The following is a 72,089-nucleotide window of genomic DNA, read 5'->3' as shown; positions in this document are numbered from 1 at the left end:
AATGTAGTGTCATTAGAAGCGTCTTCATTGCCCGGTGGTTATAGGCTATGTGATATCACACTAAATTCAATGTGGCGCCCTCTAGAGGACATAAACTGAGAACGAAATTTGTATTTTCTTTCAATGGTTGGATATCAAATGAAATGGCTTAATTTGCATATTAATAATATGTACATATCACTGGCTTTTACTTGCGCGTTTGCTTGTATTCACTGGATAATTATACGTAGGTTGAATTGATAACATAACTGCTCAGACGGGTTCCGGATAGGTTTTATCTCGAAATCGTGCATAAATACATAATGGAAGCATGTTATGAGACCCTAAAATAATATAAATAAAGATATAAGTTTGAAAACAAAAACCCGACTAAGGAAAATTCATGCTCCAAAAAGTATGAAACTAGAAAATATTCACTTCTATTCTTCCGAATAGTGAAGTTTAGCAGATAGCCGTGGTCGAATGCCAATCTGTCCTAAGAGTTTATTTATCAAGGCATGTGACCATGGCTATCTCCTAAACATCACTATTCGGAAGAACTTCAGAGAATAGAAGAGAATATTTCCTTGTTTCATACTTTTTAGAGCGTGATTTTTCCGTAGTCGAGTTTTTGTTTTCAAACTTATAGGACCCCGATACTGACCCCGCCGGCGTGGTAGACGATTTCCCTCAATCAGCGCTTATCGCTATTGACCCACTAGAGACGATTAATTATTTCAATTATTTTCCCTCTCAGACGACGCCCTGAGCCGAGGTTCGCGTTATCTTTAACGTCGTACCGGGTGAGAGGCTTCAGCGCTCCCCATTTGTCCGGCCAAGTTAGTAAGTTAGTTATTGCCATCTGCGGCAAATCTACAATAAGTCACGTCAAAAAAATCAAACTTATATTTTTATAAAATTAGCATTTTATAATTTACTTTAATCCAGTCTATTCAATCTATTCAAACCTTACCAGCCTGCCTGTCAGCCTATTGTAACCCTGACGAAACAGGTCATCGCTAGGAAGACGACGATGATCTAGCCTATTGAAGAGCTGTTTGTTCTTGTGTTGCTTCTCCTCAGTCATATTACGTTATATAACAGACTGAGATTAATAGTATTAATAGTAGCGACTTTGACTTCATTAAATTTTGGCTATAAACAGTGTGTTAGTGACATCATGAATTTTGCAACGGAAAATTCCACTTGATATCAACTCAGAATCATGGCCTAAATCATCCCTCATAGTTTTCTTTACGATAAATTCGATGTGGCTAACATCATGTATACATATATGTCAGTTATTGATAACAATGCCATTCGAAGACCGTCGGATGGCTTGAAAACTAGTAGTTACATAAGTAAACAAGTTAGCCCCAAACTCCTCCACCAATGCGCATTGTATGCTCCGTGCTCATCCAGTTGAATGAAGAGGAGGCCTTTCTGTAATTAGCGACGGACGGTATACATTATAATCCGTTTACATATATACATACAAACTCATGTCGGTAATCCCTAATGGGATGAGCAAAGCCACAAATAATCAAAGACAACTTGCAACTACTGCTGATAGGAAGTCCTAACATGAATATGATGACCCTTTTGCTGAAAGCGGATCAGCCTATCGCACATAACTATTAAGCATCATGTAATAAATGGCACAGTCCCTCTGTTGATTATTACGTCATGCTCGAGGAGTCACATTGACAACGTTATCATCACCAGCCCATTAACGTCCCTGCTGCTGGGGCACGGGCCTTCCCTATGGATGGATAGGAAGATCGGGCCATAAACCACCACGCGGGCCCAATGCGGATTGGTGGTTATTAACGACTGCTAATGCAGCCGGGCCCAACGGCTTAACGTGCCTTCCGAAGCACGGAGGAGCTCGAGATGAAAACTTTTTTTTTGTGGTCACCCATCCTATGACCGGCCTTTGCGAAAGTTGCTTAACTTCAACAATCGCAGACCGAACGCGTTTACCGCTGCGCCACCGAACTCCTCCGAAGTCACAACGTATTCTATGTTTTTCATTCTAGTACAGACTCCTAGTCTAGCATAGAATCTAAAAGCCTTTTATGTTATTTTATATTTTCACTAACACAGTTGGCTCGACCATTATAGACAGCGATATATCACGACATATCACGGTGTTGTAACAGAAGCGCGGTTAGGTGTAGGTACTTAGTTCATCTTGCGATGGACATACCTCTGATTTTCCCAATTGGGATATACTCTTATGTTAGGTTTCATTAGTGCAAGTCCGGTAAGTACAAGGGATCGACGCTGCCTGCTAAATACTTGGTTCATCTTGCGATGGACGTACGGTGAGCTGCAAAAGTCCAATCAGTTTCTTGCAAAGTAATACATTAACTGGTTTCACTTAAGGCCTGATTACTTGTTTCTGTAACAGACCAAAAACACCTAAAAAAACATACATTTTAGAATTATGAAAACTAATGATTCATAATTTCACTTGTTGTTTATTTGTTACAAATAATTCGCTGGGCTCAGTGACTGAACTTGTAGTTGTGTTGTAAATGTATATGTGTATGTGTGTGCTTTTACCTAAATAAACTTTTTTATTATTAACTTTTGCTCTTTGATTGTACCCGTGCCTATCCCAATTGGGATATTGTAGTAAGCTTATGTTTTGTTACTCGTATGTTTCTTAGTACATTTTGGCACATTACAGTATTCTACCAGAAACCGCTTACAAATTCCATCCCCCGTTCGATCAGGGTTCGAGGAAAATGAACATCGTTATTGTATAACAATGTGACCACTAATCCTGTTTTAATCATTCCCTCTCTGTCTAATCTGAGATTAGAGAGGGTATTGTACAGAGAGCAGTAGCTCTCTCCTCAGGTGAACTCAAATGAACTGCTGCGAAGTTAGGTACCCAAGAGTAGAATACCTAGAAAATATGATTACAACATACCTAGAAAATAATTACGATAGTATATAGTTGTAAAATAGCGAGAAGTCGAATTAATTTGTAGGAGGTACCTGTACTATACAGGGTGTCCAATCAAAACGAAATAAAGTAAAAAAGTTATGTGAAAGTTTTGTAGATTTAGAAAAAACTACCTAGGTAAGCACACAAGGATATTTTACGTTCGAATTCGGTCAATGAAAAACTTTTTTAGTTCTAATTTTTTGATGTTTCCTGACTCCGCTTTCGACGAAAAACGTGTTTTTTCTAACAACTCTATTTGCGATATTAAAAAAGGTTTATCTTAAATGTTTGAATAGGGATTCCTGCCGCGGGTTTTTTTAACTGACTGTAGTAGGTATATTCAATGTACGTTATTACAGGCTTTTGCCTAGCAGTGGGACACGATAGGCTAGAGGCGTTCCTCTAAGCTATGAAAATTCCACTTGATATTAACTCAAAATAATCAGCTGAATCATTCCCCTCAGTATTCGTTACGTTGTCACTTACACCCCGCACATGTACATACGGTAGCCATACAAGTAGGTATGGGTGTTAGTGACACCGTAACGAATACTGAGGGGGATGGTTCAGACCATGATTCTGAGTTAATATCAAGTGGAATTTTCAGTCTGAATATTCATGAAATTTTTTGTGTTTTTTTAAATTATTTTCAGTTCCATACTTTTGCGACGGAAAATTCCACTTGATATCATCTCAGAATCATGGCCTCAATCACCCCTCAAAGATTTCGTTACGATGTCACTAACACCCTGTATATATATATACATATATATATGTGGGAAATACTAAGGGGGACGATTCAAACCACGATTCTGAGTTTATATCAAGTGGAATTTTCCGTCGCAAAATTCATGACTATTTTGTGTTCTTTTAATTATTTTAAACTCTATATTTTTGCGATGGAATATTTATTGATAGTAACTCAGAAACATGAGCCTAATCGTCCTTTACAGTATTCGTTATAATGTTTCTTCAGAGTCATGGTCTGAATCATCTCCCTCAGTATTCGTTACGATGTTACTAACATAACATTATATTATGAATGCTCCGACATTCAGAAAGTTCAGTAAATTGTTACTATAAACAAATTTTGAAATATTTACGCGCTGTGTCGTGTTAACACTGTATTTTTGACATACTACTAGAGTTACAGAGTTATTCACACTGTTTTATGTTGTACCGGAACAACACTAATTTATCATTTACGAGTATATAGTCTCGTGTTATAGTAGTGCTGGTTTTATGTCCCGTGTTTTTTTTACGAGCGCATGTTGATTGACCATTATAACGTTATAACATTTTGTCCTTTATTTTTGGGAAAACAACATTACATGGTACATACATAACTTACTTATCTTCCTGTGCATGTCGAAAACATAGTCTAGTACTTTTAGGTTTATAGAATCTTTATTTCTTATTAAAGACTTACAGTCACTTAAATAAGAAATACCTACTTAATAATAATCATGCTTACGATGCTATACAGAAACAAAGTTATAGGATGCTTTAAATAGAAATATTTTGTATTACATAATGGGAAAGTTTGGCCTTAAATGATCGATCTGAGTCAATACGTTTTATATCTGACGGTAGTCAGTTATAAAGTTGTGCTCCCTCGTATGTAAACATTCGCTTACCGTAGTTTGTTCGTATATTTGAAAGAAAGAAAGAAACATTTATTACTTCCGGATACCACAGACACAGATGGCAATACGATATAGCTTGCGCGTCGTATTATACGCTTATACGATAATATGATCCCAACAAAATACATTTTCATGTAAAATTAGGTATGCCAAGACAAGAACATATCGATCGCAATATCAAAAACTTATCAGATCTCATGTAGAGCCAAGCTCATAATTCTATTCGCTCTAACTGTACAAACCCTAAGTTTCCAAACTCTACACGTTTTGAGAATTTTGTTTATCTGGTGTAATCCACACTTGAGTTATGCGGGTTCAAATAATCGGCGAAACGTTTCGAGAAAAGGTAGGTAGTGTCCTGGCCTTGCGCTTTGCTAGTCTTGGCGGGGGCACTACAGTGCCCCCAGGAATTACATATGGCGGTCGGGAGATCTGACCGACGAATATTAACCATATCGCAGATATCCTTAGATTTAGTACGATCAAAAGGTTTAGTACGATCTACTCACGGCGTGCATGTGAAACGATTGATGAATGTGAAGGAAGCAAGAGAAGTGTGTCAGGATTGAAGCTAATGGAATTCTATAGTCTCTGCTTACAATTGGCTTGAAATAGGCGTGAGTTTATTATGTACACATATAAAGCGGTCCTGACGTTCACGAAAACTCGTTAGGTAACCCATGACAACAGGGTAACGTTAGGGAGATGTTAGGAATTAGGTACCTATATGTAGATACCTACGTATATGTGTATTTATACGTCATTTTACCTAGTAATACCCAGATTTGCAGACGCTATATTTAAACAATGGGATTTGGCTTATAAGGATGCCTTTACCGCTTCAAAAGGCTTTACAACCTTTAAATTACAAGCGATTAAACTTTTTTATTTAATGGAATTACGTGAATCACAGGGACTGTATTTGTACCTAGATTGATTATTTAAATCTGTTTCGTTATAACGTTATCTCAAGCGTAACAGAAATCGGTATAAACATGTTTATCAGAAACCCCAATTAGGTGTCAATGACGTCATTCATAGTTAATTACTTACTCGTATTGCGAATATATTAAGTAAATTGATGGCTTATATCAAACATTTTCGTATCTCAACATATCGGGTGGTATTTTTGTTCTTCCGGAATAATTTAGAAGTTACATAAAGCCCCAATTCCCCCGGCTACGGCCTCGTACAAAAGATTGACTTACGAATTCCTCAACATTTTCTCCTTATAAAGATACCCTGTAAAATTCTTGCTCGAATTTTGAGTCCCGCAAAAATTTTAAGAAGCTTTTCTTAGCCGCTTGCTGTACACAGTGTAAATTCCAAAAGTTGCTAATGCGAATTCTTTAACATGGTAGTGCGACATCTCAGGCATACTTGTTTTGTTTTGCGAAGATTCAGCGTTGACTCCTTGAGTAATGAGAAAAGTTCCTGGCCATATTGTGCGAGCAGACGACGATGCTCCTCGTTGCCTGTTGTTTTTGAGCAGGCGTTAGGCCGTAAGATTCACGCTAGAATGAACAGAGTCTTAACAAATTATAGAAAGTTTCTCAGCTTGATGACAGTAGGATATTTAGTGTAGCCAGGTTTAAAATATAAATATATTAAAAGCTAGCTGCTTAAACAATCGCTTAAACAGTTACATAGTCTGTTTAACAAACAAAACCATATTTATTAATTCCGTATTTTCTTCTGTTATGTCAGGTTTTTTTAATAACTGTGTCTCGTTGCATCGACCTTCATCTTAATAAAATTAAAATTTCCCTCAGACGTCACAAAATTTGTGCATTATTTACAAAGCAAACATGGCTGCCTTATTTTCTGGAATATTCCACAGCGACTTGCTTAAGGCGTGCTACTAAAATGTAAATGAACATCGCAGTCAATTAGGAGACTTGCAGCGTACAAATAGCTTCCAGGTAGAAGCTAATGCTGATTTAGTGTGGTTACACTCATAATTCTACCGAGGCGGGCTGTTTGTTAGTGTACCGAGCTAAAATGGTTTGAAATTTTGGTAAATAGGTAGGTTTAGTCTTGAAAACTCCACATAGGTTGGCTAGTAGCCCAAACACTTGCGCCACCTGATCAAACGATTGTCCGAAAGTAAGATGATCCGTGCTTTGAAGGGCCCATTATGCTGAGCGAGGTCCTTTTATTCCGGACGCGATCGTAGATGATCAGGCCGTCAGCGCGTTGCATTTATAAATATTTTATTGTTATTATTTTATTATGATTTTGGTTTATTTTTCTCTTTCTAATAATTTTTAATCTTAGTGTCCTTCTTATTACTATTACTGCAAAGGTTATTTTCCGTGTGATTTCTGTACTGTGTTAAATATAATGTCTGTCTGTCTGTGTCTGTGGTGTCCGGAAGTAATAGATGTTTCTTTCTTTCTTTCATTAAACAGTCGGTCCCGGCTATTGACTGACTATTGACTCGACTGCATACTTACTTAAGTAAATATGCAGTCGTTACTTGAGCCATGTTAGGGGGCTCTAGCGGCTCAATAGACACCCCGATTAGGTCGATCATTGATCTCATAACCCACACGAAAGAAGTTGATTAAAAGCCCTGTGCCCAGCAGTAAGACTTAGAACCTTATCTATCTAATAACGAATACAGTGGGGGCGCCACAAAGGGAGAATAAATTCCAGCACAAAATATAATTTTAGTTATTTTCGCCTAAAGGCAAGCTTCTTAAATAATACAAACCAAATTTAACCAAAAATTCTTTGTTTTAAAAACAATGTTACATTGTGCACCCTATACAAAGATTGAAGAAAACTTTCCTTACAATCACTTCTGTTTCACGCCTGAGAGAGTGTGCGATAAAATCAAAGTTGTTTTACCGCTTGTATCGACACTTTAGATGTTACTTTAGTCGTAGTTGGTTCGGCACTTTGTGGGGCGCTGTGCGGGGTTTACCTCCGATCACAGAATAAACAATAATACGTATACATAGAAGAGACATTTTCCTCTGCACCAAAATGAGTTTGGAGCGAACTTGATTTACCCCACTTTAGTCAGAATCATCTAATTTTATTCAACGTAATAACTGGTTATCAAGCAAGAAAAATCGTAATCGTAGTATCGTATCTGTTTACCAAAGATCAGTTACGAATGTGGATTAAAGGGTAATTATCATAGATATTTTTTTGTTTTGGTTTTCCCCGAAGGGCAAGGCAAAGGGAACTATGTTAATGAAATGATAAAAGGTGATGACGATGAATGATGAAACCTAAGCTCCCACCCTTGAAGCAGACTCCTACTCCGAACTCCAAACGAATTAACTGATAAATCCGCATAGTCAGAGTTATAAAGCGGCTTGTTGGCACGAAGCGAAAATAGATAGGTAAGTACACTTTGTTTATTGAATATTCCGATATAATAACACTGTCACGAATGTTTTCCGACTAAATTATTGCGATCATTAACCACAAAACACCACTTCGTATTAATTACTTAGATTATTCAATGAAGAAAGCAACCAAAAAAACTTATCATAGATAAACAAGTTGAAGGTCAATTTTTCATTTTTGAATCTAGTCTCTTTTTAGCCGTTAGCTGTTAAGGAGTAAGGATGCGCATGCGGACTGTCTATCCCGCTCGCACGCACAGGTTAAGAAGGCAGACGATAACAATGAATTTTTTGTAAGAAGTGTCCGGGCTGTACTCTGCCGTAGAGAGGGGCAACTTTTAAGTAATATAGGAAGCAGAGCATACCTAGTATTTTATCTTGTGTCGTAGGTAAAAAAAATATTGTATATATAAGAATAAATTTTAATAAATGATATACATAGAATAAGAAGAATAGGAACAAGAATAGAATAGAATGTTAAAACAGCATCCCCATTTTGACGGTTCCGTAGTCAATAAGGAAGCCTTACACAAACACATACACCCCTAGCATCAGAAGTGTATTTATTTTAATTAAAGCACATAATAACGGGTTCTTACCGCGTTACGGGTTTAAAAGCGGTAAGAGCCCGTTATTATGTGCTTTAATTATGATAATAACCGCGTAAACTTAAAACAATGTGTATTTATTTATTTATTCGTTTATTATTGTCAACATCACAGTTGCCCATGGGATTATAAGTATACAATTAATCTTACATTTAAATATACATAATTAAAATATACCTAATAGTTTTTCTTTGTTATTATTTATTTTTATTTTTTTCAGCGATTTCGAAAAAGAGTGTTTAAGTAAATAAATGTTTGTAGGAAGGAATCTAATAAAAATACTTTATACGATTCGTAAATGTTAACTCGGTTTGCGGTGGAAAAACGACGCTTAGCAACTGGAAAAGTTGACAAACCCTTGCAAAGGAAACATGGTTCAGAAAGCACCGTATGAGCTTAGTCCTATGTCAATAATTGATGAAAATAGGTCGCAAAGCCTAACACACCAACCACTCGGGCGTTTTAGCCGAATTTTCGGGCGGAAATTGTCGGAATATTTCGGCCTAGCGTATTACCCCATCGTGTGCACGCAATGATTCGCTTCTTCGTTAAAATATATGCGGGTCAAAATGTAGTAATGAAGCACAAAAATAATAACATAACATAAGCTCACGACTATATCCCAATTGGGGTAGTCAGAGATCCATCTATCAAGATGAACTAAGTACCTCAACTAGCTTTTTGTTAGACCAGGGTGGTGAGCTGTATGGCCGTCTATAATGGTCGAGCCAGCCGTGTTAGTACAATACTGCACTTAAGATAAATTATTAACTCATTGATAAGCAAGCCAATGTACCACAGAATCAGTGTCTGTATTATAAAAAATATATATAAGTAAAAAGTTTGTTTGTTGTAAAAGAAAGAGTAGCTTGTCATAGTTTATCTACGTATATTTAAGGTATTAAGGCCCAAATGCCTTATAAAATCAATTTCCATTGTTTAACACTAGTGTCTGAAAAATCGGGGCCTTACTAGAGAAAAAACTAAAATTTCAAAAAAAAAGAATATTTTTTTTTGAACCGTCAACAACTCCTGACGTCAACTTATGATTGACTAATTATATATATTTATTCTTAACTTATTATATATGAATATATTAACACGTTGATGGACAATAAAATATTTTAACTTCATTTTAACGCATCATTGGCGACGCGGAATACCATAAGTAATCATAAAAAAATGTCTGCGAAAAGGGACTTTATAACAGTTATCGATTTGACGATTCTGTTGTAGCGATAATAGATTACCTATAGTCTCTCTTGAAAACCGACTATTTGAAGCATTCACAAAAAAAATCATCATTAGGAGTTCTGTCAAAAAAGTTAAAGTCTCACTGGCCTCCTGTAGATGACCATTGTGTCCGTTCGCGTGTTAAAATATAAAGTCACACTAAATCCAAATCTTCGCTATAAGCCAATACTCAGCTCTCAAGGTGCCTGAAAGCGCCTACTTGACTTAACGACAACTGAAATGGGAATTGATCCAAACCATTAGTCATATAGAATAGACTCTTAGTCCTGGGAGCTCAAACTAAACTACTTCGCTTGGGTAAGATACCTAATAAGCACAAGCAGTAAATCTTAGATTTACCGGTAAATTCAATCTATTACCATTATTACTTAAATTCTAAGATTTACCAGTAAATCTGATCATTTACCAGTAAGTCTGAACATTTTAACAGTAAATATGAACACATACATAAACAGCCTGTATACGTCCCACTGCGGGTTGGCGGAGGTGTTTTTACGGCTAATAGCCGGGACCAACGGCTTAACGTGCCCTCCGAAGCACGGAATCATCTTACTTTTTCGGACAATCAGGTGATTCAAGCCTGAAAAGTCCTTACCAAACAAAGGACAGTCTCACAAAGTGATTTCGATAATGTCCCCATCGGGAATTGAACCCGGACCTCCAGATCGTGAGCCTAATGCTCTAACCACTAGACCTCGGAGGCTGTCGAAATATGAACATTTACCAGTAAATCTGATTTGGTCTTTTACAGTAAAATCATTTCATTCAGCTTAAAACTTCAACTATTCATGAATGTAAAGGAAGCAAGAGAAGTGTGTCAGGACCGAAGTAAATGGAATTTCATAGTCTCTACTTAACCCTGTGGGAAATAGGTGTGAGATTACGTATGTATGTTAAAACTTCGTCACCCACCAAGTTGTCTGCTATTGACATTCGGATCTGCCTATCCTTATGGAAAAGGGACGGACGTGAGTTGCCTCTGTGTTTGTACTTAAGTTTATGTTGTATATTGGAAACTATACGTACCAAGGTCTCTAATTTACACTGGTGGACAAAACAATCGACTCAAGTCTCGTTTCCGGACATTTAGAAACTACTCCGCTCTACGCAAATTATATTTGTCATATATCTTCTTTGTTCTTCCAAATTTCCAGACACTATAGTTAAATAATGGAGTCTTCTTCTTCTTATCGTGTGTGTTGTGAGGGGGAATACCAGCCTCATCAACCCTGGTGTCAGGGTTATGATTGAGCCGCCAAAGATAATAATAATAACATTTAGATTAAACTGTCTTAAGGAGCCTCTACGTGTTGGCTTCGGCCCCACGCACGCCTTCCAAAAGTCCGGGCCTCCATAGGCCCGAGATATGAAAAAGACATACAATAATAATAATAATAATGGAGTTTGGATTTTAAAGGTACTTAAATAAAACTAAAACAAATCAACAAAACTCAAAATAAAACAAATTCAATTCAAGTTAATTCTTTATTCATAATAAATATTACACGTCAACAAATATAAAAAAAACAAATAAATAAATAAAAAATAAAAATAATAAATTGTTACAATTAATACTAAAACTAAACCTTACCTAAAATGCCCGCCTCCTATTGTACCTGGTTCAAATGTACCGATAATGCTGGCTGCATTTCCGCGTTGAATTTATTTATTTATAAAAAAAAGGTACACCAACAGCTTATATAATAACACATTAAATAAAATAAAAGTTACATCACGAATTAGACTGTTACATTAGCCAATTATAGGTGCACACAACATTTGCAGTGTAAGACAACGTAATCGTTTAGGTAGATAACCAATTTATACCAATACAATTATACAGATAATGAATAACAATATATATATATATATATATAACAGTATGATACTTGATATTAAATATAACTCTTAAAAAATAATATACAGGGTGTTAATGACATCGTAACGAATACTGAGAGGGATGATTCAGACAATGATTCTGAGTTGATATCAAATGGAATTTTCCGTCGCGAAAGTATGAAACTTAAAAAAAAAAACACAAAAAAATCATGAATTTTCCGACAGGAAATTCTACTTGATATCAACTCAGAATCATTGTCTGAATCATCCCTCTCAGTATTCGTTACGGTGTCACTAACACCCATACCTACTTGTATGGCTACCTGTATACTGGTACGGGGTGTAAGTGACATCGTAACGAATACTGAGGGGGCTGATTTAGTTCATTATTCTGAGTTAATATCCAGTGGAATTTTCGATCGCAAAAATATATAAATTATTATTCTGGAGGAAATAAATATTTATTAATTGTATCCTTATACTGCCTTAGGGAATTGAAAAATAAGTCTAGATCAGACATTGCGGCACTTAGTTCACTTGACGGACTTTGGGTCTTACGAGGTTTTAATTTCTTTTATCTTCAGATGGATACATTCCCTTTTTAAATGGTACTTATAAAGGTATAAGTACTATATATAGACTTATGGCATATAATCTTAAAGTGTAGACAGTTGAGCCGATGTTTTTGTCCACCAGTGTAGTTTACTGTATGATGAATGCTTGTCGTTACGGCAAGTGGAGTGCACAGTAAACGAACGCGGTAAGGTGTCCCATACTTGTGATATTGTAGGCCTAAATCCAGGGTGCTTACTAAGACATATTGAGATTTACTTTACACTTAAATACTCTTAACTGTGCGCTCGGTCTGCGATTGTTGAAGTTAAGCAACTTTCGCAAAGGCCGGTCATAGTGACCACAAAAAAAAGTTTTCATCTCGAGCTCCTCCGTGCTTTGGAAGGAACGTTAAGCCGTTCAATCCGCACTGGGCCCGCGTGATGGTTTAAGGCCCGATCTCCCTATCCATCCATAGGGAAGGCCCGTGCCCCAGCAGTGGGGATGTTAATGGGCTGATGATGATGATGATGACTCTTAACTGTGATAGAATTGGTAACCGACCTATTTATTCAAACCTTATACTTAGGGTATTCGAAACTCGAAAATGATAGAGACTTAGCTTGTTGCCAGTTTATTGGCATGTAAAGCTTTGTATGCTCTTAGGCTAACGATTGGCGATTTTGTAACGTTAATTACATAGACGTCTTTTAATTTTCTTTAAGCGCTTTGTTGTCAGTCCGCAGTGAATTATCAATCAAATGTTATTATGTTTTTGTCTGTAAATAAGTATTGTAATCCATACCGAATAAGACGATAAATGATAATATTACTTACTCCAAAGATGAAATATATTTCTCCCTAGACGCGCCTCGAAGTTTTGTTTTAGCCTTAAAAATATCAACTTTAAGCAACTCTTTACACAAATATCTTTATATGAAACATGTTGTAAACCCTCATACTGCAGTTAGACCTCGTAACATTGTAAATGTCGCAATTCATAAACCAAGAACGAGATATCGCCCAACTAGCACTCCTTCATTTCACCCATTCAGCGCAACCCGTACAATGAAAAACAAGCCTTAAAATTTCACGACAGCAAACAATGTCATCGTATGAATACTTAAGAACTCTCTTGCCAACTATTGAGATACATATTATTAGTTTGAAACAACCATTTTATTTTGACCTGTCATTATCTATACAGCACCAGTTATTTTAAAACTGTATACGCAGGGGTTGTCGAGTCAGGAAGGCCAGGTTATAGTGGATGTCACGGCAATATTGCAACAAGGGAATAAAACAAAAGGGGAACGTTAATGCGTGGTGCAAGATTTGAATGCAGCAACTTGGAACTTGAAGTTTGCAAGTTTTATGGATATTATAATACAAATGGTCTTGCTTACTGGCTTAAACTTGGTAAGTATGCTTAAAGGTAAATTTATGTATACCTTAAGTCCTTAACAGATAAAATCCAGAGTTCCTGTAATAAAAAAAAACTTCTGAAAAGTTTATATAACTTCCAGCTAAATCGTAAAATACTACTCAGAAGAGCCATTTTATTATGATTAGATAAACATATTCGGAACTGGCTGCCATAGGTACAGTTATGGAATGGCATTTTAAGAAGGAGGAAAAATGGCTTAGGTGGGTTTGACTCTTGGTGTGTACATGTCTAACAATATGTCACTTTGTGAGATCCTACTTTGATCAGAAATTTGTGGCTTCTTCTATCGTGTGGGTAATGAGCTGGATTACCAACATCAGGAACTGGTTTCAGGGTAATTACATTTCTGGCTGAAATCATTAGACTCCGTACTTTGACAGGCACGTTAAACCGTTTTGGTTCCGGCTACTACTTACTGAAGTAAGTGCTTAGATTGTCACCACACAAGCCATCTCAGTTGGCATTTGACGGCTGATATTATGATCACCAAACACCAGGAGCCGACGAGCCTTAGCCAAGTTGCAATCGATTACTACAAACTACAGTGTTGTCGATAAAATCGGTAATCACATGACTTCACCAACCCCAACTTCTTTTTCTTCGAGTTCACAATGCCCGTTTTCGTAATAGTTTGAAACTTAAGCTGACGCCTCTGGATTGGTAAGGTTGATCGTCGACTCTACAATCCACAAGAAAGAAGAACAGTCGCTTGTAACTTTGGGCGTTGGAAAAGCGCATTGTCGCGATGTATTCAAATGAAGACTTCACCCGGCCTGCCGCAGCGCGTTATCATAAAACTCTGTTTACAGAGTAGATTCAGCGAACTCAGAGTAAATGGCGAACAAATCGGAATTGTTTCTATGTTTTATTTATTATAGCCCTGTCCACATGTCATGGCGGCGTCGCCGTGAACGTAAAAAATCACGGTCAAAATCATGATTTCCTCATGGAAATCAATGGACATCAACCCGAATTTACACCATAGAATAAGGAATAGTACTACGTTTAGAACGGCAACACGGCGGTTTATATCCATCTTAGGACTTCGTATCAACAGTGGCTGCAAGTTGTCTTTGATTACTTGTGGCTCTGCCCACCCCATTTGGGATTACGGGCGTGACTTTGTGTATGTATGTATGTTAGAACGGCAACTCTCCGCTCCCACCAGCGGCTGAGCTAGGTTTACCTCACTCCCTCGGTCTTACTTTAGTCTTCAATCGTATGGGCGTCAGACGTTACACACACAGATGTACGTGTACATAACGTCAATGTGTAGTGTCTGTGTAAAACGAGGTGTTTAGTATGTAGTGTCACAATCTCATTTGGTAAACAACGATCTGGCGTTAGGTAGGACACCCTCACTTAGCAGATTCCTATTCACTCTAGGCTTGAAATACCAAAATTGTAATGATTCGGAAAAAGTAATTGTAACAGGCCCTTCCAGTCTTTCGCTGTTCGCATTATAAAAGGAATCTTGAAGTAGGTATATCGTTTAAATTATTTATGGGGTTTGGCGGTGACGGAAAACATTGTGAGGAAATCCATATTCCCGAGAAACGCGTTTCGGAAGTGTGTTACCTAACCTATGTTGCTTTTTCTTAAGTGGGGGTTGGAAGGTTAGACAGGTAGACGCTTCTATAAAAAACCGGACCTGTCAAATCTTTAGGTTAGATTAGGTTGAACTTTGTAAAAATCAATATAACGCTAGGGAGATGATGAGTAGATAAGTACTAGACGTAATCCACCCAACTCGCAACTCTAAAATCAATTCTATCTAAATTTAAATCTTGGAGTAAATATAGAATTCAGCTGCCCTTGCGTTTCAACCATCATAAATACACTTCGTACATTCAGCACTTTTCAAAGAACTAGTTGATTTACTATACCCATACAAATACCAGGTGTTGGCTGTCCTCCAGAGGAGTATAGAAAATTGGTTTTGGCAGCATAGCCTTTCATTGGTAAAGGGAAACCTCGACATGGAGACACGGACAGGGTTGTAAGCGATTTTGGAGCAGTGCAGGTTATATAAGGTACAAAGCTTGAATTAAAGGAAGCGAGGACGTTACATGTTTCATGTTTTATAACTGAAATCCAAAATAATTTGAACTTATGTTGACTGAAAACACGACAATGCGGTTAAAACTACAGGTGTAATCCGCGGTATAAGATGAACAAAAATTTAAGTTAATACAAAAACTAAAAGCTGACTATGAAAAAAACGCGCTCTAAAAGTATGAAACAACAAAATATTTCTCTAAAATTCTTCCGAATAGTAATATTTTAGAGATGGTGGAGCCGTGGTCGTATGCCAATCTGTCCTAAGAGTTTACTTACCATGGCATACAACCGCGGCTGTCACTGTTCAGAAGAATTTCAGAGAAATATATATTATATATTTTATTTAAGTGTCGTGATTTTTTTGTAGTCGGGTTTTAGTTTTTAAACTTATATTTTTTAACTAATTTGGGCATGTCCTTAGAAAAGGTTTAATACGATCTTTTCTGAACCGGCGTGCGTCTATGAAGCGATTGACGAATATGGAGGAAGCAAGAGAAGTGTGTCAGGATCGAAGCAAATGGAATTCTATAGTCTCTGCTTACCCCGGTGGGAAATAGGCGTGAGTTTATGTATGTCTTTTTATATCATCATACTTATCGTATATCTTCACGCATCTCACCTTCTAAGGCAGATATAATTTATAGAACGTACGATATGCTCTACTTCTTGGCTCTTAAAAGTACTCCCTCACCGCGAACATTCGCCTGCAATGTAATGTTACAGATCCGAGCATTACATCGATGAGAGAGGAGAACCGCTAATAAGTAACGTAATGCTCAAAATCGAATCATAATAACAGGAGGAGCTCGGTGGCGCAGCGGTAAACGCGCTCGGTCTGCGATTGTTGAAGTTAAGCAACTTTCGCAAAGGCCGGTCATAAGATGGGTGATCACAAAAACAAAAAAAGTTTTCATCTTGAGCTCCTCCGTGCTTCGGAAGGCGCGTTAAGCCGTTGGTCCCGGCTGCATTAGCAGTCGTTAATAACCACCAATCCGCACTGGGCCCGCGTGGTGGTTTAAGGCCCGATCTCCCTATCTATCCATAGGGAAGGCCCGTGCCCCAGCAGTGGGGACGTTAATGGGCTGGTGATGACAGGAGATAATACATTACAGGAAAATGCTCCCGGTGAACGAGTACCTTAACATGGGCACGGCTTTTCGGCGGGAAACGGGAACGGGACAGTTGCTTTCTTCATTGAGTAATCTAAATAATTAATACGAAGTGGTGTTTTGTGGTTAATGATCGCATTAAGTTAGTCGGAAGACATTCGCGAGTGTTATTATATTGGAGTATTCAATAAACAAAGTGTATCTGCCTATTTTCGCTTCGTGCCGGGAAGCCGCTTCATAACTCAAAAGTTTATGCGGACTTTTGAGTTAATTCGTTTGGGGTACGGAGTAGGAGTCTACTCCGAGGGCGGGGGCTTAGGTTTCATCATCATCACCTTTCATCATTTCATTAATCATCAAGAAAAAAAATACGTCAGACATGGCTGTATGGGCATAGTTCCCTTTGCCTTACCCTTCGGGGAAAATCAAACCAAAAAAAAAAATAACATGGGCACTGGCTAGTGTTACGAGGCGTTGTGTAACGCGTTACACAGCGAGCGTACGTGCAGTCATTGAGGGAAAACAAGACGCTTGTAGCGAGCATCAAAACGGATTTTGGCACTCGGCGTAACATAATGCTCGCTGCAAATGGTACGCTTCGTAACCGGTGAGTACAAACCTTTAAAGTAACACCCGTATTCTAAGATGTTCTCTCGAACCTTCCTCGATTCCACCTCGAACCCAGCTCAATATCGCCACGACTATAACTCGACTTTCATGAAGTTGTAGGTATTTTATTTTGTTGGCAGTATGATATGCTCGACTCCAGTGAATAATCCTCAAGTAAATGTCAACTTAAAGTGCCAAAATTTTAACGACCTCCGTGGTCCAGTGGTTGAGCGTTGGGCTCCCGATCCGGACGTCCTGAATTCGATTTCCGGTGGGGACATATCACAAAAATCACTTTGTGATCCCTAGTTTGGTTGGGACATTACAGGCTGGTCACCTGATTGTCCGAAAGTAAGATGATGCGTGCTTCGGAAGGCACGTTAAGCCGTTGGTCCCAGTTACTACTTACTGATGTAAAAAAGTAGTCGTTACATTAGCCATGTCGGGGGCCTTTGGCGGCTCAGTAGTAACCCTGACACCAGGGTTGATGAGGTTGGTACTCCACCTCACAATCCACACGATAGAAGAAGGACCAAAATCTTTAGGCCGAGTCGAGTGTTGGACTTGCAACACTAGTTTCTAGTTAACATCACAAAATACTCATCAACTGATAGTCACCTTGGTTATAATTCTTTATATGGGTTGTAAGATCAATGACCGACCTCAATTACTCTGGTGTCAGGGTTACAATTGAGCAGCCATGAGCGCCTGACATGCCTCGTGGTCATGGTTGGTAAAGATTAGGGTTATGATAATATGGTTGATAATCATTGTATTACTTAATGCACATAGAACGGTTTCAGCGGCTTATCATAAGGAACATATTGGCACCAATTCTTGCACACTATTTATACTAAGTTTACCTTATAACCTGTAAGTATAATGTGTACTTTTAACTAAGAAAGTTTTAACAGCCGTGGTCTAGTGGTTAGAGCGTTAGGCTCTCGATCTGGCGGTCCGGATTCGATTCCCGTTGGGGACATTGTCGAAATCACTTTGTGAGACTGTCCTTTGTTTGGTAAAGACTTTTCAGGCATGAATCACCTGCTTGTCCGGAAAAGTAAGATGATTCCGTGCTTCGGAGCGCACGTAAAAACACCTTCACCAACCCGCAGTTGAGCAGCGTGGTGGAGTATGCTCCATACCCCCTTCGGTTGATTAAGGGGAGGCCTGTGCCCAGCAGTGGGACGTATATAGGCTTCTTCTTTGCTAGTCGATGGCGATCAAAACTAAATTTTTGCTGACCAATAATTGGCCACGCTTACGGCATTGTCAGTGGCTTCATACAGGTCTTTAATAGTGCAGGTGTTAGGGCACTTAGGACAGCACAAAAGGTGAGCCATAGTTTGTGGTGATACTCCACACTCGCAATCATCGCAAGCCTGTTTATGTATGTTATGTAAGAAAATTTTGAACTCGTACATACTAAATATAATGGAATATGTTTGTATTCCTTTGCGCCAAGAATAATCCGTCACATCATCCCCACTCTCTCTTAACCGACGTCTGATTTCCGCTATAATTTTCTTTGTTTGAATAACATAAAAGTTGCACGACAAACTCGCTGCAATGGGAAACTTGTGCAGCGTTTTTGAGCCATTCCAAGGTTATATTCGTTCCATTAGTTCCGGAACACAAAGCGGCTTGTCTCCGCGTCAAACGGCACAAAAGGCGAACGGAAATCCATCTGCAGGTATTCCAGCGTTCTATTCCAAACATCCTGTAACACGGAGTTTCTAACGGAAAGGTTGAACGTTTGAGACGGAATTTTGAAGCAATTCTACGTTTCAATTTGCAGTCGTTTTAATGCACGGATCTTGTTTTCTTTGGAATACTTATACGAAAAGTATTTTGAGTTTTAAGGAATGAATGTGACGATTATAAAACGTAAACCGTATTGAAATTTATCTTTTTATGGGGGTGTTGTAAGGCAGTCCTACCTACTGTAGTGTGTATTTTGAAAGTGACTAATATAATTTTTAATTAATGAGGAACATTCCAGGTTAAGTTCACCGAAAACAATATAGATGGCGTTGTATAATTACCTACATATTTTTTCATCGGTGCCACTTTTTTGCGATCTACCCCTATACATAATAAGCCTTATATCAAGCACCAATTTATTTTTATTGCATTGTATTTTGGAAATATTATAAGAATTACGTTTCTTCTCTTTATTTTGATCAGATGTATAATGATGTGTGGATGTGTGTGTTTTGATGTAGCTGTGTGTGTTTGTTTGTGTGTGTGTGTGTGTGTGTGTGTGTGTGTGTGTGCGCGCGCGCACGCGATATAATTGTCCTTGGGTGTAATAAAAGGGTCATCATTTATACTCAAAAACAAAGATAAAAGATACGTATATCTGTTATTCATGAAATTAGAAGGTTAAACGAAGGAAAAACTGTACAGCGCCATCTATAATTTTGAGGAAAGTAGCCTGGAAAGTTCCTGTTTGTAACAAACAGGTTAGTCTAAGTTGCCCAAATAAATTTCTATTATCTTATCTTATCTTCCCGGGCATGTCGTAAAAACCTCTGTCTTCTATTTATCAACGCAGGATTTTTTTTCTTTTCTAACATGATGGACCCCTCTCTACCTCTGCCTACCTCTTTGGAGATACAGGCGCGATGCTATGTTATGACGGATCATTATATTGGCTATGGACATAATTACCTTTCTCATACGATACGATTCGTTTAAGTACCTCCTGTTTACTTTAAGTATTTACTCAAATGTCTTATGTAGATATTCACAGTAGTTAAAAATGATTTCTTGAAATGAATCTTATCTGATCTACCCTAAAGTATCCCCCTGCTGGGCAAAGGCCTCCCTCCATTTCTTCCAGGACATAATTTATTTCTATGAAAGCCTCGATGTTAATTATTTTGTAGTTTTCAAATCTCGAACTGATTGACGTTAACTGCCTAACTATCGAATTACTAACTTCGGCAGCTGCAGCCCATCACTGATACCGATACCTTATTATGTAATTGGATTCCCGAATCCGGAAACCCGGAAATTCCGAGCTCAAATTCGATTCAATTTCGCGTTATTTCTTTAGTAGATTACGTTTAGGTAGGCGTGTATGTTTATTTGTCGTTGTCCTCATACGGTTTATTTTAAGATTTGGCAATGCAAATAAAATACTCAATTTAGGAATGAAAACCAATAAAATCAATAATAAGTAATATGTCGTGTCGATATGTCGTGGCCAGATCGTAAAATTGATCATTTCATGATGTGGTCGACCATTTCATGAAATGGTCATATTTCATGAAATAGCCAACTTAAGTTGACCATATCGTTGAAACGTTAACGTTTAATAATATACCAATCAACGTTTGGCCATATCGTTAATGTAGGCGGTGTCCATGCTATGTGGTGTAATAAAAATGCGAATAGTCGATTAATTTCTTAGGTTCAAAATTATGTACCTATTCGATATGGAAAATTGAACAATAACATTGATTCATCGATTATAATATCAATCAAGTTTTAAATAAAATCGACGCCAGCGCCACTATCGGTGGATAATGTTACTAATTTTACGATATGATTGCCAACGTTTGGCCATCATCATCATCAGCCGTATGACGCCCACTGCTGGGCATAGGCCTCCCCCAGTTAACGTTTGGCCATATCATGAAGTAATCATGCATTTCGTTGGTCAAATCGTTAAACGTTTTGTGTTCAATGATCTGGCCACACTACATCATGATTTCATGAAATGATCAATTCTATGATCTGGCCACGACACATACATACTTACTTAATCTAAAAATAGAAAACAATCTAAGACGATCAAATACTTATCTATCACATTTTTCTTTTTGACATATTTTTGAATTTTAATTAAATAAACTAAAAATAATTAAAGAAACCACAAGCAGTTATCATTCTTATATTATTACTTTTATACACGAAACGACCGTAATTTTATACACGAAAGAAGATTTAATACAAGAAAAGAAAAAATAATTTTAACATACATACATTATACATAAAAAAAGGAAAGAAATTGAAGAGGTTGAAGAAAGGACAACCATATTGAGGAGAAATATGATTGGCCACCTGATACGACACGATTCATTTATAACAAACATTATAGAAGGAAAAATTAAAGGGAAGATAGAAAGGGGTAGACCTAGGATAATATTTATGAAACAAATAAAAGAGAAGTGTCGTATCGGGAGGTGAAGGTTTTGGCGGGAAGAAGAGAGAATTTGGAACATAGTCGTGAGCTTTCAATATTGCATTCCCTTCTAGAGACTAAATATATGCTTGGGATCTACCAGTAGAGGTTAAACCAACAGTTCGTACTGTTTCACCACTATCAAGAACTAATCTGGCAGATAGTTTATCAGTAAGTCCTGAAACAGGCTCTCACTCTTACTTATAAGTTATAACCATTTTTGCCAAGGCCCAATATAATCCGAATTATTATATACCTATAAGATAAGCCATTCCGTAAATCCCTGACACACTGTGAGACAGGGACAACAGCTGTGACATGCGAAAGAGTGATAACGTGACGACGTCACTAAAGAACACAGGGATTAAGAAGACATGGGATAGCCGAAGGGATGGAATAATTACAATTTATTGAATGCGGAGTTGGGCGTTGAAAGGTTTGGTAGAAATGAGGTGGGCGATCCGAATGTCCCGAGTTCGAATCTTCGATCGGTCATCACAAAAATCACTATGGGATCCCTATTCGGTTAGGACATTGCAGGCCCGATTGTCCGAAAGTAAGATGATCCGTCTTTCGAAGGGCACGTTAAGCTGTTATTGTTACTACATACTTTAACGTTATTTGCAGTAGGGGTCTTTAACAGCTCAATAGTAACCCTTACACCAGAGTTGATGATATCGATTAATGAACTCAGGACCCACACGACAGAAGATAGTGAAATAACATGAAATTATATTTATTCATTCTAGAGTGGTAAATACGGATCTAATTAAATAATGTATTGCATTGCACAAAAATTGAAGGCAACAAAAACTTGATTGCAAATTGAAGGCAAGAGAGAAAGGGGTAGACCTAGGAGAACATTTATGAAACAATTAAAGAGAAGGTGCAGGTCGTATCGTATCAGGAGGTGAAGGTTTTGGCGGGAAGAAGAGAGGAATGGCGATTAAATAAAGAGAGAGAATGCACAATAAAAGTCCTTCACTCAACCATGTAGTGTACGAATATTAAATAATTAAACAATTAATAAAATCTAACTAAAAATCAAAAATATAAACCCTATCTACAACACGTAGCATTATTTTTTATTCTAAGCTACTGGTAGAAAATCATTTATCGAAAAGGATAAAACCGTAAGATCGTTTTAATCAAATAAACGGGGTCATTCAGTTGAGAATAGAAAAGTCTAAAAAGTACAAAAGGCATTTCAATTTACAGCCACAAATATCCAATAAAAGATCCGTCCAAATATAAAAATCAATTTCACAGAGAAATACGGATTTATTTGTCGTATGTGTTATGGACGAGAGGCAAGCCGTAAAATGGCACTTTATTTATATAACAGTTTATACTTCTCTGTTGGACTGAAAGAAGAAATGACATAGAATATGTTTGTTCATATCAAAGAAATAAATCACTTAAATACCTATATAATAATTAAAAAAAAAACAAATCATTAAAACTATTTCCCAGACATCATGGTTGATTAGGTCAGTAGGGATAATACTAGGGACATGATGATTTCTTTTGGCCCTACCCACCTCCTTAGAGATCAGAGGCGTGAGTTTAATATAGCTATGAAACCTTAATATTAGGTCTTTGGAAAAAAATATAATATAATATAAATTCGTAAAAAAAACTTGCTTTACATGTCAGTCGACTGCATAAGATGACTAAATCTTTATTTTTACAATAAGATTCCTCTTTATTTTTACCATTGTACAGTTTTAAGATAGTAATTAAATATAAACTTTGTTAAATAAGGGTTATTATAAGGTTATCATCATCAGCCGTATGACGCCCACTGCTGGGCATAGGCCTCCACCAAGGATCTCCACGACGATCGGTCCCGCGCTGCCCGCATCCAACGGCTTCCCGCGACCATCACCAGATCGTCGGTCCACCTTGTAGCGGGCCTACCCACTGAGCGTCGTCCGACACGTGGTCGCCATTCCAGAACCCTTCCGCCCCAGCGGCCATCGGTTCTCCTCGCTATGTGTCCTGCCCACTGCCACTTCAGCTTTGCAATTCTCCAAGCTATGTCGGTGACTTTAGTTCTCCTGCGGATCTCCTCATTTCTGTTTCGATCCAGCAGGGAAATACCGAGCATAGCTCTCTTCATTGCCCGCTGAGCGACACCGAGCCTCCTCACTTATAAGGTTAATGATTACTTATTTAGAAGATATGAATGCATGGGATTAGCTGTCTGGGAACTGATATAAGGCAGCCAAATTACTAAATTGTGTAAGTAAGTATAACAATATTTTATGTTTTTTTAAAATAACGTCTAGGACACAATAATAACGGGTTCTTACCGCGTTTAAATGGGGATATGAGACTCCCGATATTTCGACACTGTTGCAAGTGCCATGATCACGGGATGACTGATAATAACCGCGTAAACTTAAAACAATGTATAACGTCTAGGACTCTGTGCGAAGGTTTTTCTTGAAGGTTCGTTTCCCGGATATACAGGTTGCGAAAAACTGCAGTACTTTTAGGCGGATGAGACGTTCGTTATGTAAAAATGACGATTCAATTCTATGTTATTTTTTAATTTGAATTTATGTTTTAAATAAAAAATATGAATATGTTTATAACATATTCATATTATATGAATATGTTTATAACATATTCATATTATATTTCACAAGATAATTTTATTTTGGGTGTTTTTATACTTAAATACCAATGTATACCGATACATACGAACATGAAAACAAGTAAACATAATTATTATCTCGTCTATAGAGGACTTATTTCACAATCTATTAGGAACATATTCGATATACAGTATGTCTACAAGGTTTCGCAGCGTTTGTGCAAGAAACTGTTTATTTAGGACAAAACTTGTGGGAGTGAGGTTAATCACGTTTAGTTAACGAGCTTTCAAGTTTTCCACGAAAAAGTACGAGACTTTGATGTAAAGAGCGAGCGTTAATTTAAAGACGGTATTACTTTAGGCCTACATCAATTTTGCAATTATAAAAATAATTATTATAATTAATATTTTCTATGTAAGTTCAATTCAATTCAATTCTTTATTCATAATAAACATTACACGTCAACAAATATTTCGATGAGTAGGTACACATTATATAGATTACTTTACAATATTTCAATATTACATCACAATAAAATCATAACAATATACAAATTACATCGCTTTATTGTCGTCATCCAAATTTTATATTATTGAGAAACTCTGTTAAGTCATAATAGGCTTTATGAACTAAATAATGTTTTAATTTATTTCCAAAGCATGCGTCGCTGGGCGCACCCCTGATATCACTGGGTATAGCGTTGTACACTTGTGGCCCAATCACATCCAAGAGCCGGCCAGTTTTGTGGCATCTCGTCCTTCGAGTAAACAACAAGTCACCACCGCTTCGACGCAAAGGACGGTCACTATTACGCATCTGAGCTATAGTAGGGAATATACTGATATTATGTCTCATATACTTTGCAACAGTCAATATATAAATACTAGGAAAGGTTAGTATATTATATTTTATAAACAAGTCTTGGGCGGGATGATCCCAAGGTACTTTCGCAATCATGCGTAGTGCACATTCAAGTGTACACACGTGCAAGTATAATATTAATATTTAGAAGATATTAATAAAGGAAAAAATAAAAATAAATCGATGATCTCTGAATTCTACGTAATATTAATTAACCGATTTCAACGAAATTTACATTATAAGGTATTATGGACCAATAAAAACCAATTTATATTTAAAAAATCAAAGACAAAGTAATACATTAAAATACTAGGACAATAAAGAAATAAAAAGCGGTATTAAACAAGGTAAAATAAAAGGCTGTGCTATCTTGCACAGATATTGTGTGTAAGTAATACCAACAAAAACATTTTCATATAAAATGTTGCCAAGACAAGGAGATCATATCGATCGCAATGACAAAAAGTTATCAGATCTCATGTAGGGCCAAGCTTCTACTTCTACACGCCCTAACTATGCGAACACGAAGTTCACAAACTCTACACGCTAGGCAAAGTATGGGGCTTGTCCTTTTTGTAACCTTTTTTGAAGGTTTATATACGCGAAGTGATACCTATGTTGGTTACTCTATGGTTTATTTAAATGCATCATTAAACAATACAAACAAACTTATCATCTGACTAGGCAGTATTGCTATGTTCTTTTGCCTGCCTTTTCTCGGAGTAAAAAAAAACTATTATTAGAGGCGTCAAAGTTGCAAACGATTACGAAAAGCGGCAGTCACACTGATACGTGTTATTGTCATTTTTCGTAATCGTAATTTATGTATGCATATTCGTATATTTTATAAGAGAATTACTTTAAATATGACACGTTAGACGTCCCAGCCCTACTGGATTATAATTATCAAACTCTAAATAAATTTGATACTTGTAATGTTAGCGATTGCGTAAATCTGATCGTATTTAAAAAAAAACAAATTCTTGCGACTGTGGCGCCATCTTGCGGCTTCTGGCCGCGAAGGATTATTACGAAGTTGTCATTAATGACGGTATGGAGAAAAACAAGGAGATAATAATAATTGGGTCGTGTACTAGGGTCAAGATAATTTTTTAAATTCTGATTACTAAATAAAGACAGATCTAGAACTAACAAAACGCATTTTCTTTTTTCTATTTAACTTATTTATTAATTTTAGTCATAAAAAACTTTTTAATAAGTCCGACATTTTGACACTTTTTCTATGACGTCACACTATACTTTTTCATTATAAATTAATAAAAAGTAACTGAATTGACTACTAAGTTGGAAACTAGTCTATTATTACAAGGGAGCTCGGATGGAAATGAACGGGGATTATTGTGTTAACGAGAGTACTGAATTAAATAAAGTAATAAAGTATTTTATATTTAGTAAAGGGCTTTTTCCTTCACTTAGCAGTTATTACCCGTCTGAGTTCGATTCATTGTATTCATACGGCATTCTCTTTACCAAAAATGGAGATTAAAAAACAAAAAAGAAAATATAGAAAAGTCTGACTAACCAGTGACTGAATAGTGACTGGTCTTCTTCTATCTATTGTATGGGTTGTGATATGTTGGCAACACCAACTAAAATACTTTTTTTGTGAGACAATTTTTATTCTGTCACTTTCTCTCGCTCTGTTTAACAAGCACCTACGCATTGCCAATAAATCTATTAATCTCAAGTTGGGCGTTTAATTAGAAGACCAGACCTCAACAATATGGATTACCAATATTATCCTTGAGCCGTCAAAGGCCCCTGACATGGCTCAAGTAACGACTGCGTACTTACATCAGTAAGTAGTAATCGGGGCAGGGATAGTATCTGGTTGAGATCTGCTGTTGTTAAAAAGTGTGACGTAAACAAAATACCTACATAGCTTAATTACGTCATTTATGTAAGTGTATTTTTCTCAATACGAGGGAAACAGGAGACGTAAGCAAACTTGTACAAACCCGTGTCGAACCCGGAACCCTGCACCGCAAGCGCACCTAGTGTCGTAATGGTTACGCGATGCTTCCGCGAGCGAGTGGTATTGACATTGGCTACAACTTTCTCTGCCGGCAGCGTGGAAATAATAATAAGCAGTATGGCAGCTTCGATCGTGCGTATTATACGTACATTAGTTCATATACATCACACTCCTTTCAAGTTAGATATGATAAAACCTTATTATAGTTTACTTACGAACACAACCAATTTCCCCATAAAAGTTTTTCCTATTTTCATTATTATTTCCTAAAAGGTCTTGTACATAGAAGTCGAATAATCACTGCTACATTTCAGTCCGGTAGTGGCCATGACCCTATTTCAGGAATCCTTCTACAGACCAATCGTCTTGTATAGATTCGAGATTCATTTGGGAGAAAGGTCCAGAAGTTCATTATGCCTATTTGGATAAAAAGGGTAATATGAAGCTACCTTACTGCCAATCCGAGTATATATTGCGACTACGCTGCAGTGCATTGCTTGTTGCAGAACGATCTGTCTGTTGCCAGCAACCTCCCCCCCTCATTCTACCTCCATTCCTCCTCCCCTTTCCTCTAGATTAAAACCATTTCTTTGAATCATATAATAGCTTTGTACGTAATAAGCTTAATAGAAAATTATTAAGATATAAAGAATCTGTGTGTTGCTATTATGCATTTTGATAGACCAATAGAACATGGGTATTAGTAACTGCTAGAAAGTTCGTTATACTTATCTTAGAACGCCAAAATCTAAAACATAAATAAATGTAAATATCCTACAGACAAGAGCAAGAGCAGGCGACGAACGCGGCAGGGGAGGGAATAAAAAAGGATGAAATAGTAGCATGGAGAACGCTACACCGACAAGTGTGTGTGTGGCTCTTAAATTAGTGATGGGATCCTATATAGACTCACTGCTGGGCAGGTATAGAGCATACTCTACCACGCTGCTCCAATGCGAGTGGGTGGAGGTATTTGGGGTAGTAACCAGGGAACAACGTCTTAATGGAAATATCTAGAGTTGCTGCAAAATTTCAAATACTATTTTAATGGATGCCTCAAGACGGATACAGAAGTCAAGGCAGTCTCCATAAAAGATGGTCTGATGACTTCAACGCTTACAGTGAAGTTGGTCGGAGATCGCGCAGAGTCAAAAAGGGGAGACCTTTACCCAGCAGCGGAATAAAGTAGCTGAGGTTTTTCCTGAAGTCTTTTCCCCGGCTATACAGGTTGTGAAAAGGTGCAGAAGTTTTAGGCTCACGAAAAGTTCGTTATGTAAAAAATGACGAGTCAAAGTGTAACTATGTTACCTATTCAAGATAAGGTAAGATTTTAATGACATCCAACTCTGCCTATCCTAATGGGATATAGGAAAATATATCTAAGCAGCATCAAATGAAATACATTCGATTACTGAACACATACTTCATACAGACTGATTTCCCTAGTTGAGCTATTGATCTTCCTCTACTGCACAGCTGAACCACGTGTTCATGGGAGCATATTGGATTAAAGCCAATGTTTTGAACCCGTGTGAATGCTTCTGGCATAAAGTCAATGCATCAATTATCAATGAGGTATTGATGCTTGTCAATTCGTTGTTGTGATAACTCAGTCCGTAAATCCCCAATCTCTTCTAATACCGAAAAGCTACAGAATCACACCTATATCCTCGAAGGGTTAGGCAGAGATGTATAGTATATATCTGCACCCACTCCTCACAAGCGATTTTTAAGTCTCGTGTAGGTGTAGGAAGCCGTGGTAGCCCAGTTGGTAGAGCGCTTGCCTCTCACTTTGAGGTCGCAGGTTCGAATCCAGCACAGACCTAAACCAATGATTGTCGAATTTGTTTTCGAATTCATGTTTAGATCGTAAATGATTATCACGTGCTCAGCGGTGAAGGAAACATCGTGAGGAAACCCACATTCCCGAATAATGCATTTTCGGAGGCTAGTTTTCCCTCCGCGGGTTGGAAGGTCAGACAGGCGGTCGCTTCTGTAAGAAACCGGACCTGTCAAATCTTTAGGTTAGGTAAGCGGACCCTGTGGAAAACGGGATACTGACTATAATACGGTGAAACTACACTTCTCATCAAAAAAATCGAAACACCTTGCAAGTTTACGTTTTGTCAGGATTATCAGAAAAATGTGTACATTTAGGAATAAATGTTAAATGTCGTTTAATAGTGAGTAATATGAGCTTATCAAATCTTAATGTTAATGTTCTAAATTTAAATGAATTTTTCATAGGTTTCGTATTTTGTTAAATGAGTCATTTTTATTCCGTATGGAGTATAAAGGAAATGGATAAAACAACACACGTAAATGAAAAAAAAAGCTAAAAAACGTTTATTTAATAACTTGTATTCCCTCCCCGAGCTCTAATTACTGCTTCCATACGGTTCTTCATCGATCGGATGAGAGTCACGATCACATGCTGTGGTATATTGTCCCATTCCTCTTGGATTGCATCTTGCAGCTGGCTAAGTGTTTCTGGGGCAGGATCTCTTGCTCGAATTCGTCTCTTTAATTCATCCCACAGATGTTCAATGGGATTCATGTCCGGGCTTCTTGCTGGCCATTCCATAATAGAGATATCGACTTCGTTAAGATAATCTCGTACGACGCCCGCGGTGTGAGCCCTAGCATTGTCGTGCATGAATATGAAGCCGTTGCCAATAAAATGTGCATAGGGCATCACATGAGGCTCGAGACACTCTTCGACGTACCGATGACAGTTTAGTGCAGGCAGACGTGGCCCAGACACGAAAGCAAGCTCTGTCTTACCGTCGGCGCTGATTCCTCCCCAAACCGTCCACGAACCGCCACCATAGCTGACCTTTTCTTCAATGCAGCATTGTGCATAGCGTTCTCCGTCTCTTCTGTAGACCTTGTTCCTTCCGTCGTTACCATACAGCATAATTTTACACTCATCAGAAAAGAGAACTTTGCTCCACTGTAGGTATGACCAATTTAGGTGCTCACGTGCAAAGTTAAGGCGCGCTCTTCGATGGTCTGCAGTTAATTTCGGCCCATTTGCTGGCTTATGCGGTACCATTCCACGATCCTTCAACCTTCTTCTAATTGTAGAGTCACTTACAGCCACCCTTCGTACAACACGAAGCCGCTGCTGCAGTTGAAAAGCGTTAAGGCGTCGATTTCTTAAAGAAGTTGTTACAATAAATCGATCATCTCGCTCAGAAGTGACCCGATTCCTGCCAGATCCTGAACGGCGCGTGAACAAACCAGTCTCCCGATAACGTTTATAGACTCTATGAACAGATGACAGGCTTAGATGCAGTCTTGCAGCCACAACACGCTGACTAAGGCCAGAATCCAGCAATGCCACAACTTGGGCGGCTTCTGTGGGCGAAGTATCCATACGTTTTAGAAAAAAAACCTTTTTTCAGACGTCCCAAAGTCACAGTATTGAAATAAAAAACAAAAAGTTTAAGGATAGGCGCCAATTTTTAGTTTTTAAACGCTAAATGTACTCCAACCCTAAACACACATTTGTCTCAAAACAGTGATTCATTTCGTTTATAAGATAAACAAATGAAATTCTAATTTTGAATTTAGAATTTTCGCTTATTACTGTAATGGCCAAACTGCCAGCTATACATTTATGTTTTTTTTTTCATCGTATGAATTCTTTTTTGTGTTAAATTCGGACAGAAACAATGAAAACGGAAGCGTTTCGATTTTTTTGATGAGAAGTGTATTTGCCACGAGATATCAATTTTATCTATGAGCCAAACATGAATTCAAACTTATAAAGTTCCGAATTCAGTAGTATTTACGAATTCAGTAGTTAGTTTAAAGCCCGAGCCAAGATTCGAACTCAGGACATATGAAGTAAGTCGCGCGTTCTTCGAGCAGGAAAAGCTACACAGCATACTTACTTATAAAATCTTGAGTCTAAATATATCATCAACCCAATCCCTTCCGGGGTTAGTTAGCGAGTAGACCTTGCCATCTATCACACATGATTTACGTACCATCCTGGAGGCGACAGTTTCCTTCTTGGCCGTACTTGTTATTTTCCTGTGTCAGGGGTGTGAGTAGATTACATACATCCTTATGATATATGTATATTCACACCCTGTTCACACCCCTGTCTTTGCAGGACTGGGAATACAAAACCGGCCAAGTGTTCCGTACCATTAACTAGCTAAACAACATTACATTAAACTTTATATTACCTACCTGTTTCCCTTATTGACATCGAGCAAAAAAGGGAAAAAAATTGCGTTTGATGTATAGGTGCCCCTTCCCTTTAAATATTTATTTTATTTTTAGTATATATTGTTACAACGGCAACAAAAGCTATCGCGGTTCTTGAGATACAGCCTGGTGACAGACGGACGGACGGACCGCGGAGTCTTAGTAATAGGATCCAGTTTTTTACCCTTTGGGTACGGGACCCTAAAAAGAAAATGCGTTCAGTTGCTCATCATTATAAATCTTACTACAAAGAACCCAAGGTTTGCAAATGACGAAGGAGAGTAACAGTGACAAAAATGTATGGGACTGACAGAACGTGACATGTTAATGCCATTTTTATCACTATATGAATATAATTGAATAAACAGGAAAAAATATAATTGAATTGAATAAACGGCCTCCGTGGTCCAGTGGTTGAGCGTTGGACTCACGATCCGGAGGTCCTGGGTTCGATTCCCAGTGGGGACATATCACAAAAATTACTTTGTGGTCCCTAGTTTGGTTAGGACATTACAGGCTGATCACCTGATTGTCCGAAAGTAAGACGATCCGTGCTTCGGAAGGCACGTTAAGCCGTTGGTCCCGGTTACTACTTACTGTGTAAGTACGTAGTCGTTATAAATGAGTCATGTCAGGGGCCTTTGGCGGCTCAATAGTAACCCTGACACCAGGGTTGATGAGGTTAGTAATTCGCCTCAAAAACCCACACGATAGAAGAAGAAGAAGATTGAATACAGGTACTTACATTTGTTAGGACAGTCCTTAGAAAAGAAAAGACCGACGTCTCATCATACATTGACGTTCAAATTCAAATTCACAAATTTCTTTGTACAATAGGTAACATAGTTACACTTTGAATCGTCATATTTACATAACGAAAGTCTCATCCGCCTAAAACTACTGCAGCTTCTCACAACGAAGCCAGGGAAAAAAAGCTGTAAGAAAATCCTCGGCACAGGGCCCTAGATGTTCTTTAAAAAAAAACATAAAATACTGTTATACAAATTAATAATTTGGATGCCTAATATCAGTAGGATATCAAGGATCGACAAATCTGGAAAAGAGCTCCACCAGCAAGCGCCTAGCTCTTCAAAAAATAAATGAATGAGTACTTATAGTGAGATATAAAAGAATCAGAATAAGGCACATGTACCTATCGATTTCTGTCACTTTTGGAGAAACCAAATTGGAGATGTCCTTAAAAAAGTTTCAGTCCGATCTACTCTGAACCGGCGTGCGTGTATGAAACGATTGATGAATGTGGCGGAAGCAAGAGAAGTGTGTCAGGGTCGAAGCAAATGGAATTTCATAGTCTCTGCTTACCTCCGCGTGAGTTTGTGTATGTATATATCACTTTTGATACGAATTCCAAATATTTTTCTTTGTCATTACCATCCCTTCGAAGAGGCTTTCCCTCGATACTGGTACACTGTTTTGCGAGACCATTAATACAATACCGATCTGGGTCAGAGGGTATTATATTGGAATTTGAATAGGAATATGCGGAAAAAAGGGATATCGGTACATTGTAAGGTCTGAACGCGCCCTCATAGCGATTTAATGTAACCGGTTATACGAACGGAAAATGTGTAAAAGCCTCATACCCATAGCGGTGATACCGCGGGCGTTATTTGCCGGCGAGTTAGGAGTTTTCGTGAAACCGCGCCGCATTGCAACAGTAAAATTTCGGTATAAAATCCAGACCATTATCATCTCAAACATAACATAAGCTATATTTATTTATGCATATATTATACGCATGTGTATATATTATTATTTTGTATTTATATATCATCATCAATTTAAGAGCCACGCTCTTCTCGGTGCAGCATTTTCCCTGCTACTTTTATATATAAGTCTATTTAAATTCTTAGTTTTATATAAATAATGGTGTTAATTCATGCAGACGCCATCTTATTATATTTTAAGTTATACCTGTCATTTTCTTATCCGTTGAAAAAGAAAGGGACCGGTAATCGTAAGGCATAAAATTTATGGAATACATGTCAATTTCAAGCAGAAATCTAAAACAACCATCTAAAAATTTCACATCGGCCAATAAACCGACGGAATTAAGTAGACAGCCCGTCAAACGGATTCCATACGAGCGAGATGCCTATTTTATTCGCGTGGGTTATTCATTCATTTTAAAATTAACTTGTTGATAACCATCTGTCCCTTTCCTTTTCGGCGGATAAGAAAAGGACCGGTCTAACTTAAAATAAAATTAGGAGGTGTTTGCAGGAATCGGACCCATTTTTTGTCTTAGTTTTATATTAGTAGGTAGATATTTTGCTCATGTAATTTCATAAAGTTTATACGCGTATGTATGTATGTCTATCTACGTTATAGGAAGGATCATAATATAAATTTAGGTTATCATATCCCTAGCGTTATTCCTTTTTCTCGGAGCCTGCTTATCTAACCTAAAGTCTTCTTTATAAAGTAGGTATTATAGTATTATCATGGGTTTCTCTCTTCCAAAGTAATGTATATATTTACATATCATTATTTATTGTCATCTAAGTATTTTTTAACATAGTTTATATAGGTATACTTATATTTTACAACATTTTATTTTGCACTGTCTATCCCGCTATATTTTTTATTAAATTCATTTCCTATACTTAAAGGTTGCCTGCAAGAGATTGGTACCTTAGCAATAAAGCCGCCTGTTGTACTACCTATCTAATTATAATAATGTGTTTTTAATATTATGTTTTAAGTTCAATAAAGAGTTTTTGTATTGTATTGTACCTGTTGTAAAGATTTGACAGATCCGGTTCATTTAAAAAAAAGCGATTACTAATCTGCCTCTGCATTTCCAACCCGGAGGGAAACAAGCTCAAGGGATAAAAAAAACACTTTGACAATTATTTATACTGACATTGACATTTATAAGCGTAAATGTCAAATTGCAATACCAATTGCTTTTCAGATTTGTAGCTTTGATGTGGCGTTTTTAGATCCCCAGTTAGAAGTTAGAACACATAAGTACCTCCGAATATACATTTCTCGGGGATTTGGATTCCTTACGGAGTTTTCCTGCACCGATAAGTAGTAATATGTGCAGGACGGCACTCATTTGGGAGCTGTCGAACTGAATTTGGGTTGGGTTTGTGTGCACCCGAATGGGCACCAATGTATTTTATTTTATTTCGTGTAATTTCATTTTTATTAATAATATTAATTTTATTTGATTTTATATATCATTTAAATTTAAATTAACCAATCTAATCTGATGAACTTATACTTATAATTATGGATATTAATCTGAAATAAATAATTTGAATTTGAATTTGAAACATGAAATCAAGAATACAATTCAGGTTTAGTTTCATAAATAACCCCAACCCAAGTTTCAACCCATGAACCTTACATTCTGTTATATAAAGCTCAGATGATGTTAATTATACTTATATTTACCTAATACTTTTCCAATTTTTCTAATTTCTTATTTTTGAGTCTGCTGTGTAATCTTAATTTTATTTTATTTTTGAATAGTTACCCTTAATTGTATAAGTTATATACGCCGTAATTGTCATATATTATATTAGTCACAATACCGTAACCTAAATGTAAAAATGTTTTAAAGTATGTGATGTGGCTGTACTTTATAAATAAATAAATAAATTGCGAGTCACGTGTTTTCTCAGCTGGGTTACCGCTGGGTTACACGCCTCTCAGCTGGAACATTCCAAACTCAAGGCCGGAAACCCGGGCACCGCTTCAGTTTGCATTGAGCTTTAAATAGCTATCGCAAACGGGAAGATGGTAGAGCATTTCCGTACATCCTCTCACGTTACAGAGTTCACTATGGCGCTTTGATAAAGTCACGCAGTGAATACGTCAATCATATAAACCATGAACGGCCTCCGTGATCCATTGGGTGAGCGTTCTGCTTACAATCCGGAGGTCCCGGATTCGAATCCCGGTTGAGACAAATCATAAAAATCACTTTGTGATCGCTAGTTTGGTTAGGACATTGCAGGCTGATCACCTGATTGTCCAGAAGTAAGATGATGCGTGCTTTGGAACGCACGTTAAGCCGTTGGTCCCGGTTACTACTTACTGATGTAAGTTCGTAGTCGTTACTTGAGTCACGTCAGGGGCCTTTGGCGGCTCAATAATGACCCTGACACCAGGGTAGACGAGGTTGGTCACCTCATAACCCACACGATAGAAGGAGAGATATTATATAAACCATGGAATAGAAGTGAGAAGTTGGAAGGGCCAAGTGAGTGCGAAACGCGCCATACAAGTATGATCAAATAGTTTATACTTCAACTTTGCACTCCACTCGTCCACAAACTACGACCCACGGAACTCCCCGACAGTATATAAAAAGGCCGTCTTGTGCATTATAACCTGTAAGACAAAAATCAAGCATCGACAAGCACGCAAAGAGATCCCTCCTTATAACAGGAAAGCTACCTAAGCCACCTTAGTATGATCGGCTATTTATCAAAAAAACACTTTGTATGCAGTATCTTACGAAAAGTAGTGATAAAATTGCAGCCTATCACATAAGATATACATTGCCGGTAAAGTGGCTATAGAATTTAAGAAGCAGTAGAGCTGTAGTAGTTATCTGTTTGCAGGAGTAGTAGTAAAAGAGAGTGGAGTTGAAACGGCGCAGCGGTTCTCATACAAAATGTGCGTTAGGGCCTTTCCACCTCTTTCCTCTATTCTGTGGTATTTAATTAACACCATGATCCCTCAGGTACCCTTCAACTTCTGTCACTTGCAGGAGTGATCTGTTTAGAAGTAATCTTCGGATATTTAAATATTTCTCTCTGTTACGGTCTTTATTACAATAATAATGATAATTGGCCCCACGCACGCCTTCCAAAAGTCCGGGACTCCATAGCCCGAGATAATATGGAAAAGACTAATAATAATGACTTTCCAAATTCAAACAACTTGTTTTCTAATGACAGACAACTATTAATTTAAGTTATAAATCTTTGAATTTAATTTACTTACTAAATAAATATATGCTTAGTAAACACAACACTGAATACAAAGTCATAAACACTTCGAGACATTAAACGTCAAGTCGTCAATGAAGACCCTCCCCTCATCCAGTTGTTGCAGACAAAAAGGTCCCTTTTAAAATGTAGCTATTTCTAAGAAGTAGTTAAGTACCTGTTTAGAATGTATGTATTACCGCTACGGATCAGCTAGAAACTTAAATCTTTCTATATCAAAACTGTTTCTTAGGAAAATACCTAAGCAATCACAATTAAATAATCACCTTGGTATTATATAGAGTGCACCCTTCAGTATTGGAGTGGTTTTCAAAACATTTTAAGTTCTTAAATATCTCTTTCTTTCATTTACATACATTTCAAGTAAGTAATCTTATAAATATTAAATTTCATATTCCACGCTCTTGTCGGTGTAGCATTTTCCATTCCAGTCTATCAAAGGCCAATAATAAATAAACAAATAAATTTCATATTACAACTAATAAAATATAACTTTACCTACTTTCTTGTTAACTACTTTAATAGTGTTTGTACCATTTGATTTTTATTTCCACAATAAACTTAACAGCACAATACGGCACATTTAAAAACGAATTAAATTATGCTGTTAAATAAAAAACTTCGCCACGCCTGACAGGCAGCACGGGTATCATAAAAGACTTGTAGTCATTACATAATTGGTGGCCATATGCTGGTTATTGTGGTAGGTTGGTGAGGAGTGGTGGCAAGCGACTGCAGTCTACTGTCAGTGCTCACGCGCAACTCGAGTGTAGTGAATTCGTATTGGATTATTTCAATCCGGACTGATTTTACGGTACGTTATTTTAACATATATTTTTTTAAATATTATTTGTGCTGGCGTTCGTTTTTTAAATGGGTTTAGAAGGCTAACGTGTATGTTTTTGTTTAAGTGTTCTGTTGAAGGTAAAAAATCGAGGTTAGTTTTTTAATATTGTTATTTTTATTACATTGAGATAAAATTCAGAGGATAAAGTAAATACGATCCATGAAACTATGCACGACTATAGTTTTGATTAATATATTATGTCTACTTATCTAGCAAGTTTATAATTCATGAAATTGTGTTAATTAATAATTATAATATATTATGAAATAACCCGCTCATAAATAATGACTAAACTATATAAAAACCGAGGGGAAAAATTTTAAACAATTACAATTCCGAATAAGTACTTAAGTAGGTAATAAACCAAATTACACAATGGTGCTAATTCATGTAAACACCATCTAATTTAATTATATCTGTCATTTTTTTATCCGCCGAAAAGGAAAGGGACGGGTAATCGACAAGCATAAAATTAATGGAACACACGTCAATTTTATGCACAAATCTAAAACAACCGTCTAATTTTTTTTCATTGGCCAATAACCCGACAGAATTAAGTTGACAGCACACGTCAAACGGTTTGCATACCAGCGAGATACCTTTTTGATTCGCCCGCGTTATTCATTCATTTACACGTTCTTCCTTAAATTTAGAGATGTCAATCATCCGTCCCTCACCATTTCGGCGGATAAGAAAATGACAGGTATAACATAAAGTAAAATTAGGAGGTGTCTGCAGTAATCGGGGCCAATGATATTATAACTATCTATTAATTTAAAATTCGTGTTCCACGTTTTTCGGAAATTCGCAACCAATAACAGGAATCTATTAGACATTCATTACGCAGCATGGAAACATACCATTAGTCGCATAAATGAATTCGACATTATTTAAATTAATTTATTAAATTATTCCGGGAAGCGTTCAAATTGAAAACTGAACGCCCATTTCGAGGTACACACAGGCTTTAAATTCTGGGGCCGTAGTAGATTCGATTCTTATTAAATAGGTGGAGGTAGGTACTTTATTATCTTACGAGACAAGTGTCTGGTAGGTATAAGTGTGTATTTAGGTTCAGTTTAAGAGCACCAGACTCTCTCCCTATCACATGCGACTTAAACAACGGGCAGGCAGTAGGAATCCCGAAGGCATAGACGGAGGTGAATAGTAGTTTGCACACCTCTGCCTATACCTTCGGGGAAAAGATTAAAAAAGTGATACTATGTTATGTTACTTAGTTTTCAAAATGGGTAACATCCGTTTTGTTTACGAGCCTTACAAACAATTATGTCAATCCGCAGTGATAGTGATAAAAATAAAAACTAAAAACTATGACTGTCCTGTCAGTTGATGTTTCAATCATAGTAAACTATTATAAACTACAAACTACTCTATTCTACTTTTTAAAAGTGTTTTTGTCAATATAATCGTTTGCAACTTCGCTAAGGCCCCTGTTCTTTATCCGTTTGTGTTTTTGCTCGTCGAAAGCGGATGTTTGGAAGAACAGTTATAAATAATTAATAAGTAGGAAGTTAAACTCGCTAATTGAAAACGATCCAACACGGTAAACAATTCAGAATCTCTTTCCTTATTAAATTTATTTCCCTGAAATTCACTTGAAATTCAAGAGATCCCCTGCTTTTGTATTACTAAATAATGGTGCCAAATGATTACGAAAACTATTTCTCGAAAAACTAATACCAAATGTAAAAAGTTATTTTTATTATCTTCTGTAAAAATAAAGAGGAAGGCCTAGGCGTACATAACGCGATTAGATCCAGGATGTTTCAAAGAAGGGTCAGATCAATACCACTCTAAACCGGCGAGCGTGCGTGAAGTCTTTGATGGGAGTGGAGGAAACAAAAGTGGTGTGTACCAGGATCGTAGTAAATGGACTTCCGTGGTCTCTGCTTACCCCAACGGGAATTACGCGTGATCTTGTACAGGGTGTAACGTAACGGGGGTATCAACCCGAAGTGTGCCAACTCTGTCACTATCTACAAATCACATACGAGAGTATTGGCCGTCTAAGTTCATATTTGAATTAGTTATGAGCAATTGAATTCCAGGTCTTCATGTAATAAATTATTTGCACAACACTAGCGTAGCAGTCAGCTGTTCACGGTATTTAACCTTTGACTGAACACCTTCCACCTTTTTTATTTTTGTTTGCCCTAGTAAAAAGGTAAACGTGCTAGTGATGGTCATTGGTTATATATTTTTAAAATTGTATTTTTCTTCTATATGTATTTAAATACTCAAAAATATATATCAACCGGCCAAGTAGTTAATGCCAGGTGCGGAAATCTACAATACTAATAAATCTACAACAAATTTAAATATTTAAGTACATTATTTAATGTTTATTTAAATATTCCTCTTTAACAATAGGCATCTCCTTGGTATGTTAAAATATGGACATACCTACCCCCTCCTGTTGAGAAAAAGGCCTGTGCCCAGTAGGCCGTATATTATGGACTGCTTATCATAATCACCTCAACACATTCTTTTGTTTAAATACTTACTCCCAAAAGGGAAGAATTTCTTATCCTCCTTTATAAAGTTTCTCGAACACTAATGACTTAAGTACGTCTAACCTACGAATTAATAATAAGCGTCTAACCAATAACAATATTCCCAGAATTTCTTGTTACAATCTTAATTCAAAATCAATATACGAGTAGTCTGTAGAGCAAATAAATTAGGGTTTTTAATAAAACCATTAGCAACTGAGCACCCTTCCATTCATCTTAGGGATTTATCACTTAATATAGGTATCTACTACATTGAATTCCATTGTACACGGCACAATGGAATACTGCCAATAATAAAATTGATAGCGCCAATTTGTTGTGAGAATTATTAAATAAATGGGCATCGGTTAAGTTATTAATTTACGTATCTGCTGGGACACAATAATATTGTTCCGATTTCGGGAAAGATGATGAAATATTTTCGGTGATAACGCATTTCAGTTGTGTTGGAGAGTAAAGAAAGAAATAATATAATTATGAACGAAATAACATAACACAAGCACATTATTATATTATCCCAATTGGGGCAGTAACGGCCTCCGTGGTCCAGTGGTTGATCGTTGCGCTCACGCTCCGGAGGTCCTGGGTTCGAATCCCGGTAGGGACATATTACAAAAATCACTTTGTGATCCCTAGTTTGGTTAAAACACTACAGGCTGTTCATTATTCCTCTCAGTTGTATCTTATACATTATTAAAGCATATTTATACATTATTAAAGCATATTTATACATTATTAAAGCATATTTCTGGAAGACGATGTTCGTGCCTCACCAAGCAGGGTCCACATAACACCAGCGTCGTGGCTCAAGTCGCGACTTGTGCTGAGTAAGGCCCTTTTATCTCAGAACGTCCACTACCACCTTATGATCATTCCAATGAACATTCTCTATGCTTATTTGTAATTGTTCTGTGAACATTTTTAGTGATGTTATTGTCTTGTTTTTGTGTGTGGCGTCCTTTTAAAATAAACAATTTCTATTGTATTCTATTCATTTTTTTCTGCTCGTAAGAATATGACGTTTAACTAACAATATGCAAGAACTTTATCAAGTGTATTGTACGTGAATTGCACAAGTTGTTTTGCAACACCCGCTATAGCAATGGTGTGAACCTAACGGATGTATGTGACCTCTGCTAACTGAAGGTACGAAATATACTCGTAAATGTATCTTTGTATTTATTTGTATACGTACATGTATTCCCATGCTGCACTATCCCGCTATGTTACGTAATATTAAATATCTCCTATACTTAAAGGTTGCCTGGAAGAGATTGCTACTTAGCAATAAGGCCGCCTTTTGTACTCATTCTATTTCTCTTTTGTTTTGAATTTTGTTTTTTCCAGTGTGTTCAATAAAGTATTTGTTATGTTATATTACTTAATGTACGGTCACAAGCATTAAAGTGTAGGTGTGTACTCTTTGGTACCTTATCACAGTAGCTATTTTGACAAATTAAACTGGAAGTCTCACTCATCGTCATCATCACCAGCCCATTATCCCCACTGTTGGGGCACGGGCCTTCCCTATGAATGGATAGGGAGATCGGGCCTCAAACCACCACGCGGGCCCAGTGCGGATTGGTGCAAGTCTCACTATGAGCATAGAATAAGGAATAACACGTACAGAACGGCAACTCTCCGCTCCCCACCAGCGGCTGAGCTAGGTTTACCTCACCCCCCCATCGGTCTTACCTTATTCTTCAATCGTATGGCGTCAAACGTCACACACACATATACTCGTGAGACACTATTGTCTATGGAAATGAAGCGTCCGGCAGTGCTACTAGTCACACTAAATTTTGGGATCGTGCCCTTTCTAACACGTTGGACAATTGTTATGAGTGCCAAGTTGATCCCTTGTCGCTATAAGGCTCATCTTAATAATTATCCATCTTGGGATTTCGCATCAACAGTGCAAGTCTTCTGATTACTTGTAGCTCTGCCTACCCCATTAGGATTTACGGGCGTGTGTGTTTATATGGATATGAGTGTCAGTTACATGGTTGCGGGCAAATTACACAATCAGGCATATTGTGTATGTTGCAATGACTTGTGGATTACATGGATGTCACATTGACCTTCGATTACAAATGAAAGGATCTAACACGAACACACATACTCACACACACACAAAGTATGTGTATACTTTGATGAGATTTTTTGGATATCAATTTAGGTTGATAAAGAAAGATAGATAGATAATCATAATTATTTATTGCAAGTCACAGTTGTACATAGATGGTATACATGATATGGTAGGTACATTATGACGCTCTGCTGGGGCACAGCAACTTGAGCATAACATTTGTTAAGTATGTAGTCAGTATTTACATTCATACAATAAGCTATAAACAATTTATGTAACATATTATATATTATAGTATAAATTATATAAGTATTATTAACATTTTATCAAGAAATAAATATACTTTTAATAGAATTATACGAGTAGTCTAATATTAATAATTAATATTCGTTTAACTTATCAGAATAAAAAAACTTTAACATCATAGTTGGCTTTCTGAATGAGAAACTTCTTTAGATTATTTACGAATAACGTCGGTTTATATTAATAAACAAATTTCCCAAATAATATTAATAATATTTTTTTTATGTGGTTATAAATTTCGATAGCCATGTGATGGGGGCTGGAAGCTACTAATGCTAATTTTGTGAAAGGTTTTTTTAGTTTATTTGAATCGCGATTGTTTCTTTTGTTTTTATATTCTAGAGGGAAGTATAGATTCGTATGTTTTCTTACAAACTTGCAAGCTTCTAATATAATATATATATTGATGTTAGAGTAAGTAGCCAACTTATACTATATCTAAGTCATAAACAAAACAACTGAAATCAATTAACAGCATTGAATTCGCTAGCACCTATTGCGGAATAGTTTTTACTGGGTTGTCAATCGGAACACCTCTTCACTACTCACCGTTCACCTGCAATTCGCAATCGTTGTGATGTCGAAAAACGTGTCAGTCTGTCTGAAACATTATTAATCCAGCCACAAATTCGCAATACCAGCTGAAAAAAACGCTTGTGCAAATATTTTATTTGCATTTTCTACACTACTCTGTATTTATTGGTGATAATGACTCCCTGAAACAGCACTTATCGCTATGGACCCATTAGGATCGATTAATTCTTTCAAATATTTTTCCTCTCAGACGACGCCCTGAGTCGAGGTTCGCGCCCAACTGTGCAACCTCGGGCATGTTGTCTTAAATGTTGTACCAGGTGAGAGCCTTCAGCGCTCCCGATTTGTCCGGCCAAGTACTTAATGCCATCTGCGGCAAATCTACAGTAAGTCACGGCAAAAAAAGGTGATAATGATCAATATCTCTCGATCGTTACTCCGACTTACACAGGAATCGCTTACCTAACTTGAAGAAATCTTCAGGTAAAAAAAACCTAAACTTTAGCATTTATACGAGCATACCTGTCTAACTTTCCAAGCCACATCGTATCAGACTGTATGAAGGATCATTTAAGTTACCTTTTAAAAGAAATCAGGTAGGTATATGTGGGATATAGAAATAACACGGGATATTTTAAATATCTTTACTCCTTATATTTTAACAAAATCCTCTCACCCGACCGACGACGCACCAAAGACTAGCATTTCTTACTTTTTAAAACTGCCTTACGTCCCATTCATTAACCATCCTCCTTTCATACCATAAACAATCAAATTCCCATTCATTATCCTTCCATAGTATTCTCACTTTCCTACATGTATGTTTGTGGGTTGTGAGATCAGTGACCCACCTCTTCAACCCTGGTTTCTTGGTTACTATTGAGCCACCATAAGCTCCTAACACGGCTCATGTAAAGACTAGATACTTAGGTAAATAGTACTAGTAACTATACAACCCTCCGAAGAACTGATATTACTTTCGGGCAGTCGGGTAATCAGCCTGTACTTTTATCACAAAGATATTTTTGATATACTGCTCTTCCTTTCAAATTATCTTCATATTACTCGTAGCTATGTACAACTCAATATAGATTACGGGAGGTTTATATATGTTGAAACTAATTCTAATGAACAGAATAATATAATGAACTAAGTAATATAATTATATGCAAAGCAAAGGTTCGTTACACTGTCAAATATGTATATTATGTACATACATACGATGACAAATCTCGATAGAACTATAATCATAATTAACTGAATACCAAATATTAGAGAAGCGTCTTGCTTAATGAACAGGTGTAGATAACATTTTAGAATATTATATGTAACAAGTAGCATCGTTAAGTATTTCATTACTTCAATGCATATACCTAAGTAAACTTACGACTTAAACTTATCGGCGTTATAATGAAAAAAAATATTTAGAATATCTAATGACTTCAACAGAAAACACTTCCACCAACCCACACTGGAGTAGCGTGTAGGAGTACACTCCATACCCCCTCCTGTTGATTGAGAGGTGGCTTACGCCTAACAGTGGGACGGATATAGGCTGTTAATCTATGTTATGACTTCAACAGAAGTATTCGACGTGTAACTTTATCAAAACAAAAATCGACCTACTCTCTTCTGTGACAGTGAATTATATTTCCATAAAAAAAACTGAAAATTTATTGGCACTGCGTACTGACAGCGCGTAAGTTACGGTGGCACTTCCCATCACGATAAAGATTTCGAGCTTTAAGTTATATATAAAATATAGATTTTCTAGTCCCATGACCATGCACTAACTACGCCAGTAAATTATTTCTACGAGTCTCGCCTTGGACTACTGGTCTGTAAGTAAAGTCAGGACCAAACTCATTATCACATAGTAGGTCACCTAACGCATGAGTTGAAACCTTATAAAGTATTTGAGAAAGCAACTTGACTTGAAATCGAGACTTGCCCAGCCCTGGTTGACTAGGAAACTTGAGTGAAAATAGTAGATCTGACGGCATTTTCAACTGGGTAGCCGGGTTATAAGTGGATTCTTTTACAAGGGTAATTAGTTAATTGAAAGCGTTTTGGCCTAAACGATATTATCTAGATACGAGTAAATCTGAGTTACATTTCACTGGGAACCAAAAAATGAAAGATAAATGTACTTCTTCTTCTTCTATCGTATGGGTTGTGAGGTGAACTACCAACCTCATCAACTCTGGTATCAGGGTTATTATTGAGCCACCAAAGGCCCCTGATATGGCTCATGTAACGATTACTCACTTACATCGTAAGTAGTAACAGGGACCAACGGATTAACGTGCCTTCCGAAGCACGAAATCATCTTACTTTCGGACAATCAGGTGATAAGCCTGTAATAAAATAAGGATCACAAAGTGATTTTTGTGATATGTCCCCTTCGGGATTCGAACCCGGGATCTCCGGATAGTGAACAACGCTCAACCACTAAGCCACTAAGGCCGTTTTATATGTGTCAATCTAGTGTCAATAAATGTACTTACCCAGTCGATAAGGAATATATTGGAACAGGAAATTCGTACTCGGTTAGGCGGTGTCGTATGAAACGATTTTCTCTTTTCTCTTCCTCAAAACATTTATACTTCCTCAGAAAACTTAGAGTTAAAATGTATTGATTATCTGTTAGATTGGAAGTTAAAGAACTTACATAAATTGCGCATGTACATCTCACTAGGGGAACAGGCCTCCCTTCAAACAACTGGAGGGGTTATGGAGCGTATTCCACCGAGCTGCTCCACTGCGAGTTGGTGTCAGTTAAAAAAAAAACACAAAATGTGGTAAATTATATAAGTAATGGGTAAATTATATAAGTGATAACCAGCGTTAACCAAAAACCTGTCCTAATAAAATGACTCACTGTCATTTTAGGACTTCAATACAAAATGTGTCCACTACGCAATAGGAATAACAGGGATGAGGAGTGACTGTCTTTTCTTCCGTCACTTACGAAAATGATTTATATTGGGAGACGTTACAGCATAATATGACAAAGAAGGATTTCAATTAGGGCCGTGTACAATGTTCCGGGAATATTATAGTACGGGACAGTGACTGACATTTTCGCTATGAGAATTATTATTACAGTTTGCAGGGGTGTCTCATATTTATATATTTTTATCACTTGTCTATTGCTTTGGGCAAATAGTTAATGCCGTACGCGGCAAATTTACAAAGTGACGTCAAAAAGAAAAAGTTGTGATATGTGGGTACTTAGTTAGTCATTTTATGATGTGTTCGACCATTTCATGAAAGGTCGAACACATCATGAAATGATCAGTTCGACCATTTCATGAAATGGTCATATTTCATAAAATAGCCAACCTAAGTCGTTTGTCCATATCGTTAATGCAGGCGGTATCCATGTCATGTGGTGTAATAAAACTTTTGTCCGGCCAAGTAGTTAATGCCATCTGCGGCAAATCTACAATAAGTCACGTCAAAAAAAATGTAATAAAACTGCGAATAGTCGATTAACTTCTTAGGTTCAAAATTATGTACATATTCGATATGGAAAATTGTACAATTACTTTGATTCATCGATTAAAATATCAATTATTATTAAGTTTTAAATATAATCGACACCAGCGTCACTATCGGTGGATAATGTTACTAGTTTTACGATATGATCGCCAACGTTTGGCCATATCATGAAGTAACCATGCATTTAGTTGCTCATATCGTTAAACGTTTTGTGTTCATTGATCTGGCCCAACTATATCATGATTTGGCCAACGAATGATATTCTATTTCATGAAATATGACCATTTCATGAAATGATCGAGCACATCATGAAATGATCAATTCTATCTGGCCACGACATAGACACGACAAGGAGGCTGTGGTATAATACGCTTGCGTACTATCTAACAGTATACAGCAAGAAAAATACGTCTCCATAGACACAACGTACGTAACACTCTTAGCTAGTACATGCATGAAATAAATACGTAATTATTCGCAGAATTATGGAAAACAAGCCATTTAAATTATCGTGCACCTATTTATTAAGGGTTAATGAGCCGCTAATTATTAATGTCAACCATAATACCATTAAATTATGTCTAGGGAATACCAAGTATTATTGTATTATACGCGAGCGAGGCGGTAATAACATACATCTGATGTTATTGAGATAAATGTATGTTTCCCAGATTGGGTTACATTTGTGTACTACACGCGACTGCGTCCGAGTGGAGTGCGAATATCGTGCGCGGTACGTTGTTTCATCCCACTTTTAGCACCTTAGGAGGTGATTTTTCGGGATAAAAGCTATTCTTTATTTTTTGCTAAGTCCTAAACTATATCCGTACAAAATTTCAGCGAAATCAGTTCAGCGGTTTATGTGTAAAAGAATAACAAATAGACAAAGATAATGTAGCATTTATAGTATTTATAAATGATATAGTATTTAGACGCTTAGCACTTAGACTTATAATATGCGCATAGCATTTTGCGTGGTGGGGTGCTACATATTCATAGCATCACGCCTGTGTCCGCGAAGGGGTGGCAGAAGAGTATAGATATATGCCCACTCCTGAGCAGCTATATTAAAGTTCCACGTAATAGATTATGATCCAAACATGAATTTGAAAACAAATTCACAAATCATTGGTTTCAGTGTTAACGGCCTCCGTGGTCCAGTGGTTCGAGCGTTGGGCTCACGATCCGGAGGTCCCGGGTTCGATTCCCGGTGGGGACATATCACAAAAAGAAATACTTTGTGGTCCCTAGTTTGGTTAGGACATTACAGGCTGATCACCAGATTGTTCGAAAGTAAGATGATCCGCGCTTCGGAAGGCACTTTAAGCCGTTGGTCCCGGTTACTACTTACTGGTGTAAGTTAGTAGTCGTTACATGAGCCATGTCAGGGGCCTTTGGCGGCTCAATAGTAACCCTGACACCAGGGTTGATGGGGTTGGTAATCCACCTCACAATCCACACGATAGAAGAAGATTGGTTTCAGTCAGTGCTGGGCTTCGAACCTGCGACCACACAGTAGCAGTCAAGCGTTCTACCACGGCTTCTCGGTTTTTCAATCCCATAACAATGGTGCAATCAAATAACTAGCTTTTGCTTTGCCCAAACTCTTATTAATCAATGAAGAGTAAACATTTCGTTTATATTAACAGCGAGTCCTTGCAAATTTTGCCAATAAATAAGCAAATTGATAAACTCTCAAGTAGACAGAAGTAAACAAAATGGGGAAAATCTTTGATAAGTTACGGACAATATTTACCTGAATTTAGGGTTACCATTTTGGGAATAGTCCTGATAAAACACCGGATATTCCAAAAAAGATCGAACATTTGGTCACTGAGATGTAATAATAATTAATCCCACGCGTAAGCAAAAACATAGTATAGTTAATTAAATTGTATTTAATGTTGTAGGTACCTATGTATTCTTAGATTAGGATTAAGTGGACCTATGGACCACGGTTGCCTGGTGTTAAATAAATAAAAGCCTAACAAAATCCAGATGTCTAGACAAATCCAAATAGATGGTAAACCTACCTACTACACTTGTAACATTCAACGTACTTTTCCACTTAGAAAAGTTTAAATAACTGTATAGGATCTTTAGATATGACTTGTTTATATTCGTTAGCTTACGAACCAAGAAATAAAATATCCTATTATGTTTTTGTAAAATACAGAATTAATTGGATTGGCTAGTATCTGAGTACTGCGGGGCAGAAGGCAAAAGGGAAACCACTGCTATATTTTTCCGTAAAAATGTAGCATGGAGAATGTTACACCGACAAGAGCGTGGCTCTTAAATTAGTCATGATGACATAAGATCAGGCGTCTTCCCCTATGGGGTGGGGCAGCGACCATTGTTCCTACTGCGATCCTGACACACCACTATCGATAAATTAAAAAAAAAGAAAAAGAAAGGGAAACATGAAACAGCAGGACTAGGGCCCTGTGCTGGGAGGTTTTCCGTCAGTGTAACAGATTCCGATGTGGTAGTAGTTATACAGCTAGTTACATAATAATTATGTAATTTAATTTTTGACGTACTAAAAGCGCTGACTATGTATGTAAGCCAATTTTGAAAAATAAATATTTTTGAATTTTATCAATAATCAAATTCAAATTCAATTCAAATTCAAAAATATCTTTATTCAGTAGGTAACATAGTTACACTTTGAATCGTCAATTTTTACATAACGAACGTCTCATCCGCCTAAAACTACTGCAGCTTCTCACAACCTTTATAGCCGGGGAAAAGAAGCTGCAAGAAAAACCTCGGCACAGGGCCCTAGACGTTCTTTAAAAAAAATAAAAATAAAATCAAAAGCCGGTATCGGTAACGCGATCGAAAACAGAATGTTTTAAAAAATGGTCAGGTCATAATTAGGCGAGCACAATGAAGCTAAAGTATGTCGGGATCGGATGTAAAATTTCGTGGTCATTTCCTACTCCAACGGGAAATATCCGTGATCTTATGCACGTATGTATGTACCGATTTAGCAATCTGTAGGATTAAAAAGGCCACATCAAAGCAATTTATCTAAAAAGCAATATTGCAATTTGACATTAAAATTTGCGCACATAAAAGTAAGCGCGTGTCAGCAAATGTCAAATAGAAACGCAACTATGTGGCCTTTTTCGACCCCTTGTAGTATTTGTGATAATCAGTTACCATAAATAATGAACATAAGTATGACTGTGTTACGTACTCTACCGTAACAATAAATAACTTCCCATCTACAACTTCACATTCACAAAACTCAGAAAGCGCTATCGAAATCTTCCCCTCACAATACATTAACAGTTTTCATCTTACACAACTGTCAGCGTTGTGAATTAAGATGGTAATGCATGCGGAATTTATCGAAGATTTAGTACGTGTTGTGGTGGAGACGTTGCGTGTTCGAGGCTACGCCTTTCACTTTCGATGGGAGTTAACACGACAAGGTTGTGGTCGCTGTGTAAGATAGTAATGATTATTACAGTTTCGTCTTCAACTTCATGACAACCTCTGTGGTCTAATGGTTAGAGCGTTGGGCTCACAATGTGGAGGTCCGGCTTCGATTTCCGATGCGGACATTTTCGAAATCACTTTGTGAGATAGTCCTTTGTTTGCTTAAGGACGTTGCAGGCTTGAATCACCTTATTTTCCGATGTTTTGGAGGGCACGTGAAGCCGTTGGTCCCGGCCATTAACCGTAAAAACACCTCCACTAACCCACAGCAGAGCAGCGTGGTGAAATATGCGCTATACCCATACCCCCTCCGGTTAAGTGAGGAAGGCCTGTACCTAGCAGTGGGACATAATAATATATTATATAATAGGCTGTTTATGTATGTGTGGTTATTAGAATTTCGTCTTCTTCAACTTTATGACAAGTCGAGTTTTATGTAGATATATGTTTTGTAACTTTTGCGATGTGTATAGCAAACACACGCCAGCTATGTTCAAGTCCTATGTCATAGGGGACCGAGCCCTTGCTAATTTAACCGGACATTCATCCTGAAAACCACGTTATATCAATTATCTATAATCCAAACACGAATTCAAACCCATTTCAACTTAAAATACGCCGACAAAATACGAGTGACCGGTTATTCTGACAGAAACAGCCCAAATCTAATTCAATATTAAATTTTTATTCGCATTAAATAGGGTTTTACAGATGTTAACTTAATTACAAAGTCTCTTTAGCCTATAATGTATAAGTAAAATGCAAAAATTATAGTTCTAATTCAAATACATTTTGATTAATATGCGCAAATTCATTCATGTTTATTTCCTATTTTAAATTATAATGACCTTATGCGCTAAACTGAATCTGGCTGCGTAGCTGATACGACGTCCTTGAAAAATGCCCAATTGTTCGGTACCTATTTTGTTGCTAAAAGCTAAAAGGGATCTGGCTAGTCAAACTTATAAAAAATCTCCATATTTAAGTAATGTTATATCATAAGAATTCTCGTAAAATTTAAAAATATAAATAGCATGTTGGTCAACAAATCCGTAAACACTGTTGTTTGCGGATTAGTCAAGCGGCTACGAGCAATTGTTTTCTAGTTGTCGTGGAGATCACATTTAATCAAAGAGTCCAATGAACTCTTGCTTTTCATCGCCTACAGTAAGGCCGCAGGTTTACCTTGCAGTTTTTTTGTCACTGTCTTACACACGGTTAACAATACAGCTGTTTGATTGAACACTTTTGTGTAGGTACATGTGTTGTGACTACTATAAAGTTCATAGACATGTTCCATTTATGTTCGAAATTCATATTCATAGCAGACATTATAACAGTAAAAGTTGTGGTAAAACCGCGAACTAACTTTGAATGGATCAATCATCTTCTCTCATGTGGGTTGTGAGTTCAATGACCGACATAACCATCGTAGGGCCGTAGGCTGCCACATGTATATAGTGTTAGTGACACCGTAACGAATACTGAGGGAGATGATTCCGACCATGATTCTGAGTTAATATCATGTGGAATTTTCCGTTACTTTTGCGATGCCAAATTCCACTACTTACATATAATATAACCCTCTCATGCTAATTGAGGGAATATCCTTTGTGTCTAACAATAGAACGTAGGTTATAATAGGTTGTTTTGGTTAGATATATTATGTTATGCACAATACTTATCTTTTAGGTTAAAATATTACCTACTTAAAAACTAAAATCCAGCTACTGAAAAATCACACTAGGTCATATTTCTCTGAAATACTTCCGAATAGTGATGTTTAGGAGATAGTCGCGGTCATATGCCGTTGTAAGCAACTTCTTAGGACAAATTGTCGTTATATTATTTTGGAGTCTTATTTATTAAGATAACGTGCTTCTGATACGTGTTTTACGCAGTTACGTTATCAGTTCAACGTAATTATCGAGTAAATACAAAGAAAACCAGCAAGGTTAATCTAGTAATATGTACATATTTAAAAATATAAAAATTAAGCCCTTTCATTTGATACCCAACACGTTACGTCCTCTAGAGGGCGCCATGTTGAATTTAAGGTGACGTCAAACACGCCTATTTATAACCACCGGACAATCAAGACACTTCTAGTGACACTTCATTTGTTAAATTCTGACAGCTGTTTTAGAAATTAGGTTGGAACAGACATGCATACACATAGGTTTCTATACACAGATATATACATACATAGCGGTCAAACATATAACTCTCCTTTTTGCTTCATCTCAGTCGAGGAATAAACGTAATGTAATAATGCGAGGGATTAGCCGCCTCTTTGACAGTTTTTAGTTCCGATTCTTAACACTCATGGCGCTGCCTGTCATAACAACAACAATGGCGTTGGATGCGAAAAGTGTGTTATTAAATAGCGAAGTTACAAGCGAACTAAATAAAGGAAACGTGTTAAATATGTCGGTAAATAGTGAATTTAAGAACAATTTTCAAGTGCAATTAGAAAAAAATATTATAGTCACCCTACAATTTAAATTGTAGTACAATGCGGCTGAACGTGAACCGCTTTATTGGAGAACGTATCGCAATGACAATACGGCTAATCGTTGAACCGCCGCATTACAAAACGGCCCTGTTTTTGAAAACAGCTAGCCGTAATGTAATACGGCGGATTATACAATCCGACTGCGACATATACATAATAGCCATCGAAAGCTTTATTTTAATACAATTTTAGCTAGGAAACTCTTATAATACAACTAAATCCGAAACTTCTAGGCCATAACAAGTCAAACATTAAACGTTCTAGATAAATCTTTTAAGTTTCTATTAGATCATAACGAAGTCACTTCACAGACTTGGAAAGGTCACGGATAATTTACTGAGTATTCACTGTACTTAGGATTTTAGGGCAGTAATTGTTGTGCTAAATGGTCTAACCTAGCTCAACTTAGGACTTCATTGTTAAGATCTAAGCTTGAATAATTAGAATGTTATTTACAAATATACATCTTAAACTGAATACTAACGGCCTCCGTGGTCAAGTGGTTGAGCGTTGTGATCACGATCTGGAAGTCCCAAGTTCGAATTCCGGTGGGGACAAATCGCAAAAATCACTTTGTGATCCCTACTTTGGTTAGGACATTATAGGCTGATCACCAGATTGTCCTGTCCAAAGAGTAAGATGGTCCTCGGAAGGCGTGTTAAGCCGTTGCTCCCGGTTATTATTTATTTATTTATTTGTACACAATGAAACAGACACAAGAAACATACAAGGAAAACAGATAGTACAGGCAAGCTTATCTCTAAACAAAGAGATTTCTTCCAGCTGACCTACGTGACAAGAGAGACTTTCAACGTATAATATTACTATACTACTGTACTACACTACTGTACTACTGTGTGTTTACTGTTTATTATTACTTACTGATCTAAGTACTTAATCGTTACGTGAGTCATATAAGGGGCCTATGGCGGCTCAGTAATAACCTTGACACCAGAGTTGATGGGGTTGGTGATCCACCTCACAATCCACGCAATAGAAGAAGAAGAAGACTGAATACTCGGTGAGGTGTGGGTACTTATTTCATCATGCGATGGATATAGGTAAGGTCAGAGGTATCTGACTACCCCAATTGGGATATGGTCGTGAGCTTGTGTTATATAATTAACAATTCCTCTTAATTGTGAGTAAAATGACGTCACACGCAAATTCATTCATGTTTATTTCCTATTATAAATTATATGACCTTATGCGCTAAACTGAATCCGACCCGGTCCGGTGTGATGACACCTGTATCCCCGAAGGGGTAGGTAGAGGTGTACGGTCACGAGTACTAATATGTATACACTTTGAAACCATGTCACATTAACTTTTTTGCCAAATTAGTAGTGCGACAGGGTTCTTAAGTAGATACATGATATTGCTCATGACTGTACAGTATAATAATAGACACCCAATTCTCGCCAGCTATGTAAAGAAAGCGCTTTAATTTGGCTCAATTATATCCTGTTCAACTTGACAGATAGGATAGTAGGGTGGTAGGTACACTACATAAAATATTAAGAAAAGCTTTGGTTTATGTTAAAAAAAAACAGAGTGACTATTAAGTGACATCAATAATAAAATCACCAATTTTCAAAACTCCCTATAAATTCCACTACACAATTATTGGGCATTACTTACATTCCTCTTTGCTAGATTACGAACGATACGAGAAAACGTTAGTCATCTATGCCAAATATAATAGAGTAGATAACAAACATTCACCCATACTTTTCCCTAAGCATTTCTCCATGAAAAATATTTCGTAATATTTTAGTCGTCATATCTGCAATGTTATATACTCCAAAGAACCATTACGACGTTTTAAGAAAACGGCTCGCGATATTTATTAAGCGCCTTCCATCAAACTCAACACTTGGAGTATGAAAGGGAAAAGCCCAGATTTTTCCGCCAACACGTAATTTTTCAAGAAAGTGTTACCATGTGAGCGCGACGTTTAGCGAAACTGCTCACCGGAGCGACAACGGGCCGTTTACCCTAGTTGCACAGACTGACTTGATTATAGACATCGACGACTTTTTCTAAGATACAAACCTAATACTTTTACACTTGCACGCGCATGTAAACATGTGAAAAATACTTACTTATTATATTTTCTGTCGTAGATAGATGCATTATCAATGTGTTCTTCTTCTTCTTCTTCTTCTATCGTGTGGATTGTGAGGTGAATTACCAACCCCATTAACCCTGGTGTCAGGGTTACTACTGAGCCGCCATAGGCCCCTGACATGACTCATGTAACGACTACGTACTTACATCAGTAAGTAATAACCGGGACCAACGGCTTAACGTGCCTTCCGAAGCACGGATCTTTTTACTTTTAGGACAATCAGGTGATCAGCCTGTAATGTCCTAACCAAACTAGGGATCACAAAGTGATTTTTGTGATTTGTCCCCACCGGGATTCGAACCCAGGACCTCTGGATCGTGAGCAGAACGCTCAACCACTGGACCACGGAGGCCGCTATCAATGTGTTAAGGGCTTAGTATTATTCTTCTTCTTCTTTGCGAGTCGGTGGCGATCAATGCTATATTTTTGCTGACCAATAGTTTGCCATGCTGTATTATTCATTATTCTATAATTGGGTTCTTATTTATATCGTACTTTGTCTCTCATGGAATGCAACTGACTATAACTAGATTTTTAACAATATCTTATTCGACATTAAGCTTCAAACAGTTGATCACTGTATCGTGAAACAGGACGTAATACTAACAAAGTATTGAAATATTTTTTTAGCGAAGCTATATTAAAATTGGCTATATTAAACTTCTTAACATTAAAACACCTTGTCTCGTTATGTCAAATAATTATAAGTAAGAAAGTTAAACAGCCTTCACAGCTTTGCGTATTTTTATGTGAATGCATCGTCTGATGCTTCCAATACCATTAAGATATTGTTAAATTGTAATACCTAACAAATTGTAACGTTAAATAATTTAAATAAAATAATATTAAGAAGAAACCAATCCAAAAAAAATCCAAACCCAAACCCAATCCAATCTAGGACCTTTTTAATCATAATAGGTGTAATCGAGCCCACTAATAACCTAGCCATCATCATCATTAATTCAAAAGTCACGCTCTTGTCGGTGTAGCATTCTTCATTCTTGTCTATCAAAGGCCAATTCTTTGACTACCTTATAAGACATGACGTTCGCAATCTCTTTAATCTGTTTCCTTTCCTTTTCTCTCTTTCCTCCTATCACCCCTTCTATGACATTTTTAATAAATTCGTCTTAGCCAATTATTGGACAGTTAATAAGACACGAATTATTAAGTAATTTCGTGTCTTATTAAATGTCCAATCATCTTGCTTCTCCTGTCCCAAATAACTCAATATTTGTCTTCTTTACCTTACTCTTACTAGCACTTCTTCATTAGTAACCCTTTCTGACCAACTTATTCTTTCCATCTTCCTCCAACACCAGATTTCAACCTGGCCAAGGAAAGTTAAATTAAATTGTAATAATTAAACCTGCTACTAAATAGCATTGCTTAATATACTTAATAGTCCTTTGTGTCTATCGTACGTTGATCTATGCTTCACCTATTCACATGATGGATAGCCGAGGCCGATGGTTGGCGGGAAAGAACTAATTTAAATTTCGAACCCTCGGGACCTATCGATCTTTTACTACACATTTCGGTTTTACTTATGACGCAAGTGTATTGCTACATTTTTTATTTTTTTGGAATATTCGGAAAATATGTGATGGTAACACTGGTTTGAAATTATAATATTTTTGACATTGTGTCCTTATTTTTACATTTTCAATGTCTATAAAATTTAGGTACATAAGTAGGTAGAAGATTTTGCCGATGCAAAACATAAAAGAGGGGCCTAAAAATCGTAAAAGAAGCTTAACGTTAATCCATTAGCTGATAAAAAACTCAGGATAATCCTTCAATGAATGAACTAAATTAAAAGTTAAAATAAATTACAAACGAAGTATGACTAAAATAGCCTAGAGTCATTGGTACTGCTTAAAGCTACAACAAAATACTTATTAAAATATTGGAGATAGAAATAAGTACAAAGTTATCCTGATATTTTCCACCATTATCTAAACTAATTGCTAATTAATAAAAATATTGGCATACACGAGTAGAACTCCGTTAAATTGTTTCATTACCACTAGAAGCAAGTGTTTGATGATTATTTGCATAATTTTCAACTTTGATTCACATTCTTTTCTTAAATTACTTGAATAAAAATAAAATCGTTGACAGTTATTCCTAGTCACAGTTGGATTGAACGCATGCGTGACTTGCACTGTAAGGTCGTAGATTCGAATTCAGAACCAATGATTTTCAAAACTGTTTTCGAATTCATGTTTAGATCAAAAATTATCGTCGCGTGCTCAGCTGTAAAGGAAATCATAGTGAGAACACCCTCATACTCAAGAAAAAACAGTTTCTTCTGTAAAATCCCGGACCTGTCAAATCTTCAGGGTAGATAGGTAAGCGGACCCTGTAAAAACGGGATAGCGCTATATGATAACCACAGATATATCTGTGGTATACCTACTATAGATATACCTACTATAGTAGGTAAAATACATGTTACCCCACACTTGGGTTGCAATCCTAGTGAATGGGCTAATTTGACAGCGTTAGAATCGTAACAAATGGACGCCAAGTTTGTTTATAGCACGTTGATACCTACATCATAAGAAAACGTTAAATGTGATATATTAAATTGTCTGTACTATAAGTAACAGCGTGGTTACATCCTCTTTGGTAATAGCTTGACCAGAATTTGAACGATTTGGACAAAAAACTGTCTCGAACATTCATGTATACTATGTTACTAAGTCTCTTTCAAAAAGTCCTAACATAATTATAATCTAACTAGAAAGTACACCATTTTGAACAGGATATTGGCCTCCACATTCTACTCATCACATTATGATTACTCGTCGATTTTTGCCTCACGTTTCGCCGAACCACTCTCAATCATTTGGTCATCGCACTTTCTTTGCCCGAACATTCTTATGCCATAAAGATGTGGATTCATCGAGAACATTTTACGTTTAATGTACAGTCATGAGCAATATAATGTACCCACTTTAGGACTCTGTCGTACTAACTTATTTGACATTTAGTGAGACTTACAGTTCAATTTGTCAAAAAAGTAATGTGACATGGTACCAAAGTATATATAAATTAATAATGCTCGTGACCGTAATACCGTTAACTCGATTTTGGGCATTATACGTACATTGTAATGGTAAGCCAACTTATTCGCTTGGCGTCTAATATATTTTGTACAACAAGAAATCTTGTCATTTAAATATTTTGACTTAGGTAAGTACTCACTACTACAGTGCTTCTATTTTCTTAATGACCTTCGACAATCGTCGCATTTCTGAATACAAACGAATGTGAGTACTTAGTTACGAATTCAAAGTCTGATACATACACGACAAATCTCATATTAGACATCAATAATTAATCTAATGATTGATGAATATGAAAATTAGCATCTCAATAAAAAAAATACGAGTTGAATTATTCGATTCGATGTAAATACATGTCTGTATTTAACAGAAGGTATATATAATATATTACCCCAACGGGATTAGGAATCGAACCCATACCTCAAGATCGTGAGCCCAATGCTCTACTAACCACTAGTCCTCAGAAGCTGTTTGCCATTTTAAAAAGGACTTTTACATTTACTCTCGGTCAACAACCACCTTTATGGTTATGACGTAACCGGATACCTACTCGAACGAACATTTGCATCTTGTTACGTCACGTTACGTCAGCGAGATTTTAATACGGTGCGGTGATAAAACAGCCGTTTTTAGAGTTCCGTGCCCAAAAGGTAAAACCTTCGCTGTCTATCCGACTATCTGTCACGCGATTAGACAGTTGAAATTTTCACAAATGATTTATTTTTCAAAAAAATACTAAAAAAAAAAAAATAGATACTTAAGAGGGGCTGCCATACAATAAACGCATTTTTTGCCCTTTTTGCAACAGGTAGGTAATAAGCAATTTGTATACCTACATTCATCTAAAAAGCACTGTAGTTTATCTAGTCAATGGTACGGAACAATTCGTGAGCGATTCCGACTCGCATTTGGCTGGTTTTTATAAAATATTGAGTAGGTTTTATCTGGGTTAATATCCTCGCACGGCAGATTTGAGAGATTAACTCGGCATTTTAGTAGGTACTATCATGTGACAGACGTTTCACACTTTGATAGTAAAGTATCTACTAAGACAGATAAAACGTATGGTGACAGATGATCTGTCTATCCTCATGTAATAGCGTCGTTAATCTTCAGAACTGAGGGTTAAGTTTGTTTACAAGTTCTCTAGACTATCAACGCGTTTTACAAAGGTACTCACGGCCTCCGTGGTCCAATGCTTGAGCTTTGGGCTCACGATCCGGAGATCCCGGATTTGAATCCCGATGGGGACATATCACAAAAATCGCTTTGTAAGCCCTGGGGGGTTAAAAAGGACATATCTAAGCAATTAAAAAAAGCAATGTTGCTATATGACACAACAGCCTCCGTGGTCTAGTGGTTAGAGCGTTAGGCTCACGATCTGGAGGTCCGGGTTCGATTCCCGATGGGGACATTGTCGAAATCACTTTGTGAGACTGTCCTTTGTTTGGTAAGGACTTTCCAGGCTTGAATCACCTGATTGCCCGAAAAAGTAAGAAGATTCCGTGCTTCGAAGGGCACGTTAAGCCGTTGGTCCCGGCTATTAGCCGTAAAAACACCTCCACCAACCCGCATTGGAGCAGCGTGGTGGAGTATGCTCCGTACCCCCTCCGGTTGATTGAGGGGAGGCCTGTGCCCAGCAGTGGGACGTATATAGGCTGTTTATGTATGTATGTATGTATGCTATATGACATTGCGTATTTACTTTTATAGTTTAGATGAATTTCTTCAATGTGGCCTTTTTAACATCCCTGCTTCAGTTAGGACATCACAGACTGACCCACAATTGTTCGAAAGCAAGATGATCCGTGCTTTAGAAGACACGTGAAGCTGAAGGTCCCGGTTACTACTTACTGACGTAAATACAAAGTCGTTACAGGAGTCATGTCAGGGGCCTTTGGCGGTTTAATAATGACCATGACACCAGGGTTGATGAGGTTGATAATCCGCCTTATAACTCACACGATAGAAGACAAAGGTACTTAACTCAAAACATTGTTTAAAATAATCTTATTTGAAAACTGCATCAAACTACTTCGTGACATTATTTATAGTGACGATATGACTGGCTTATGATATTTGAGATAACGCGATGTTGTTGTAAAATAGTGGTAGAAATTAACAAGGAATTAAATTGGTTGCCCAATTATGTACTATCCCAAGTTTATGGACCTATCAATAAATTTGTATTCATCCCCAATATTTAATAAAATATCGAAGCGAAGAAAACTTATTCGTTAAATAAGCGGAGAAAATGAAAAGCAAAGCAGTTCAGTCTAGGGTAATATTTTACCCAAACTTAGGTACCTATCGGCGATTCTTGGATTACCATAGCAAAACAATGAAATAGAAAAGCGACCGATATGATTCATGGAGTCCATAATAATAATCTGGATGTTATTCAAACGTTGGTGTGCCGGGTAAGGGTGCGTCTGAATGACAGCGTAGTTAAGATCAGCATAATGTATAGTGAAAACTATGTAAGAGCCATTTTGAAAATCTCTCCTCACAATCTCTTCTATCGTGTGGGTTGTGAGGTGAATTACCAACCTCGTCAACCCTGGTGTCAGGGTTTTAATGGAGCCGCCAAGAGGGGGGGGGGGGCGGTCAGGGGTCAGGGGTGACGTGGCTCATGTAACGACTACTTACTCCTCCCTCCGTAGTAGACGCGCTAAATTCAATCGAAGTAAAAAATAAATTGTAGTCTCAGTTTTTAGTCGGAATTAAATTAAATGATTGAAAGAAATCCAATCCATGAAAGGTTTTATTGAAAAAAATCACATTTGAATGTGATTTTTCAAAAAGGCGATTACGTACTCTATAAAGCGATTGTATCTACAAATCCCAATGTTGTGTATAATACAATTGGAATATTATGTAAATTGAATATTATAGTACAATACAGACGATGACAGATTCATAAGTAGCTGAAAGGGAATCATCCTACGGTTCATCATTTATTATTAATATTGTGTAACTTAGGAATTTGATATTGTCGGTGGTTTCGTGGGCGTGAGTTTATTTATCACCTAGTACCAGGAAAATAGCAATCATTTTTGCATACCTGATCATTTTCATGTTACAATATAGCGGAACGCTAGAGCTTGTCATTTTTTAAATTTGAATTGTTCTATTCTTTTTTTAAATACGTACGTTGAGCCACGCCACTCGCTGCCGCCCCTGCCATTAATATTTTACAAACTTGTATATACTTACCTACATTGGTAATCGGTCACCATTTATCAAATCAAATATACTTTATTGCATATATGGGGAGCCTTATTGCTCTGAAGAATTCTTCATTGTCTCCTTAACAAGCGTAGTAAATTGTCCCTTAGGAATAAGGTGAAATTCTACACGACTTGCATCTATCCGATCATGACCTATGCAGGGGTAGTTTTCGCACACGCGAGTCCCTCTCAAATTCACCGTCTACAAATAATACAAAATCGTTTCAGACGGAAAGCCACGGGAGCTCCGTGGTTCCTTCGCAATGAAAATCTGCACATTGACCTAGGTCTGCCAACCATTGCCCAATGGCTCAAATTAGCTTGAAAACGTTTTTTCAATTCTTCTCCGCACCACCCAAATCCCTTGGTAGTTGCAGCTTCCGAATATATCCCGCTTAGGGACGGTACTGAAAAGTATCGGCGTTCGAAGGAAATTCACGTAATAATATAACGACCACGTGACGACGTGGTGATATACGTTCCCGACGACCCGTTTACTCTAGCCATAGAGGCAGTCAATCAGCTCGCGACACCAAACACTTCAGGACCCCGATACCGACCCCGCCGGCGTGGTCGACGACTTCCCTGAATCAGCGCTCGCTGTCGACCCACTAGGGTCGATTAATTCTTTCAAATATTTTTATTCCTCTCAGACGACGCCCCAAGGTTCGCTTTGCAGTTATGTTTATTTTTCATTTCGTGTTCCAAACATAAAAGTTAGTGTTAGATAAAAACATAAACAATATCCTCGCTTTACAGTGTACCACGTAAGCACCTTATAAATCTGATTTTCTTCACCAAAGCCTCAATTTCATTCAATTAATTTCATTCCAAGTAAAAATTGAAACCATTATTTTTATTTTTTCCTGTCTATTGCTAAGCTTTTTTTACAAAAATCACACCCGAATGTGATTATCAAAAAAGACGCTACCCGACGATAGCGATGATGAGGCGTATTATAACAGCTTAGTGTGCTAGAATATTCTTCACTCTTATGTCATAACTTAAAGTTTATGAATGGTGCAATTATAAGACGAATTTTGTATCAATGTTGCAGTTGACAAAATCGCTTTTGGATTGCACGAAATGTTTCCCATTTGCAGTTACGCAAACCATTATGTAGGTAAGTATATAAAGTGACGAATACAGGGTGTTAGTGACACCGTACCGAATACTAAGAGGGATAATTCAGCTTCTGTTTCTATGCTAATATAAAGTGGAATTTCCTGTCGAAAAATCCCACTCAGAATCTTGGTCAAAACTATAAAACAAAGTTCTCCTTACGCCGTCACCTAAACACAGAAAACACCCTGTATATGCAATATTGAAACTATGCGATTAAAAAGCCAGTTACTAATGTGTCCCCAAAGTATAAATTTCGTATTATAAAATAGAATATAAAATGATTATCATAGAAACGACGTTAATCAAAGCTAAATGTAAAATTGCTCATCATTTATGCAGTGACATAAAAAATGCCAAGATTAAGCTGAAATTTGCAATGTTCCGTATATATAGATTTAGAAAAAAAATTGCATGTCTGCTTATTTCTTGTTTATTTGGGTTTTAATAACTATACTTAATGTTTTTTATAGTACTTAATTCATCACATCCATCTTAAAACTTTGTTTCTAATGTGGTTGGAAGTTGTCTTCCGCATACTTAAGGCTTTGGCTTACGGCCTTGCAGAAATTACTTATTTTTGTATAGATACATATAAATTATGTAAGCACATAGTAAATTATGATAGACACACATCTCATCTAGCTTCTTCAAGCATCTAAAGACACGTAAAGTCAGTGAACAACCTCAGCTATTGACATAAATATGTCATCAACCCACATCCATTTGCCATCAACTTTCAGGCATCTGCGTGGTTCTGTGAATCTAGCAATATACTTTATTGCACATAACAACTAGTAGATTCTCCAGTAGAGGAGAGCTTATTTGATTTATGGTACCGGATTTACGCTTACATAACATCCTCACGACTATATCCCAATTGGGGTAGGCAGAGGTACATCCATCGCAAGATGAAATATAAGTAATGAGTTATTAATTTAATTAGGTGCATAAATAGCCTACGTACGCTGCTGGGCACAGGCCTCCCCTCAATCAACTGGAGGGGGTATGGAGCATACTCCAACACGCTGACCCTCTGCGGGTTGGTGGATTAAGTGCATTTTGCAACCTTAAATTACTTACTACTGACTATTAAGTACCAGAGACAGCGAAACGGCGACCACCTACCACGTTAATTTATGAAGTTCGGTGAAACGCGGGCACTCCTTTCATTATGATAGCTCTGACTACCCCGAATGTCGTGAAATATCATGACCTCACTGACTTCGGGATTTGGAGTCGCTCACGTTCGTTGATTTACCCTCAAGACACGTGACCGGTCAAAAAGTACACAAAATAATAAAGATTCCTTTGTCCCTTTTTAGTACGGAATCCTAAAAACGACGTGGGAAAGACCTCGTTGCATCACGCCGTTGAATCCCAATGAGGTGGCTGACGTAGAAAGTAGCGATTACACGCGCATGCGTCACGCGACGTGCCATACTTACTTAGTGAGAACGTCCTTGAAGTTATAAAATATCACGAAAATCCTGGAGATTGAAGCCGAAGTTTTGAAGTATTGAAGTCTGTTTGTTTTAGTTAAAGAAAGATAATAAGATAATATTGAGGCTCGTGAAATATTGACGCACTGAAGCCACGTGGTTATAATTTCGAATTCTTTCTTTTTGTTTAGGTACTACAATTAATTGGATGATTACATGTAATAGGTACATTCTAATGCATCGCGCTAGTTGTAATAAGTAATTAGTGCATTTCACGAAACATCGGCATTTCATAATTTGCCTAATATATAATCCCGCCACAATATACCTAAAAATGTAGAATTTATTGTTTTAATAATACATTTTGTATTAAATAACGCTTTATTTTTTACACAAGTCTGATAACCTAAGTTTAGTTTTCAAAGTGAACAAACTCAACGAACTAACTTAATTTCATCTGCGGTGCAAGGAAAATTAACATAGTACTGCAGCGTGCCTTGCTGTTCGCAACTTTAATAATGAGCTAAATAGACTCAAACCTAACTAAGAAAAATCAAATTACTTTATATTAAACATACAAACGTTAATTTACGCGCATTTCTCACCGGGGTAAGCAGCGACTTATACAATACACACATACACATTTTGAAACAACTTGAAAAAAAAAACTTAATAAATTTTATTGCTTAGTAACTGTTATTTATTGCAGAATTTCAGCAAACTACTACTAGAGTATTTTGTTTAGTGACTTCTTTAGTAACGATTAAGCTTTAAAATACTCGTTTTGAAAGTTCCAAACCATTTTTAAATAATAAATAATCTCTATAAATACCTATGTTCAGTTTTAGAAGTCTTAGACCATAATAATTATGATCTGTTGCCAGACTGTTGTCGTTTAATTTTTATATTATAGTGACATTTACTATTTTTTGTTACAGACGATGAAGCTTCTTTGGTGCTGCCTGGCGGCACTGATGACCACAGCTTTGGCAGGTGTCGACGTCGAGAAGACGGTCAAACAAGTCCAGACCATCCTCCAAGCAAACTCTCAATTACCACGACTGAGCAGAGACGAGATTATTCAACTCCTAAACGATATTCGAGCTGAAGACGCCAAAAGCAAATCTAGTTCCACTGAACATTCTAAAGAGACCACGACACCGTACAACATAAGAGATAACGAAATCAACCCAACTTCTGATCTACAAGACAATATTGTTGCAGATGAAAAGGAGTATGCCGTTTCTGTAACAGCACCTACCACGCAAACGCTAGAAACGTCAACTAAGAGTGAACCATCAGTAATGGTTGTATTGCCTTATACTCCTCGAGATGGTGCTTCCTTACAAGAACTCTACACTCGACCTCCTAGAGTTGAAGTTGTCCCTGAATCTAAAGTGAACCCTAAACCTTACAAATCGCATAAAATACAAGATACTCTAAGAAACAATGCTAAACTTGCTAACCAGAAAAAGGTGGACTTCCCCGCGGAACTGCAAGCGTTCCTTGATTCACATGGACTAAAAGGCAAGCCTGGACAAGATTCATTTCTCCTTCCCCTCGATGGATTCAAACCTTTACCACCAGCCAAAGTTGTGGATGGAACCGTACAGTTACCGGAAAATATCCTCTTGACTTACGACTTGATCTCGCCCAGCGATTTAAAAGATGGTTCTGACAGTGAAGGTGCTCATTCTATAGCTCCAACAAACTTCTTGTATGAGCCTCTTCGCCCTGAAATACCATTTGAACTAGAAACTTCTTCATCTGAAAAACACAAGTTGGTTCTGCCATTAGACATGCCTAAGAGTCGAAAAACTAAATCAACTCCACCGCCAACTTACGCGCCTATTGATTACGATGCCATCAAAGTGATTCCGTTGAATCAAGGGCCAAGTCCTGTTGAAGACGAGCGAGCTGTTTTAGAAAGTGAACAGAATAAGAGACAAGCCGCAGCCGCTGTTGCTAATGTAGGAGCAGAAGTGTCTACATCTGTGGAAACTAAAGAGGAGACTACGACAGCATCTAATGAGGCTAAAGATGCCATAACTAATGCTCCTCCAGGAAACGATTCAGCCGCCGCAGATACTGACTCGGGGGCTTCCATATCAGATCTAGAAGATTCATTCGGAGGCGCAGCACCAGAAATGCCGGGGGATTCAGAACTCCCACCTCCAAAGAAAAATGGTTTTTACTGGATGTTAGATTGGAACAGTTTTCTAGAAGTTGGTGATGGAGACACGAAAGTGAACATTCGTTTTGAACCCAAGCTCGGGGATCCTCAGATGTTCTTGCCTGTCAGTGTACCGTGAAGGGATAGTTGAAGTGTGTCGCTTCAATATTGTTCTAGTCTTGTATTTTTTTTTTATTTAATCAGCCGATGGCACACTCTGGCGTGTCATTGGGAATATTGGTTAAGTTGTCGTTTTGCAGTGGAACTAAGTCATGGGTTAACTAATTTGCGAATGTGGCATGTAGACAAAGAACAACATTCCATTGAAATTGTTGTACCAATTAAAGACAGTCTGCAATTAGTAGCAACTGGTGCAAGTAACTCTAGTTTCCTAATTAAGCGTGGAACTATTACGACATAGTTGTTAAAACTAACGACGTAAAAGATTGTTTTGTATTCGAGGAAGTCAACAGGGAAACGTTTCAAAATAAGTACCCCGAAACAGGTTAACATTATAGTGAATGTGCATAATATAAACAGCCTATATACGTCCCACTGCTGGGTATCCTCACAATTAACTGGAGGGGACATGGAGCATACTCCTCCACAAACAGAACAAGCAGAAATATGAAGGAATTGGACTTAAAATTGCAAAAGTCAACGTCATTTCTAATAATTGTAATATTTATTATTTTTTAAAACGAAGCTGCAATCGGTAACTTGAAATTAATTGATAACAAAATTTTCATGTTTGATAAAAGGAAAAAGTACTTATTACCTTTTCATCTTATATTGATTAATTGTTACAAACCAGCCAAATAGAATAGGAACTAAGGTTGAAATGATCGTTAATAAGTTGTAAACTGAAAATAAATCTAAACTAATGATCACATGGCACATCTTCCGTTGGCTACAGCGTGTCTGTTACTCCACCCTGTTGACATTTCAAAAACTTGAAAATTCTCCATACACGATTTTGTTTATTCAACGAAATGCAAAATATAAGTAAGTAAGTAGGTAGTGTAAATAATAGCTGATAGGTTGCTCAAACTAAAACTTAAATAGATTTTTTAATGATTCAAAAGCCATTTGCTAATAATGAAACGTCATATACGTGTTTAGAAACGTCGTAAGTACATTGAAATGGATGAGTGGATAGATGTGCTGGCAATACCTACTGGCAAATAGTGTTGCGGAACAATCGATAATATCACTATCGACCGATAGTTATAATATCGACAGTTGACCTCGAAAACTATTCACGATATCGATAATACCTACTATCGATAATATAGCCACGTGTCGATACTGTCAATATTTCTATATAATAAAATTATCGATATTTTTTGTCATATTTTATGTCGCTCAATAATTTCGACACGTAGCAATAAATACTATCGATAGTCTATCGAAAATCACTAGAGGCATTCGTGCTCGTCAGACCAAAGCATCGAAAGCGAATTGCATGTCAAGTTACATTGGTAACGTAGCCATTTTATTTCATAAATTTCTTTTATTATAATGTAATTATTGTACATAATAAAATTATTCTACTTTAAATTTTATTAAAGTTATTTTTATTAAAACATAATGTGAGGTTTCATTTATTAAAATAACCACATATTATTTATTTCTGTGCGTAATTTTCTTCTGCTGGGTTGTGGTTCCATTCTGATGAAAATAATCCATAAAAAAATACCTCCGAAAACATATTATATTTCATATGAAATATTACATATGAAATGAGGTAACCCACAGGTTACCTCACGATATTTTCCTTCACCACTGAACACGTGATAATCACGCGAAACATAAATTCGGGAACCAATTCAAAAATCATCGGGTTAGGCCCGTGTTGGATTTGAATCTGCGACCTCACAATGAGAGTCGAGCGTTTTTCCAACTAGGCTACCGCTTACAAGATCAATAATATACAATAAGGAATAACCAGGTACGAGAGGCGGTATTTTAGACTGACTAGTGTTTGTGTAATAATTTGAAATGTTTAAAAAAAAAAGCATTAATAAGGAATAATACTACGTCAATACGCAACACGATATTGACTCGACTCGGAAGTAATAATAGTACAAATACAAATATACTTTATTGCACCAAAATAAAATGAAATATTTACAAAAGACAAAGTAGTACTCAATATTCTAGATAAAGGGCGCCGGCGCGGCGGCGCGGCGTCAGCTTAAAGACGATACGTGGATCGAAAGAACGGACTCCGTGGTTCTGTGGTTTGAGCGTTGGGCTCACGATCCGGAGGTACCGGGTTCAAATCCCGGTAGGGACATATCACAAAAATCACTTTGTCACAAATACTGGACTAGTGGTCGTCCGGCAAACGCAACATGCTAATTTATTTACGCTACAAAGGACGAAAATTTACATAAAATAAAAAAAAAACAATAGAGAAATAAATCTTAAAAAGAATAAAACAACACTTAATAAACTTAAATGGTTAAAGATTACTCTGCCAAACGAACATTCACAAAACTATTTAATATAATTATTTTTTTTTAATTTAGGTAGGGAACAGAATAGGCAATCGACTTTGGATTCCTTATAAAATTCATTATGTTCATGACACATGCTAGGTATAACGCTAAAAAAACCAAGATTGGTTTTAAAGTTCCTGATTAAAAAAGGGCGGAAATTTTGTAATCTAACATTTGATCGTGGTATCGAGAATCTTAATTTAGCCAGCAATTGTAGGCATATAATTTGACCATTTATAATTTTATACAATAACACTTGGTCCGCAATCCAGCGCATATCCCTTAACGAAGTAAAGTGTTCATCATCATCACCAGCCCATTACGTCCCCACTGCTGGGGCACGGCCTTCCCTATGGATGGATAGGGAGATCGGGCCTTAAACCACCACACGGGCCCAGTGCGGATTGGTGGTTATTAACGACTGCTAATGCAGCCGGGACCAATGGCTTAACGTGCCTTCCGAAGCGCGGAGGAGCTCGAGATGAAAACTTTTTTTTTTTGGGGTCACCCATCCTATGACCGGCCCTTACGAAAGTTGCTTAACTTCAACAATCGCAGACCGAGCGCGTTTACCGTTGCGCCACCGAGCTCCTCGTAAGTAAAGTGTTAGGAACAATAAATGTTTGGATAGGTTTGCATTATTATTTGGTTTATGTTCGAGCATAGAGTGAGTTAGTATACCTGTGTGTTTGTGCTGTACTAACCCAAATGCCAGTCAAAAGCCACTTAAGGCATCCCAACTTTGCTTAATGACTACTGATACGCCTCAATAGCTGGGGCGGACATTTATTGCGAAAGTTTGAAGAGAACTGCTAAAATGGCCACTAATTCAGTGAATAGCCATGTTGCTGGTGCGATGATCGTTCCCAATCGATAAAATCGCGGCGAGAATTCTTAGCTACCTAGTAAATATCTACACACACATACATAAAGTCACGCCTATTTCCCACCGGGGTAAACAGAAACTTCTAATTGCTTTGATTTTGATACCGTTTTCTTGCGTTCTCCACATTCTAAACATCATTCATTTTATTTAAGTAAGTATTGAGAAAGGGACGCCCTGATGACTCGGACATGTAGACAGAATAAATAAAAGTAGACTTACGAAAAAAAAAATAGTGGTGTAGGTGGTAAGGTTGAAAGAGGAAGGCCTTTTTTTAACGTTGGGAAATGCGTTACGCATACCACGCCGCCCGGGGGGACGACGTGGTTATGTGGGACTCCCCGGGTGTCGCCACCCGGTATACCCACTAAAACCCAACGGTGTTCCTCCTTGCCGCCGTGTGGCGGGGATACGGCAACGCAATTGCACACAACCAACCGCGTCCCCGATGGAAGAGGAAGGCCTACATACCGCCATCAGATCAAGCATGTTTTAACAAAGGGTCAGATCCAGAGTACTCTAAGCCAGCGAGCATGCATGAAGTCTTTGATGAGAGTGGAAGAAGCGAAAGTGGAGTGTCAGAATCGTAATAAATGGAATTCCGTGGTGTCTGCCCACCCCAACGGGAAACAGGCGTGATCTTCGTATCTAATCATTTATTAATATGTATCTAATCATTTATTTTTACTTATAAAGCTGGCTCGATCTTTCTAGATAGGTATACAACTCAACGATTATCACGTTGGTCCTACAGAAAGCTCGGTGAGGTGGGGGGGTACAGCTTCTGGGGGTTAAAACGGCCACATCAAAGCAATTCATGTAAAAAGCAATATTGCTATTTGACATTTGTTTGCATTGCGCAAATGTCAAATTGCAATATTGCTTTTTTAAATGATTTGCTGCGATGTGGCGTTTTTAGCCCCCCTGTTATGTGTTATTTATTTTAGTAAATATTTTAAATTACATAATGTACGGATTCTTTCCATCCTTCTCCTCTGTGTCTTTCTGTATTAGTGTCCAAGTATCACATCCATAGAGGACTAAACTCCACACGAAAGAGTTTTGATACATCGTTTTGAGATTGAATATATACCCCTTGTAATGGAAGGCTTGTTCAAGCTTGCTTGCTTGTTTTTGTAAGCTAGACGGAAAGGGTTACTAATGAGGAAGTGCTAGTAAGAGTAACGGAAAAGAGTCAAATAATGAGGGTTATTGAGGACAGAAGAGGCAAGATGATTAGACACTTTATAAGACACGACTAATTTATTAAAAATATGTCCGAAATATTTTATTAAAAACATCATAAAAGGTAAGTTACAAGGAAAGAGAGGAAAAGGAAGACCAAGAAGAGCTTACATGGAACAGATTAAAGAGACGGTGAATGTCGTTTATTATAAGGAAGTGTAAGAATTGGCCTTTGATAGACAAGAATGGAGAATGCTACACTGACAAAAGCGTGGCTCTTAAATAATAATATAACGGATATACATACAGCTAATAAGACACGACAAATTTATTAAAAAGATCATAGAAGGAAAGCTAGAAGGAAAGAGAGGAAGGGGAAGACCAAGAAGAGCTTACATGGAGCAGATTAAAGAAAATGTTAACGTCGTGTCTTATAGGAAAGTCAAGGAGTTGGCCTTTGATAGACTGAAATGCTACACCGACAAGAGCGTGGCTCTTAAATTATAATAAAACGGATATACATAATCTACTGTCCGTAATCCCTGGGTAACAAAGCCACTGTTTGCCACTTTTGAAAGGTACGAAGTTCTAAAATGGATTACGTTGTTTTGTAAAATAGTACCTAAGGTAGGTACCGTAAAGAAGGCTTAAGATTGAATAGGCACCTCCTGGGTAAACTCGTTACACCGTCAACACTTTCTGAACATCTTTATAAGGAAGACTAGTGTCAGGAGCAAAACTCAATTGATTAAAAAAAAACAAATCACGTGTTTTCGTGTGTCTTTTATTGCAATTACATATTTTTAGCGTAAAATACTTAGATATTCGACCCTTTGCTTGCCTACCCCACGCGACACTCCCATCTTCTTCTTTGCGAGTCGATGGCGATCGATAGACCACCACACTCCGTAAGGTACATGATACTGCTTTGATATTCCACTTCGTTTGTCCATATCAAAGCAAATTCCCACTAGTTATATAAGTATACATTTGATAGACATAACTAGCTATAACTGCTTCTAAATCACAACTTATAACAAACATCGATGAAACAACAATAATGTTTGTCTCAAACTAAACGGGGTAACGCTATAAAATTTAATATGGCTGCCAAATTGACTCGGTAAACAGATCAATAAAGAGAAAACAATTACTAAAACACAACTTTCACTGGCTCAAAGTTATTACTAACAAACTTGCTTACCTCAATACTTACATTCGTAAATAAAGTAGAAGAAGAAGAAGAAGAAGAAGAAGAGCGAGCTTCGAATTACTGTTGCTGTCGCGCTGAAGCAAAGCGATCAATTTAAAGCCCTAAAAGTACACACAATACAGCTGATTGTACTTCTTTCGGTCCACTTTTGCTTCGAGAAGGTTTCTTACAAAACACGATAAATAGTATGAATTTGCGCGGGATATAAGGCGAAAGCTGTTGGTAGGGCTGGCAAAGGAAGACCTAGACCTACATTGACCAAATTGGAGATGTCTTTAGATAAAGTTTGGTACTACTCTGAACTTGTGTGCGTGTTTGAAACGATTTATAATATTGATATAAATGTTGAGAAAGAGAAGTGTGTTTATTATTATAATACGTATTCAATTCAATTGATGTATTGCGCTATACCATATGCAGATAATCTTCTTCTTATCGTGTGGGTTGTGAGGTGGAATTTCAGCCTCATCAACCCTGGTGTCAGGTGGTGTATTATTGAGCCACCAAAGCCCCTGAAATGACTCATGTAACGACTACATACTTACATCAGTGAGTAGTAACCGGGACCAACGGTTTAACGTGCCTTCCGAAGCACGGTCTTACTTTCGGACAATCAGGTAATCAGCCCGTAATGTCCTAACCAAACTAGGGATCACAAAGTGATTTTTGTGATATGTCCCCACCGGGATTAGAACCCGAAGCCTCAGGATCGTGAACCCAACGCTCAACCACTCGAGGCCGTCATCAATAATAGTGGGGCGGCATTAATTATTGTACCAAATAACTAAATTAATACGCTCATATCATATCTAATTATGATTGTAAATAGAGACAGCATAGTAAATTGAAGTAATATATCGGTATATTAATTTAAACGGATTTTGGGTTAAGCTTATATAGACTGGTTTATCACTAATTACTACCAACTAAATTATATGGGAAGTGTAAACGACGCACAAACATTTTTAAATTGATTTTGTACTTTTTTATAAATTATATACAATTTCATTAGTTTATAAGAATTTCTGTTTTATTCTTCTATAAATGGTATAACTGTCTTTTGTTTT

General features: G+C 37.2%; 1 protein-coding gene across 1 annotated transcript; it reads left to right on the top strand.

Annotated features, from left to right (window-relative positions):
- Window positions 1-36,935: 36,935 nt before the first annotated feature.
- LOC126373325 (uncharacterized) lies at window positions 36,936-66,723 on the top strand. The gene is made up of 2 exons (XM_050019448.1): window positions 36,936-37,103; window positions 64,003-66,723. Exon 2 carries the CDS (start codon window positions 64,006-64,008, stop codon window positions 65,374-65,376), a length of 1,371 nt encoding a protein of 456 aa, XP_049875405.1. The 5' UTR covers window positions 36,936-37,103; window positions 64,003-64,005; the 3' UTR covers window positions 65,377-66,723.
- Window positions 66,724-72,089: the final 5,366 nt, after the last annotated feature.

Source organism: Pectinophora gossypiella, chromosome 15 (assembly GCF_024362695.1).
Source record: "Pectinophora gossypiella chromosome 15, ilPecGoss1.1, whole genome shotgun sequence".
In the NCBI taxonomy this organism is placed as follows: Eukaryota; Metazoa; Arthropoda; class Insecta; order Lepidoptera; family Gelechiidae; genus Pectinophora; species Pectinophora gossypiella.
This window is presented reverse-complemented; position numbering and strand designations above follow the sequence as displayed.

Bases quoted from the DNA above. Each gene is read 5' to 3' on its own strand.
- LOC126373325 (XM_050019448.1), top strand. From the start codon at position 64,006: ATGAAGCTTCTTTGGTGCTGCCTGGCGGCACTGATGACCACAGCTTTG.